The sequence below is a fragment of the Magnolia sinica genome, chromosome 8 (assembly GCF_029962835.1).
Source record: "Magnolia sinica isolate HGM2019 chromosome 8, MsV1, whole genome shotgun sequence".
Lineage (NCBI taxonomy): Eukaryota > Viridiplantae > Streptophyta > Magnoliopsida > Magnoliales > Magnoliaceae > Magnolia > Magnolia sinica.
This window is the reverse complement of record NC_080580.1, coordinates 424,463-496,551: the sequence shown is the minus strand read 5'-3', so window position 1 is coordinate 496,551 and position 72,089 is coordinate 424,463. Positions and strand designations below refer to the sequence as shown.

Here is a 72,089-nt window from a genome sequence, read left to right as displayed (position 1 = left end):
ATGGTCTGTTGTGACTGAAATTACAATGGGTGTGCACTGGCTTTGAGTATTTCTTTCCCCTTTTAATGTTTATGAAGTCAGGAACCCCTGTTGTTCATCATTGTTCCATGGGCATGGTCTGATGATGGTACCCTTCCTAACATTCATACATTGTTGATTAGTTGCTAATTAGTTTAATTCTGTTGTTTACTTTGTCTCCTGGGCATGGTTTAGTGATGGAATCCATTCTAATTCATATACCTTTCATCTCTTGAAAATCAGATCAAGTTCAGTTTAATTTCCATGATTTTTGAAGCAGGCATAAAAATCTCCCTGATCCCTACAAGTGGATCCTCTGAATCCCTAGTTTCCTTCCTCAGAATTCCTTAAAGTTTTACATTAATCTCTCACAATTATTCATCAATTTATATTTGGTTTAGATCGCATCCTAGACTAGTTCTATTTCTACCTAGTTTCAGGAAAAGTACAGGTATCAGTCCCTGTGGATTCGACCTCGGTCTTACCGAGTTTATTACTACATCACAACCCTATACTTGGGGAGTGAACAAGTTTTTGGCGCCGTTGCCGGGGACTGACGGCTACGATTCTCTGAAATTAATTAGTTTTAGAATTAGGTTAGGATTAGGATTTTACTAACTTTAGGTTAAAGGTTTTTATTTTATTTTATTTTTAGGAACTAACCTGTTTTCCTGTTTTGTAAGATCCTGAAATAACTTCTAAACTGGTAATCCCTTTCTAATTCCTCTACTTTTTCTATTTTTAGAATTAGGATTTGAGTTTTGGAAATTTTCTATTTTTCTAGTATTTTTCTTTTTTTAGGAGCTAGTTTATTTTTAGAAACTTTCATCTTTTGTTTTTAGAAACTAGGATTAGTTAATTCCCTTTTTAGAAATTCTTTCTAATTCTAGGTCTTTCTTTTTTTTTTAGAAACTAACTTAGCTTCTAGGTTTAGGGAACTTTCCTTTTTAGAACTAATCTCTTTTATTTTCTTTTACAGGATATTAACATAGGAACTTCTCATGCAGTACCTTCTTTCTAACTTCTCCTCCTCTTACTTTACACATTGTTGTAGGATTTTTTCTTCTGTTTTTCTTAAGATTAAATTCAGATTAAGGGTTTCATCATGTATATGCATGAGTGGGAACGTCAGTATGCTGAGAAGAATAACCTATTTTGGGATGATGAAGATATAAATCAACCTATGTCTCAAAACTTTTCTGAAACTATCACTGAGAACCGATCAGAATATAAAGATCCACCGGCTAAGAAGTCCTTACGTGATTATATGCAGGAGAACAATTACACCCCATGGATTAACAAAACAATATGTGAGTGTTGGGGTTGTCATAATTATGGTTGTGAGAATTATTATCACCCATCTGATAAAAAGAAAACATTGTGTGATTATATCATGAGTGATAATAAATATTACCAACCAGCAGATTCTCCCACCTATGATCAGCATGACTATAACCGGTGGGAACATCAAAATTGGGTAAATGAACCATTAACATGTTATAATAATTCTCTTGGATCCCATACCTTTGAAATCCAACCAGAAACGATCCAAGAGGATTCACTTCAACATGACATGGCCTGTCTTGCGAAAATTAGAAAAGCAATGGAAACACTCACTTCGCGCCTCGAAAGGATAGAGGAAGCTTTCTCATCCCAACCACAACCCAATCCAAAAATACAATGCGAGGAAAGTGATCCTCACTCACTTTTGAAGGAATCTGGAATTTGGAATGAGGAGTTGGATTCCATTAATGAGCATGCGGTTCAATCTCCTGATGAGAAGATCTCGATGACTGTTCAAAGGAATGGTGAAGATACATGGGTGTCTTTTAAATATAGTGATGATGACACACCTTCCTTACATGACACACAGGATTTCAATGATGAGGTAAAGGTTAGTTTATTTGAACCTCAACCGAATTTAGGAATAGAATGTGAGGAAGGCGATCCCATCCCAAATGTGCACTGCACTGAACTAGAATATGATGAATATTGGGACGGCGATCCTGAATGTGCAGCCACAGTTCCCCTGGAATCTATCTCAAGTTTGGTCCAGGTCATGATCAAGATGTCCACAAAGTGGTCGGTCATAATGAGTCACTCCCCTTACCTGACATGTCTGATTTAAAGGTGGAGGATGAGCTCCTTACAACCGACCCTTCTAACTCTTGTGAAACATGTTTGGACCACGCCTCTGAATCGAATGATGATGTGATTCAGGAGAAGGACAAGTTGCTCGCTACGACCTTGGAATTTGAAACCACTCAATTGAGGCCACCATCTGAGCTGTACACGTTTAACAATTCAACGCCTCGATTGAGTAGTCTCAATGAACAAAGTGATCACATTGATGCTTACCCTATTGATTTTCAATCTGTCTGTGCAGGACTGGAGGAAGAAAGCGTACATCTGGCTACTTTCAAGGATGATGGTTTCCTTAGGTAGATCATCGCGAGCTACAATGTAGAAAATAAGTCACACTCAACTAAACTTCCCAACTCTTTGGATGATTGCTTGGCATACTTTGCAGATTCAAACGATCCCATGTCAAAGGATAAAGTGGATGCCTTGCAAGACGACATCTCGGTAGTCATCACTGACCGAGAGAACCCTTATTCTGAAGCCCCTTCTTCCCCTGATCTTAAACGTCTACCAGTAAAGGAAGAGGAGTTGAAAATTGAGCCGAAGTTTGGAACTTCGGAATGTGTTGAGACTACATCACTTTTTAAGAAGTTTTCTAAACTTTATTTACTTGTAGTCTTTGATTCACCATGGGATACTAACGTTGAAACTTCTTCTGTCACAGGTGAATCGTATATACTCTGGATACCTCAAGCAATTCAATGAAAAATTTCTTATGAGGTACATAAGTTTCTCTGGAAAGTCATGCTCCAGAGCGTCCAAGCCTATTGCAAAAAGGGCTTTTGGATGATCCTATTGAGGAACTTACTAAGAAACTTATCAAGATATTGGCCGGAAGAGGAACCTTGCGGTATGATCGAGTAGTTTTTTCCTGCTTTCATAGAACTAGGGTAGTTTGTTTTATACTGCTTTAGGATAGTTGATAAACTTAGCGCTCCTAGGAGCCAACTCAGCTTTTCTTTCTGTTTCATTTTCCTAGTTAGTTAGTTCAATGTTTGTGGGTAACATTGCTGCAAACCCTCACGAGACTACAACTCGTCCACTAGGGGCAACCTAGGGGTTTAAAGGCTTGTTGCATACGCTAAATGCAATCGAGAGTACCTGCAAAAGTGGTGTAGGTAGGATTTCATTTTTGTTATTTTTATTTTACTTCTGTTGGTTTTTCTCTTGTGCTGACCCGATCTTACGTAGATATCTTTGGAAAGCCTTTTGATTCTTTCGTCCAGGTACTATCTTTCCATCACTCCTCTTATATTTTCGTTGTCCCATGTGCATTGCATGCTTATTTCTTTTACATTGAGGACAATGTAGATTTTAGGTTGGGGTGAGAGATTAGGTTTCCTAATCAGCATTTTCTTGGTCTTGAACAAAAATTGTGAAATTTTTCAAAAATTTTTCTGACATTTTTATGAATCCGAAGTGATTTTGACAACCATCTTGGATTTAGAATTACAAGATGAGTGATGTTGGTAATTTATGACTCTTAGATTCAGTTATTTATTATATTAGATTTCACAGTTAAGTTTGAAGTGTTAATCTCTGATTAGAAGTTGTAAACATTGATTGAGTTATGATCTCACATGTCACATCTCGCTTTCACATTAAGGTTTCAGTTTGATATTGAAGGATTTACTTGGTACTCACTAAGCTTGAAGGGAACCAACCTGAGAAATTGAAAGGATTGGGCGAATGGTCGACGCCATAGGTTTGCTCCCTATAGGTGTAGATTTAATTCCCTATGAATGATATGTGAAAATTTTGGGTGTACAGTCTTCATCATAGGTTTGCTCCCTGTAGGTGAGGATTTGATTCCCCTTCTTGGCGTTACTTTTAATGGAAAAATCAAAAGCTGAAGGAATGAAAAGATGATCTATGAGGCAAGTTTTGGTTATCATGAATCTTCTTATTGGTTACCAGTGATATCCTGAAATAGAGAAGTGAATTTTAATGATGATAAGCTGAGATTACACTGTACGCTCATAGATCTCAATGATTAGAATTTTTCTAATTAATGGAATAATACTTTGAACTTGATTATGAAGTTTACCGTGCGCTTGAATCTAGAAGAAAGTAATATCCAACATTCATGAATTTGGAAATTCTCATATCTGGATTATTCTACAAAAAATCACTCGAGTTTATAGAAATTGTTCTGTAATTCTCAACTTACTTTTCGCATACTTTGCTTGGGACTAGCAAAATGCTGGTTGGGGGTTGTGTTGAGGGTCAAATATTGCATATCAGACCCCGATTACTGCCTGATTTTACGTACACGATAATGCCTAATATTATAATTTAATCGTGTTTTTGTTGCAAGATGTAATAAGGAGCTTTGATTGAAAAAGAGTATTAAAAGCATGGATTTAACGCTCCGAAGTCACCAGAGCAAGGAATGAACTCCAGGGGACCGAGATCGATGGATATACACGCCAGAGATCCGAGAAAATTGAGAAACAAAAGCCTGTATGCATAAAGTGCATAAAAAAATATCACATGGTTTCCACCATCCACTCGCTTGAAACTTCATACATGGCCTGAGGACCATAAATTAACCGTACACGTCAAATTTCAGCCATTAGATCCTTGTGGAAGTGGCCCAACAGAGAGATCAGAGGGTGCTAGCAGTTAAAGAGCATCTTGGCAATCCAGAAGCGATTAAGGCTCAAACTTAGGCGTTAGAAAGAGCACGAAAAATAACAAATCCTAGTGAAATTTTGTGTCATTTGCATGGTGCAATCAGGAGATACTGACGGCAGAAGATATAACAAAAGAGAAGGGCAAATCTGTAAATAGATGTGCCATGCATGGCTTACGTGAAGCAAATTGTATTTTTAAGGGTTAATGTTGTCCATACATCGGTTAAGCGTGTGGCCCACCCTGAAGTCAGATCTACTTTAAACTAGAGGCCATGGGCTAACACTATGTACAGGAGCTGATGGAGGGAGTGGATTTCTAGGACAGGCATCACAGTGGACCCCACCTATTTTTTGCGCAAAACATCCAAATTGAGCAGTTTCGCACGTCCAGTGACGTACGTGTTCCACTTGGGTTTTGACAGTGGGCCCCACCCATCATTCCATTAGATGATCTGACCCGTCCATTTGCTCTGGAGGATGGCCAAGACCCTGGATATGATTCCTTTCTGGTCCTATACAAGCGATCGTGTGAACTTCTTATCCAAACGGAAGACGGACGGTGCAATGAAACGTTCCGTGGGCAACACCGAATCTGACCCAAAACCAGTCAATTCTACATAGTTTTTCGAGTATAATCCAGTGAACGGAGCGGATTTCTAAAACGCCGAAGAAAGTGGGCCCCACCAAGCATCAGCGTAGCTTATTGTGCTTTTTCATTGCGAAAGGAGTGCGTAACTCCACCGATTCTCGCCTGTTCTGGCTTGTTATGCACTCTCCCAGCCGACCGCCTCACGGAGGCTATAAAAAGAAGAGACAGTGAGGGAGAGAAAAAAAAAGGGGCCGTGGGGAGAAGAGCTTGGCTGGACGTCAGGGAGAAGTGTTTTGAAGGCTGGACGTGAGGTTGTTTTTTTTCTTTCCTTCTTGTTCTTTTCTCTCTCTTTTTATTTTTCTTTTTATTTGCTTTTGGTTCAGGCCATTCATGTGTGGCTAAACCTCTTAGCTAGGGCTAAGAGGTGAAGCCTGTAGCGAGATGGGAAATTATATTTTGTGCTTTTAATTTAAAATTCATAAACTGAATTTGATTTTAGTTGATTATTAAAGGAATAATTTTCTTAGTCTTTAATGGTCTGTTGTGACTGAAATTACAATGGGTTTGCAATGGCTTTGAGTATTTCTTTCCCCTTTTAATGTTTATGAAGTCAGGAAGCCCTGTTGTTCATCATTGTTCCATGGGCATGGTAGGATGACAGTACCCCTCCTGATCTTCATTCATTGTTGGTTGGTTGGTAATTAGTTTAATTCTGTTGTTTACTTTGTCTCCTGGGCATGGTTTAGTGATGGAATCCATTCTAATTCATATACCTTTCATCTCTTGAAAATCAGATCAAGTTCAGTTTAATTTCCATGATTTTTGAAGCAGGCATAAAAATCTCCCTGATCCCTACAAGTGGATCCTCTGAATCCCTAGTTTCCTTCCTCAGAATTCCTTAAAGTTTTAGATAATTTTTCCACAATTATTCCTTAAATTCTATTTGATTTAGATCACATCTTAGACTAGTTCTATTTCTACCTAGTTTCAGGAAACGTACAAGTTTCAATCCCTGTGGATTCGACCTCGGTCTTACCGAGTTTATTACTACATCACAACCCTATACTTGGGGAGTGAACAATGTTCATATGTTGAGGTGTGTAGCTGATGCAAAGTGGGTCGCAGACCTATTCTTGGCTCAGATGGACTGAAAAAAGATTCTCAACTCTCTTATTGATGTGTATGACTTCCTACATGCAATTTACATTCTTTGTTGTTTAAATTCAGGCACTACTTAGGTGTGAATTCATGTTAAGTTGATATTCAACAAATGCTCACATGCTTGTATGATTAGAATTGTTGTTCCTTTACTGTTTTAAAGTGCTCGTATGAATATCTGTTATAATTGAAGGTATTGGGACTATGAAATAGTCCAGGGAATCGGTAACAAACTTTGAGTTCATGGCCGAGGTTATTTTCACCACGTAGGATGTGTTTGACGAACCCGATTCGTATTAGGGTTGTCGGCAGTGGTTTGGCCATACGGAGTGTTTGCGCACTTCATGTCGTTCAACTTAACGTACACTCGTGATAGTCGAGCTCATCAAGTAACCCAATTTTCCCGGTGGATGTTCACCATGTATGGACGCTATTATTCGAATCTAGGGTACCAAACTTAGCAATGCAATCCCATTAACCATTGTACATTTATCTGCTAAGACTCATGAGTCGGGCATGGTGGTATGGGACACCGTGGTTGAGCTATCGACCTACATTGGGGTGACGAGCCTCCCCATAGTGACCAGTGAGCAAACCGGACTCGTGAGCCGATTATGGTGGTATGAGACACTATATTCGCATTGTCGGCCTACATTGATTGGTGACGAGCCCTTTGTAGTGCCCTCGAGCATACCTTGATACTGCATTGAGGTGACAAGCCTTAGTGTAGCAACTAAGGTATGACTAGGCATGCATTGATTGGTGACGAGCCCTTTGCAGCGACCTAGAACCATATGATCGTATGAGATTGTCTAGGACTGACGACCCTAGAATGGATTACTGTGTGGGAATCGATATAAGGAAGGTACCTTAGCTTTCCAATCATGTTGTATGAAAAGGACTAATAACAACTTGGTAATCATATGCATGCACCGCATTGCATGTGCCTTGGTGTCGTGAAGCACTGCGGGAGGTTGTCATGCGTACCGTAAGATGAAGACGCTGAGGGAATGCAGGCGAGGGCATGCATCATTGCTACATACATCCTTGTATTAACAAGAGTAATTAGGACATATTTGATTGTATTGCCCTATCATTACTGCTTGATTGAATTGATAACATGTTAACTTTTTGCTTAGCTTCTTGAGTTGATCACTCACTCCCACATTCGGGACGGTGTTTTAACACCAACCGGACTCTGTCTTAGATGCAGATGATAATGCGACCCCGAGGCGGAGCAGGAGTATGAGGATGACGAAGACGCGTTTTCTTTTATGCAGATTCTCAGGCGGGTTCATGTAAGCCGTGCCCAGAGCTACAGGGATTCTAGGTTTCTTTTGTAATGGATGATTTCATTTTGATACTTATATTTTCAAACAAACACTTGTAATTATGACTGGTAGAGCATCATATCTCAGGGACTTATATAGATATACATATATGTTTCTTGAGTCTTTCGCTTGCAGATTTCACCTATCCTTGGATTATATTTGCAATGTGGCTTAATCTACTCCATGTTTTATGCACTCATACGGACAACATACATTCATCATTGCATATGTTGCATAAGTGATGTTTTGAAACTCGGGAGCCGAGTTACGCTCGACCCCGAATTTCGGGCGTTACAAATGGGAGATCCGCTTTGGCGTGGCGCTAGAAATATTGGGCAAGATAAGCGGAAGCGTAGAGGTCAATTCGGTTTTAGCCATATTCCGAGAGGAGAATGCCCCGAGATGGGCTGACCCGACTCGGTCAAGATCTTGAAACTAATGTTAAATCCATGGAATGATGAGACCTAGCCACCCACACCCCACACACTCACGCATCCACTCACACCACATGTGCACTTGATCCCTGGTCTTTCATTGTTGAAACAGATGCATGTCTACCATTGAGCTATGGAACTAGACCACTGCTTTGTTTTATGGCTTGAAATGCTTGGGAGGTTTTGAGCTCATTCATGGCTCATGCTCTAGATTGGTGTGATCGTTGATGTAATTTTGAAATTTCTGGTTGACCTTTTGAGTGGTGCAGATTCCGCAGCATTCAGTGGTGATTAAGAAATTCTTCTTAACTTCCTACAATGGGGAGGGTATTTTAAGATTTTTGGGGTAGATATGACGGTGCAAAATTTGATCCAACATATTTTAATGCATGGCTAATATATATTAGACAATTCCAACCATCAAACTTTAATTTCCAACACTAATTAAATGGCCCCATCAAAGTTTGATTTAGACCACTTGCCATCCAAAGTAGGGAAAACATTTGGATGATAGTGGATTATTCCTAAAAGATTAAACCCATAGGGTGGTGTTAGAGTTTAGTGGATTATTCCTAAAAGATTAAACCCATGGGGTGGAGATGGGGCATACTTTTCAAACAAAAGGAGATAGGGCATTGGTTCTGTCCCTGGACTTACTTTTCAGGTGTAATCGGTGCACTTATTTTTAGTGTCCCGAAGAGATAGGGTATCCGTATTTTATGGTAGACTTGACTTCTTTTCGTACAGGATAACGATGGGTACTTGACTTCTTTTCTTCATAGATTTGACTCCATTTCATATAGTATAATGATGGGTACTTGACTAGATTGAGAAGGTGCATGCTGAATGCAATTGAATTCAGGCCATGATTGTGAGCGGCTATCTTTGCAATTGGATTCAAGATGGAGTAGCTTTACTCTCCTGAATGTCTGGTAATTAATTTAGACAGGCCATCAGTTTCCTTGTTTTGGCTTTTCAATCAATAATTATGGGGTTGTATCAGTCTCACTGCAAAGATATTGACACATCCATCCAATTATACAATTTGTGGCCCAACATTTTATTAAAAAAGATTAATGAAAAAAAGTTGAATATTTTTATAAGATGTAGATATTGGTGTTGAATCTATGGAATTAATGATTAGGGCTGGCAATGGGCTAAAGTTGGACCAAGCAAAATCAATATTTTGAATAGGCCTGAGCCAACTGCAGGCTCACTCATTACAGTCCATTGTCAGCTATTTGGACCACTTACTGGATTGAAACTTACTAGACTGCTTGTGATGTTTCAGGCTTGTTCGGGCCCAATTTGATGTATTTGTGTTATGTCCATGCCGTCCATCCATTTTGTGAGCTCATTTGATCCAAAACTCAAGTGGAACGCACCACAAGAAACAGCGAACTTACTGTTAAAAACTTCGTGGGGTCACATAAGTTTTGGATCGTCGATATTTGTGTTTTCACTTTATCTAGTCTGTGTGACCTTATCAGCAAGTTGTATGGCACATAAGCATCAGGGTGGGTCCTTAGAAAAGTCCCTGTGGGTGTCATTATCCTCACTATTTCTGTGGTGCCTTCCACTGAGCTTTGTTCACCTCATTTTTGGCTCATGCTTTAAAATGAAGTGCAAAATGGATAGACAGTGTGGATACAAAACACGCACATCATGGTGGGCCCCACAGTGCCCTAGTGGTATGATCACTAGGAAATCATTTTCCCTTGTCAGATTGACCTTCAAAATGGCATGGGTTTCACAGTAATAGGTGGATTTAGAAGTTCTTTCTACTGTTGCGAGGAGGAGATTTGCGATGTCTAGGGCAGATCTAACGGTGTAGATATTTGATAAAACATATTTTAATCATCAAAATCATAGGCATTAGATAGTACCATCCATCAATTTTGTTCAGTTTCCCACACTAATCAAATAGCTGGGACCATCCCATCAAAGTTTGATTTGGACTACTGACCGTCCAAAGTAGGGAAAATTATTTAGATGGTAATCAATTGATACATCCTCATTACACGAGTTACGTGAAGAGATTGCATTAGCATGCTCGGGTTATCAACTCTGGATTAGTCCTAAGTAAATCCATTGGGCCCGAACTATCTTTTCAAGACCGCGGAGGATACACAGCATGCTTTTGTCCCTAGAGTACTTATTTTCAGTGCTCAGCGGAGAGAGCAATGGCCGAGGCTAGCCATGAAAAAAATCAATATTTTAAATAAGCCAAGCTGGACTAGTTCAAAATCAAAACTAAGGTTTGAGCCTCCTTTTAAAAAAATAAAAATAAAAATTTAAAAGCTTTTTGTTAGCTTGTTAGTTCACCCACTGTCAGTTCACACATCACTGTTAGCCACCCTCACTAGGGAATCGATAAGGAATGAACTTGTTGCTAGTCATTTAAACCAATTGTTGGATTGAATCTTGGTGCTATGATGAGTTACCGCAAGGCTAATTTTCCCACTGTGAATAGTGCTTTTGTTGTGTGGCAAGTGGTTGATCACTTCAGATGCTTGGTATGTTTTGGGCTTATTCATAGTTCATGCCTTATGTTGGTGAAATCCTTATTGTAATAGTCAAAAGTTAGATTGTCCTCTTGAGTTGGTGCTGGTTCCATAGCAGCCAGTGGTGATTTAGATATTCTTTATGCGTTCCTACCATGGTGTGGGCATTTTAAGATGTTTGGGGTAGATACGACGGTTCAAATATTCAATCCAACATATTTTAACAGCTAATATCTATTAGATAATTCCATCCATCAAACTTCAATGTCCTACACTAAACAAATGACTGGGGCCATTCCATCAAATTTTTATTTTGGCCATTTTACCATCCAAAGCATGGAAAACATTTTGGATAGCATTAATTCCTCCACGGGCTCTACCAAATTATCTCACAATTCTTAGAGTTGATAGGAGTGTTCCTAAAAGATTAAATTCATATGGTGAGGATGGGGCATACTTTTCCAGCACCAAGCAGGGCTTTGGTTCTATCTAGAGAGTTATTTATGGGATTTTTACAAAAATTGTCCCAAGGTATGGCCATTTCAAGAGAATAGCTTTGCTTTTCATTTTTCTTGTTGATTTCATCTAAACATCTTTTTAGTTTTTACAAGACTAAAATGGTATTGCCTTTATAAGTTGCATCCATATTTTCTTTCGCTATGCGGGAAAAGGTTGGTAGCCTTGATCCCAATGCATCATATGGCCATCACATGATGATTGAGCTCGTTTGAAGGGAGATCCAATTTATTTATTCTCTTCATAGCCCACCATTTCGGCTGAAGTACATTATTGTCAGTCACATACGACCTATCGGTGACTCACAACAATCGATAATGATAGTCATTCACTATCAATTGTTTTCCTTATGGTGGGGTCCACCTTATTTGTGAATGTAACTCATTCTTTAGGGACCTAAAATATGTTGGAAAATCAAATGGAAGGAGTGGATTCAACACATACCCCATGGTGGGCCCCACAATCCTTAAAACATGAAAACCATGATCCTTAATATATGACAACCTCGATCCTTAACATATGACAACTCAGACCCTAACCCTTAACACCACAAGGATGCTGACCATAGAATATGTGTCGAATCCACTCTGGTTGTTGGAGTTGGCAGATCAGTTGATTCCACTAGGTAAGTAATTTCACATGTTCACATAGGACCACAACATAAGGAAATAGATGAGAGTAAATGGCTTCGGTTATTGGTCGTTTGGGCCACAGGAAGCTCATATCAAAGTTAAAGTTAAAATAATGGATTATGAAGAAAATAAATAGATTGGATCTATCTTTAAGTAGGCCCAATCACCACATAATAATAACCTCATGCATCGAGATTGGAAGCTTTTCTAACAAGTAAAAGCAAGTGCTGCACATTCCTAAAGGCAATGGCATTTTAATACATGAAAAAGCTAAAAATTTATCCTGATACTTAACTGTTAGCGTCAAACTATAAGGTCATTTTGATAAAAATCACAATATTTTGTTAAGAGAACATACGGCATCACTTCTAAATCAAGGTCACCCCCACCATGCACGACTGGATTCAGGCCATGAGTATCTGTCACCATCTTTTGTCGTCCGATCTAGGATGGAGGAGGCTTGTCCTCTTGAATGTGTGGTTGATTTCAACAGGCCATTGGATTCCTTGTTCCAGTTTTTCTTGTGGTTGCTTCGGTCTCACTGCAAAGATGTTGACATGTCCATCCAATTGTATAATCTATTACTCAACAGTTTGTTGAAAATATTTAATGAAAAAAAAAAGTAGGTGAATATTTTTATTAGTAAGATGTAGATTTTGACGTTGAATCTATGGAATGATTAAAGTAGATATTGGTGTTGAATCTATGAAGTGATTAAGGCTGGCAATGGGCCAGCCCTAGCAAAATCAAAATTGAGTAGGCCTGAGCCAACCGCAGGCTTGCTCATTGCTGTCCGTGTGGTGATGAGTGACCTGAATGCTAGTTTTGGTGATGAGTGACTAGTTTTGGTTCTGCAATATTTCTTATAATGCATGGCAGGTGGTTAATGGACCCGAGACTGCTTGTGATGTTTGGGGCTCGTTCCTAGCTTATACTTTGAACTGGTGTGATCCTTGTTGTTAGAAGTCTATTGCCTGGTGGTAGCATTGTGGGGTCCACTGTGATATATTTATTTTGCATCAATGCCATCCATCTATTTCGCCAGCTCATTTTAGGGAATGAGCCCAAAATTGAAGCAGATTCGAAACTCAAGTGGACCACACTACAAGAAATGATGGAGATTGAACACCCCACCATTAAAAACTTCTCGGTGGTCACAAAAGTTTTAGATCAAGCTGATATTTGTGTTTCCCTTCGTTTAGGTCTATATGACGGTACGAACAGGTTGGATGGAAAATAAGCATAACCATCACGATGGGTCATTGGAAGGTTTCAATGGTTGGCGTCATAAAATAAGGTGGCAAAATTGGTTGATGGCGTTGATATAAAACACATACATTAGAATGGGTCTAGCATTATGCAAAAAATTAATTATATCCAAAGATCATCTGGACCACACTACAAATAGCAGCGGAGATACTGATCTTCACTGTTAAAAAATATTGAACTTCTAAGAACAGTGGGGGCCCAAAACAACCGTTGGATATAGAAGTTCTTCCTACCACGGTGAGGGTATTTTAAGATGTTCGGAGAAGATCTGGTGATGTACGTAGATATTCAATCTAACATATTGTTAGACAATCCCATCCATCAATTTTATCAAAATTTCCATGCTAATCAACAGCCGGGACATCCCATCTATATAAGTTTGATTTGGACCATTCTACCATCAAAAGTAGGAAAAACTAATTAGGTAGTACTCAATTGATACCTTTTCATTTCACATGTAAAGTGAAGAGATGGCTTTAGCATGCTCAGGTTCCATGGGCTACACCATGCCATATGAGGATTGTAGAGAGTTGAGCCGATTAGTCAAATCGATGGGGTGGATATAGGGCATGGTTTCTGGATTGCCAAACTTACCTTTCGAGGTTACGGGGGAGATGGGGCATAGCTTTTGTCCGTATGTACTTAATTTTTTTGGTGGTTGGTGAATATATGATATCATATGATATCACTTGTTTTCCATAGACGTGACTTCCACTTGGATGAAGACCTTGTATGACTTTTCACCTTGGATGAAGACTGGGAGAGACTTGGAAATACAACCCTAACCATTAGTTAACATATCCAATGAGAAAATTGGAAATCTATGAGTAGACTCGTATGTCTTGTTGCATTGGAAGAAGAGGGTAACTGACCAGGGAGCACGGATGCCGATTGGGTACCGATAGAGCTCAGGGCAGGCTGGGGCTATGAGGTGTTGGAAACTATACAGATTAATGTATTTCTGTATAATGTGGAAACCGAAAAGTACAAAATAATTAGAAATCAGGACAGGCTGAAGCAATGGGGATGCCTACCATTGAAAAGCTTTTGGGAGCCATCTAAGTTTTGGATCAATTTGATATTTATGTTTTCCTTTCATGCAGTCTACATGAACTAATAAACAGGTTGGATGGTAAAAAAAACATCACAGCGGGCCATAGGAAGGTTTCAATGGTGTGTCATTAGCACCACTACTTCCTGTGATATGGTCCACTTGAGCCTTCTATCTGCCTTATTTTTGGTCCCATAGCATAAAATGATATGATAAAATGGATAGACAGTGTGGATTAAATTTATATATCACGTGACCCTTCAAGAGCCCCTACCTCGACGGAGTCCGTCTAGTCGCGGGGCAGTGGCAGTATGCAATCTGCTTCTACTGTAGGATAGAGAGCTTTTGTTCGCACAGGGCCCACAGAAATCCACGCGTTTGGAGTCGCGTGGGACCTGTTTTTTAATTAATTAAATAAATAAATAAATAAAAAAAAAAAGAGACGATAAGGAGCTTTTGCTTTAAGATAATATTTTTTATACGCACGTTTGCTTTCCTGCATTAACATAATCGATAATGGATCTCCCGCCTATGAACTTATGGGCATTTTGGTCATTTCTCTTTCTCTCTTCCTGTTTGTTCGGATCTTCTGCTAACTTCTCCAACGAAACTGATCGGCTTTCTTTACTGAATTTCAAACATCTGATAACTGAAGATCCTCTCAATTCCTTGAGCTCATGGAATCATACTCTCCACTTCTGTCACTGGCAAGGTGTCACATGCGGTGGTCGCCGTCATCCTCAAAGGGTCACCGCCTTAAACCTCACTGGCCAGAAATTGGTGGGTCCCATATCTCCCTTCATAGGGAACCTCTCCTTCCTCAGGATAATCGATCTCTCAAACAACAGCTTCAGCGGCCCAATTCCTGAAGAGATGGGCCGTTTGTTCCGCTTGCGGCTTCTTAGTCTGTACAACAATACATTCACCGGAGAAATTCCTGCAAATCTGACCCACTGTTCTGAACTCAAAGTCCTTTTGGTTTTCCGGAACCGGCTTGCAGGGAGGATTCCAACTGAGCTCGGCTCTCTATTGAAGCTCTCCCAATTGGACCTTGGTCAGAACAGTCTTATAGGAAGCATCCCACCTTCACTTGGAAACCTTTCATTTCTCACTTACCTTTTTCTCTCAGAAAACAGTCTGGACGGCAGCATCCCAGACGACCTTGGTCGGTTGGCAAACTTAGAGAATTTTTTTATTTCTGAAAATGAAGTGTCAGGTAGGATTCCGACCCAGCTATACAATCTCTCCTCTATTATCATTTTCGACGTGGGATTGAACAGATTGCATGGAAATCTTCCTCCCAACTTAGGCCTCATTCTTCCTAATCTCCAAGGCCTCTATGCTGGAGGAAACCAATTCACAGGACCCATACCAGTTTCATTATCCAATGCTTCCGGACTTGCAGTTATTAACCTTGCTAAAAATAGCTTTAGCGGATCTGTGCCCATGAATTTTGGAAGCCTCAAGGGTACTCTGTCCAAGTTACGTTTGTGGGGCAATAAACTTGGAATTGGGAAAGGTCGTGACTTGACTTTTCTTGATTCTTTGACGAATTGCAGTAGCTTACAAGAACTGGACGTAGGCATTAACCGTCTCAACGGTGTGTTGCCTGACTCCATAGCTAATCTTTCGATCCAGCTGAGAAAACTAATTTTAGGTGATAACATGATATTCGGAAGCATACCATCTGGGATTCAGAATCTAATCGGCTTAACAGTACTGGATGTAGGGCATAACTTTCTGACAGGTACAATTCCCATCAGTGTTGGGATGCTTAACAAGGTGGAGAGACTCTACTTTAACAGAAACGAATTATCAGGGCAAATTCCTTCTTCCTTGAGTAACATCTCCCGATTGTACATACTCACCTTATCTGGAAACAACCTAATGGGGAGAATCCCTTCAAGTATTGAAAATTGTATAAACATGCAGTTAATACACCTGGAAAATAATAACTTGAGCGGTACATTACCCAGAGAACTTTTCAGCATTCCCTCTTTGATTCAACTCAATGTTGGAAACAACTCTTTTACTGGTAGTCTGCCACTGGAAGCTGGTTCCTTGAAAGCTCTCGGAAACTTCATTGTTTCTAATAACAAGTTGTCCGGCGAAATTCCAAGCTCACTAGGCAATTGTCGCAGCCTAGAGTATCTCCAGTTGGATGGGAACTTCTTTCAAGGATTAATTCCTTCATCATTTAGTAGTCTAGGAGGCCTTCGATCCCTGGATCTTTCACGCAACAACTTGTCCGGAGAGATTCCAGAATACCTAGAGAAGCTTGCTCTAGAGTATCTAAATCTATCCTTCAATAATTTGGAGGGTGAATTACCAAAACAAGGGGTCTTCGGAAATGTCAGTCAAGTTTCAGTACTCGGAAATAGTAAGCTTTGTGGGGGTATTCAAGAATTACAATTGCCTCCATGCTCTAGCCAAGCTTCCAAGAAACAAGGGATGTCTCTTGCTTCAAAAGTCAAATTCTCAATAATTGGTGCTGTCCTGTTTGTTATTTCATTATCATGCTTCTTTGCCTCTCTTTATTGGGTAAGAAAGTCGAAACGGAAACCTTTTGCTGTGCCTTCTGTGGAGGATTCTTTTGTGATCGTATCTTATGCAGAACTCTTTAAAGCAACAGATGGGTTCTCCTCAGCCAATTTGGTCAGCACTGGAAGTTTTGGCACTGTATTTAAAGGAATTCTAGATCGTCTTGGAACTATGGTAGCAATTAAAGTCTTCAACCTTCAACGACAAGGAGCTATGAGGACCTTCATTGCCGAATGTGAGGCCTTGAGAAACATTAGGCATCGGAATCTTGTTAAGATCATAACTTGTTGCTCAAGCATTGATTTCAAAGGAAATGATTTTAAAGCTCTAGTTTATGAGTACATGCCTAATGGAAGTCTAGAGAAGTGGTTGCACGGAGATGGTCATGACCAGCTGGGAAGGAAATTGAAGTTTACTCAAAGGCTAAACATTGCTATAGATGTGGCTTCTGCACTAGATTATCTGCATAATCATTGCAAAACGTCAATCATTCATCGCGATTTAAAACCGAGCAACATTCTTCTTGATGATGATATGATTGCTCATGTGAGTGATTTTGGGCTAGCCAGGTTCTTATCTGAAGTTGCTCAAACTAGTTCGCTTGGAATGAAGGGATCTATTGGGTACATTGCTCCAGGTAACAATTTTATCTATTTCCTTCCAGAATATTATTTCATCTTACACACACATGACATATATACGTGTAAATATATTTCACCTGAGCTTCCCATGAGATGGAGCTATGTGGCCCCCTCCGTGATGTGTATCAGACATCTGCGCTGTGCATTTGGTGGTCCTTTCTAGATTATGGGATATTTCAAAAATCAATTACATCTAGAGCTCAACTAGTCTGTACCAACTGTCAAAACATGACTAAAACATACAAAAGAGTTTAGTGGGGCCTACCTGAGTTTTGGATACAGCTAAAACTTGGTGTGACCCCTCATCCAAGTATGGATGGGCTGGATATCTGTCACTCAATCTACCACTTGAGTCATGAAGGTTTCATTGAGAAGGTATACATCCACTCTCAGCTGTTGTCTGTAGTGTAGCCGACTTAAGTCATGGATTGGCTTATTTTTAGGCCCACAGCCCAACATGGAGGTGTGCATCTGACTAATGGGGTGGATGTCCGATACAAATCATGGTGGGCCCACACAGCTCAAGCTCATGGGGCCTCATACTTCCCATATATGTATAGGGAAATGGGATCCCACTGTGATGTGTAAAGGACATCCACACCATGCATTTGGTGGATCCCCTCAAAATTAATCGCACCTGTAACTCAAGTGGGCCATACCATCTTAAATTGGGGGAAATCATGACTAAAACAGATAAAAGAATTTGATGGGCCCACTTGAGTCTTGGATATGGCTGGAACTTGGTGTAACTCCTCATCCAAGTGGGACATAGACAATGGATGGGCTGGATGTGTGAACCACACCTCAACCGTCCCTACAAATGATCATGAAGGTTTCAATGGGTGGATATTCACTCTCAACTGTTGTTTGTAATGCGGCTCACCTAAGTCATGGATTGGCCACTTTTTTAGGCCTGTGGCCCACCATGGAAGGATAAATCTGAATGTTGGGTGGATGTCCAACACAAATCACAGTGGGACCCACACACCTGGATCTCATGGGAAGCTTACCATAAGGTCATCCTCATGTCCAACCAGTTTGGGTGCAGGGCCATCATGGTGTTTGTATAACATCAACCGGCCTAGCAAGGTATTTCCACAATGAAATTGAGACCCAAAAAACCAAGTCAACCTAATGATTAGGTAGTTCACACCATATAATCCAGTGAACAACTACCAAAAAATAATAATAAATAAATAAATCTCCACATTTATGTTGAGTACACCTAATGGTTAGATCAACCTGGTTTTTGGGATGTTCCATTTTCTTGCTGGGATGATCATGTTGAACAAGTGAGATGTCTTGTTGCAGCTTTTGAGAGGGGGAAGTGGTCAACCATTTCTAAATGGTATTCTAACTCCACACGTGCGTACTTGGGTGTGTGAGACAAGGTATAGCCCCTTGCGTGAAGATAATCGTGTGCAAAAGTAAGGCCGGTCCACTCATTTAGGGCAGTTTTAAGAGGGATGGCAAATATACTCATTCAAGTCACACATCTGGCCTCCCCAATGAGTGGGTTGTCTGACTTCTGCTTATTGTATACTTGGAAGCATGTCAAACTCACATCTCCCACAAACTTACCAAGATATTGTTTTACTTGTGGATAAACTTCCTATTCTTAATAATTAAGAAACTGTCATAAGGCTTCAACTAGCATAGATATCAACTGTTGAATGGCTTATGAGAAATTATCTCCGTGAACCAGTTCCATAAGAACTCGCGAGAACCTTTTGAAAACTCACACCATGTGATGTGTGCACAAAATTCAATCTATCCACTCGATGAGTCACCTCAAGAAACTCCTAGGGCCCAAAATCAGGTGGGACATAGCAAAGTGGGAGGGGATGCCCACTCTTGCTATTTACCCAGGACCCACCTAACTTGCAAAACAGGGGGACTTTTAGCCCAACCCTTCGTCTAAGATAGATGAAGGGTCTGTATGGCCTAGATTACGTACACACATCATATGGAAAAAAGTTTGATATGCTACAAGCATGGGAACCCATTACACACTATACATGTGTAAAATTAGTACACGTGTATGATCTAATCCATCAATCAGGCAGGCCCAGTCAAGTACTTGACCTAGACCGTAGTCAGACATGAGCTGAGTAAAGATCAAGATGAGGTCTCAAAGACCTGAAGACTACCCGAAAGGGAATTTATCTAGATCCAGGTCCTAAAAGAATGATCCGAGATTAGAAGGGCCCACACCCAGAATGATTCAAACTTGATGGCATCAAAATCTTATTGATTTCTAAGATCTAGATATACAAAGTGGTACTCACTTAAACCTCACATGAACCACACCACAATAAGGTATGAGGAATTTCCTTTTGGTAATAGCTTTAGTTGTGATATGCTTTACACAAAAATCATAATAGTAACTCATATATATGTTCACTTCATGATTGAGAAGCTATGTTGTTTCATTTGAGTAGTAGAATCTTGTTCTATGTACAACTTTGTAAGAACTTACAAGTTCATAGCACACCAATTGATATTAAAAATGAGATCTTTAGAATAGCAAAATTGCCAATTACTCTCAAAATTCAACTTTTATTATTTGTATTTAAATGGTTACTGACATTCCAATATATGAGATGTATAAATTACAGAGTATGCGATGGGTGGTAAAGCATCTACACAAGGAGATGTTTACAGCTATGGAATCCTACTATTGGAGATGATCACCGGGAAGGGGCCAATTGATGACATGTTTAAAGACAATCTAAGCCTTCATCATTATGCTAAGTTGGCTTTGCCTGAACAAGTAATGAGAATTGCTGATCCACAACTGCTCTTAGAAGAAGCCGAAGTAGCTCAATGCAATGGAAAACATATTAATACAAGAAATAAAATTCATGATTGCTTGATTTCAATGGTCAAAATCGGTGTGCTGTGCTCTGCAGAATCTCCAAGAGAAAGAATGGTGATGAGGGATGTTGCTGCAGAAATGCGTGCAATCAGGGACTTGTTTCTTTGGGCTAGGATTCACTGAGACAAACAAATTAGGTTGCAAATATTGGATGAAGGTTTGTCTTACCTCAATCATTAGGAAGTTATTATTAATAGTTTTGTTGTGAAAGATTTCAAAATAAAATGAGTTTGTTAAATACTTTTGTAAATAAGCTCTAGATATATTCAGTCTTAGCTTAAGGGTGTACTTGTTTTGATATTGAAAATATGAGAAGATGTATTTCTTTTTGTTTGCTTATCTTGTGTTAAATGAAGGGATATTGTATCACGAATTTAATAAGAAAAAGACATCATCGTATTTTAATAACAATAATATTGGGTTACTAAGATGATTGATCTGTGACATATTTTGTGCAAAAGTTTTGAGAGTTATTTATGAAATTTGCCTTTAGTGCGCCAAATGATCGCACCAGTTCTCACGGAACTCATAAGAACTTTTTTTTAGAACTAATCATACGTGATGTGACTCCAAAATCTGAACAGTCTACATGAAGCATCACCTCATGAAAACCCCAAGCCCCAATTTTTGCTTTGATCCAAAACTTTGGTGGGCCATGAAAATGAAAACAGTTTCCTCCCTTGATTAGAATTTCTCTTTCCTATGGTGCACCATAATTTTAGATCAAGGTGAAAATTTATCTACTGGGGTTTCATGGGATTCCGCATCATATGGACCATTCAAATTAGATGCCCATGAGACGTATGCAAAGGTGCGCACATGCATAGGTGTGCAGGTGAGGGTGACTGTTCTCGAATACACGTCTGATTTTAAAATATCAGTACAAAAAGGATTGCTTTTTAAAACTAATGGTGAAAAAAACAACCTATTTAACTTTGACTAACGATTGGACAGGGCAGGGCGAGCATGAGAGTTTATGAGGCCCACCTTTATGGATCCAAGTGATCAACACCATCCATTTGTTTCATAAGCTCATTTTCAGCCTTGAGCTCAAAAAATGAAGCAGATCTAAATCTCAGGTGAGGTCCAGGAAACTTTCAACGAGGTCAATCTTTGGACCATGAAGTGAAATGGATCTATCTAGTGTTGTCCACTTGAACATTGCGTCTGCTTTATTATTATTATTATTATTATTATTATTATTATTATTATTAGAGGTCATGCCCTAAGATAATTTAGGAAAATGGATGGACGACGTAGATTTTTCAGGAACACCTGTGTTGCCCCCACCTAGCTTTCTACTTAAGTTTGGGTAGCGGAGTAGGTGCAGCCCTACCAAACATGGTGCAGCGGTACTGCATCCCACCTTGATTCATATATTGTATATCCACGCCAACCAACCTTTTGACAAAGTCACAGGGGCCTGGATGAAGGGAAAAAAATATATATATATCATCGTGCATGGTCTAATATTTTTGTGGCTCTCAAGAAGTTTTTAATAGTTAAACACCATTGTTTCTTGTGTTTTAGTCCATCTTAGATTTGGATTTGCCTAATGTTTGAGTCCATCCCCAAAAATAATTTAGAAAAGTGGATGGATGGTGTTAATATATAATACATACATGAAGGTGGGCCCCACAGTTAGGGCAGCACAATGTTAGGTGAGACTGGGTTGGACCTAATGTACTTCCCCTCCTTACGGACTCCGGTTGAGTAGTGTTGTGTTTAATAGTGAGGTCATCACTAGGTAGGGCCCACTTTGATATTTGTGAGAAATCCACCTCATTCATTCATTTTGCGGGATCATTTTAGGATAAGCGACCAAAAGTAAGGTGGATCCAAACCTCAAGTGGGCCACACGAGAGGAATCAATGGTAAAGAAATGTCTACCATTGAAACTTTCTTGGCTCTATACCTTGATGTTTATATGCCATCCCTACCGTTTATTAGGTTATTCCCACTGGATGAACTGAAAATGGAAAATACCCTAGATTGATACAAAACTTTTGTGGCCATACGAATGTTTCAACATTGGTCACTCAATCCACACTATTTCCTCTTGGTGGTCTACATGAGTTTTGGATCCATCTCATTTTTTGGTCACATGTCCTAAAGTGACCTCAAAAAATGAATGGATAGGTTGGATTTAGAATGAACATCATGGTTGCCCCGCCTAGCTTTTGAGCGCAGGAATTTCTTGGGAAGGGTTTTCCCGTGAAGTCCGTGTCGGTTTGGGTGGATCCCTGACTGCGGGGCCCATTGTGATGTATGTGCCTTACATCCACACCAACCATCTAGTTTAATAGCTCATTTTAGGGCAAGATCCCAAAAGCGAAGTAAATCCAAATCCTAGGTGGGCATACCACAAGAAATAGTTGTAATTGAACTCCCACTATTAAAAACTTTATGGGGGACACTGGAATGTTTATTTGACATGAAAATTATTGATAAATCCATAAAGACCCTGATGAAGAGACCACACAAATATCAACTTGATCTAAAACTTTTGTATCCAAGGGAGAGTTTTTAATGGTCAATTACCACACTTTCTTATATTATGGTCCTCCTAAGATGTAGATCCGCTTCATTTTTTGGACTTGCCGTAAAATGAGTTTTCAAAATGAATGGCCGCATGGATATAAGACATACATCAAGGTGGGTCCATATATGTACAAGGATAACGCCCACCTTGGTGGATCCAGATCCACTCAGGCCACACCCTGATGTTATCAACCAGTATTATAGGGGGCTTACGTGATGCAAGGCTCTTAATGATGTGACTACCCCACTGCAAACCATGTTGTTTGTGAGAAATTCACTACGTCTAGCCGTTTGGTAGGTCATTTTAAGACATGACACCAAAAATGAGTAAGATATAAAGCTCAAGTGAGGCCACGGAAGCAGAGACTGAAATAGTGAAAAATAGTTGCCCACAATTCAAACGTCTTTGGGCTCTACCTGCTGTTTATATGCAACTCAACCGCTCCTAAGGTCATTATCACTGGAATGAGCTAAAACAAGAAAAATACTAGCCTAATCGAAAGCTTTTATAGCCCTGGGGATGTTTCAATGGTGGATATACAATCTCCACTATTTTTTGTTGTGTGGCCCACTTGAGCTGTGGATCTACCTTATTTTTTAGGTCATATCATAAAATGAGCAGGCAAAACATATGACCTCGGTGGATTTCTAACAAACACCATGGTAGACCCCACTTAGCTTCGAACTACCAATGCCAAAGCCCCTCTCTAATGGGAGGCATTTTTTCCTTATATGTGTGTGTGCGCGCGCGCGTGCAGCTATGAAATCATATGTAACCCCCACGACATACGACAGTTGACAGTAATACAATAATGGTGACCGAAAGGCTGACAACCTCCTTAAAATATGTCAACAATAGGGGTATTTTTTTAAATGGAACAAAAGTCAGGCAAGTTTTCATAAATAACTCAAGTTTAGCTATTTTTTTTTAAAAAAAAATGATGTCAGTAGAATGTCCCTGTCCCATTTTGAGGCAATACTATCCCTTGTGGATGCACTCACCTACAAACCACGTGCGCATCAGGTAATCTCAAAAAGCCTTGGTCTGTTGGGTCCACATACAAATAGAGCTCTGTCTGACATCTGGGCATTACAATAGCTAAGCCACACTCATTAGTTCTTGTGACTCAAAATAAGGCCAATTCACTCCTCAGGTGAGCCAAAATGTACATGGCAACTGAACAGCCTAAACAATTTAGAAGTTAAATAGCCTGATTTTGGTGGGTGAAAATAGTTAGTATTCGATCTTAAAAATCAAGCCATTCCACATTTAGGTGGGCCAGTACCGTCCGCAGAAGCAACGGACTGCTGCCTTGTTTTACACAATAATGCTCTTGAGAGTGTGGAATGTCCTGATTTTTATATTAGAAAAATCTCAAAAAGTGTGACCATATGATAAAATCTTGGATCTGATCTCATATGTAAAAAATACCCGATGTTCCAACCATCAGTAGATGGACTATTGAAAATCTACAAATCCATCAACGGTGGGTAACAACCATCTAACCATCGCTTCTCGTGGCCCTGTGGGTCGGCAAAAGTCCCCTAGCCTCACTTGTAACTTGTTTATGTTTTTTGTTTTGCTTTCTTTTTTTCTAAGGTTTGCTAGAAAAGACTTCTAAACCCACCTAATCCCACCTAATCCCACTTAATCTCACCCACCAGATACCTAACCAAACACTAAAAGCTCCGAGAGTAACAGTCATTGTGGGGCCCACCTAAATCTCACACGTCAATAAATTTTGTTGCTTGGTGTGGTGCCGGGAGTGGATTAGCTAGGTCCACCTCACCACTCCGTCCATCTATTTTTTTCAATCATTTTAAAGCATTATCCTAAAAATTAAGAAAATCAAATCATCAGGTAGACTATATACACTACAGGAAACAGTGGTGATTGAACACCCTACCATTAAAAAGTTTTTAGGGCCTAACTTAATGTTTCCATAGATTTAATTGCCATCTAATTAGTCGATAAGTTCGGATGAGCTTGGATGAAAGGAAAAATAAATAAATATCAGCTTGATCCAAAACTTTTGTGGCCCATTAATGGTCAATCACCACTCACTGTTTCATATGGTATGGTCCACCTGATAATTGGATCAGCTTCATTTTTTTGTATAATGCCTTAAAATTATCTTGAAAAACAGATGAACAGAGTAGATATGGAATAAACACATTGAGGTTGGTAAGGGCCCACCATCTTGGGTGAGGCCGGGTTCTCACCTAATCCGCTCCCACGTGCATCACATTCTAGGTAAGAGAAATTTCCAACTATACGGCTCATTTCCCTTTTTAAGCCCACTTATTTTTAGCTCCCAAGAATAAGCCCCAGCTGTACGGACAGTTTTTCACAGGTCGACAATGCCTTGCTTCTTCAAAAACGCAATGCTTAAAAGCTGCGGATAGATCTATAGCTACAGATTATAACCGTAGTGATAGATAACAAAATCCGTAGCTATAGATGTCTTCCCAAAAATCAAACCCGAATCAGACCAGCGATGCCCTTGTCCTTTAAAGGCACCAAGCAAGCATTGCTAACTGGAAAGGGTTGCACTTGGGCTGTATAATATTTGGCCTTTTTCTCTGTTGAGAATGTGAACCATTGACTCTATTTGTTGACTGCTTACAAAGGGTAAGGACTCCTATCTGAGGGATTTTTGGTTCATGGACCACTACAAGGTGAGGCCAAAATATCAACTCGTTGGATCACTGGATCTGGGTCCCACTTGACCCTACTTTTACAGAGTCTACAGACTGAAAGCCCAAATGAAACTGTACAACCTTTTGGTCCAAGCATTCTATAATACCTCAAAAAAGTTGAGGATGGTGCAATGAATGAATTATCATTGTTAATGCAATTGATGTATAAACCGAAGTACCCAACAGAATAGCTGTAATGAACTCGAGTGCTTAGATGAAATGTTCAAAACCAATGAGTAACTGTAAGTACATAAAGACTAAAGAATCTAGTAAAATTCTAATAGAATCTTAAACAATCATAACACAACAACCAGAGATAGAACACTGACCAACTAGTCCTCTTCTCCAATAGAAAACAAAATCAACAGTATCTTGACCCTTTCAGGTAATAGTTTCTGGCCCAAAACACAGGACACTCCACACCCAACGAAGGTGTCTTTATGCCAATGTTAGTGGTTTTGGAATTTTGAGTATTCATGATGTTGACATAATTTTTTTATCAGATATAGATTAACTCATGATATGGCCTGTTCAATGACATTTACGAATGTAAACTCGAAGAGGGTTATCAGGGAGTACAAAACCAAATATGTGAGCCATTTCATATCGTCAACAAGGGATTTACTCTCTATTGCATTAATCTAAGCATGCCTGTAAAGCAAAGAAAAAAGGGAGGTGTTGAGATTTGGGCGGGGTTTATTTGAGTATCTAAACCCATTCTTCATCCATGTAACCATCTCTGGTACACGGATTCTAAAAACAAAAGAAGGGAAAAAAAATCAAATACCTGTCTTTGGAATCTTTAACTTCTCAAGTAATAGAGAAATGGCGCTGGAAGTAGCAGTAGGGGTAGGCAGATTTGAGGGGGGTTTATCCTTTACGGCAGCGGCAGTGAGGTTGAGTTGGGATTACGATTTGGGTAGGTGATTTGAGTAGGGGCTATGATTTTGACAAGGGTAAGGGCTGTGATTTGGGGAGGAGCGTCATGGTTTCATTGGAGAGAGAGGGAGGAGAATGAGATGGTGGAGATGCATTGGAGAGAGAGGGATGAGAATGAGAGAGATGGAGCACTGTTGGTCGGGTGGGACGAGCAGAGCAGAGAGAGAGAGAGAGAGAGAGAGAGAGAGAGAGAGAGAGAGAGAGAGAGAGAGGATTGGGGTTTTGGATGGGCGTGGCTCTGTTTTGAGCGCGCGCCCATTCTGGGCGTCGAATTTGAAGACAGCTGTATGGACTGTCCTGTCAGGGGCTCCATGGGGCCCACCATGATGTATGTGGTTTATCTATGCCGTTCGTTAATTTTAATAATATTTTTTAGTACATAATCCCAAAAATTAGGTAGATTGAAGGCCCAAGTGGACCACACCATAGGATACACATGTGATTTAATCTCCATGTTTCCTACCGTGTGGTCCACTTGAGCCTTTGATCTACCTGATTTTTGGTTTCATGCCCTAAAATGATATTTCAAGATAGATGGATGGCCTAGATAGAATACATATATTTTGGTGGGCCCTATAAATCCCCTTACACGACAGTTAATTATTAATGGTGTGGCAAATTTTTAGCTATGGACTAAATCCGTAGTATATCTAGCTACGATTTATATCCGTAGCAAAAAGATACCATAGTCCGTAGCCTTTGCTGAATTTTTTGGTAGTGAGGGTTTAAATGGTAGAAGTTCAATCCCCCACTGCTTTTTTCAGTGTGGTCCAGTTAATGGTTAGATCTGTCTTATTTTTCGTTTCAAGCCTCACGACGAGCTCACCAAATGAATCTACAACTTTTAATCGACCTTCATGTTGAGAAGTGGAGCCACATCTAGAGCTGCGCACGACCGGTCGTGGCCCCTGCTCGACCGGTCGTGACCAGTCGTGGACTAGCACGACTCGAACTCCAGTGAGCATCAATTTTTTGGGTCCGAGGTGCTAGACCGGTCGTGGACCATGCATGACCAGTCATGGGGTCCGCTTGACCGGTTGTACAGTCTGCTCGACCGGTCGTGGTTACGTAGATTCGTTTTCGAATCTGATGCGGACTATGAATTTCTGTGTCGCCTTTCGTAAGGGTGCAAAAGTAAAGTTGTCAAAACTATAAATTGGGGTCCCTAGGGCTATTCTAGGTTTAAGGTGAATATTGAAAAATATTTCTAAGGTGTGGGTAAGGGATTTTCTCTGTACTTCTAAAGGAGAGGTTAGTATATTGCCTTGTAATCTTCGTTCTTTATAGTGGAAGTTTGCATCCGTGATTTTTTACCCTAGATTGGGGTTTTTCCATGTATATCTTGTCTTGGGGTTTGTTTTGGATTGCTTTGATCCATTTTTAGTTTATATTTCTTCTTGTTTATCGTTTGTGGGTGAGGCCTGAGATTGGATCTAGGCTCACTGCATTGTTGGCGTGCTGCGCAACAACTGGTATCAAAGCTATTGGTTTAGTTCTATTGGGAGTGATGACAGAAGAAGGAAAAACTAGAATTGAGAAGTTTGATGGTTCAAACTTTGCCTTCTAGAAGATGCAGATGGAGGATTATCTGTATCAGAAGGACCTCTATATTCTTCTAGGAGAAAAAGGGAAGAAACAAGAAAAGATGACAGATGATGAATGGTTTTGACTGGATAGGAAGGCTTTAGGAAGGATCCGACTCTCTTTGTCTAAGAGCGTCGCCTTCAATATATCCAAGATGAAAACTACCAAACACATCTCATCTCCCACTTGACAAAGTAGCGCTAAAATGCTGAGTAGCAAAAGCATGCGTCCAAACAGGCCCTTAGGTTGCATTTGGTTGTAACAAATATGATTAGTTATCATGATATTTTGTGATATTTGGTGCAACCAAATGCACCCATGAGGGATCAAGAATCAAAAGGTATGTATGTTATGCGGTTATCATGATGGCCCCACAGCCTTTATTGGATGGGTTCATCATGCAAGTTATATATATGAGAATATAAAAAGAGGTGGGAGTGGGCTACTTGTGCACTTGTAGGAGTTGAGAGGAATGGGTAAAATTCAAGCATTTATTGATGCAACTAAAATCCCAACTGTTTGTATATAAACACATTGACTTTCATAATTTTACAAATATTATTAATTATTATTGAAAATTTCATTTAATGCCATGTAGAGTGTTGATGGCCATGACTCTCCTAAAAACTAATTGCATGGGCAAAAATGTCCATTTGCTCCTCCCGTTATATATAGTAGAAATGATTTGAAGAATAGGATCTGTAAAGCTAACATCAATTTGCTAGGGACAATGTTGATAAGGTGCCAATGGAAATTTCTTGTGATTGTTTTCAAGTTTTAGCTATCATTCTTTGTCAAATTGCCTTTTGATGTTCCTTCCACTACAAGAAAGTGCAGCATATCTGGCACTTTTTTTTGAGTGTGGTGTTTCTAAATTAAAAGGGTGGATGTAAATAGTTGATCCCTTTCTTTAGAGGATTATTTGTGGAAGAGAAAGGAAAAAAGGAAAGAAAAAAGAATACCAAGTTGAGTGCTATGATTGCCCATGTCTACCATTTTTGTTTTTGGGTGAATTTAGATATCGTATTGCATTTATGTATTTTGTTATATAGGACATGAAGATGGGGCAAGAATTCTAATAGGTTCACTTGCAGGATTGTCCATTTTAGCTTTAGTAGTCTTACCCAAATGATCTAACTATTGATCATAGAAATTGAATAAACTTGCTGGAATTTCAGATTAATTGCTGAAATTTCACCATTACTTATACTTTTGTGATTAAATACTCCGATTTTCATATTTCAGTATTGGAAATTCATAATGATATGTCCTGCTTGGAGCAAATCAATATCACAAGTACAAGCTGAAAAAGCAGCCTAGTTGAATCCTTGGAGGAGCTTGCACCTGCTTGCACATTAGATGTGAATTTTCCTCCATGCTGCTTCACTATGTTGATTGATCTTTTTTGCTTGACTTCTTTGGTTGCATCAAATATTTTTCCTATTATTTAATGTTGTGTTTGGTTGCATCAAATATCACGTTTCATTAAATTGCATTAATAATCAATCTAGTTCGGTGCAACTGAGATGTGCTTTTGCTGCAGTCCGGAGTAGGTATCCGAATTCAACCGAGAGTGTATAATCCAAAGATCAAAGGTGTAGGATCTTCCAATCTTCTAAAACTTAGGGGAATTCCCTATCTCCTTGGTTAAGCATTGTACCTTGGTAAATAGCATTCAATACTACAGTTTTCCAGTCTGTCTGTCTACCTGGATTTGCATTGATAGGGACATTCATATCGCATTGTAATGTCTCGCTTTTTGAGCTAATGTGTGACGGCTATTTCTGGTTTGCATTGCTATTGGCCAAAATCTGTAAATAGGTACTTGTGTTTGAGAGATTTTCTTTGCAGTTCTCATTTCCATCCGTGGCTTGGTTATATTTTCACTTCTCATTGGTAATATGCAGGTTAAAACTAATTCTCATTTCCATCGATGGCTTGGTTTTATTTTCAATTCTCCTTGGCAATATGCAAGTAACTAATTCCTCAACATCTCATGGCCAACATCAATTTGAGTCAGCATAAACCTTTGGATCCTCTTTTTGAAAGGTATATTGGCTCTAATCCAACTCCTAAGCCCACAAATAAATTCAGCCCACAAATGTATTTCTTGCAATATTTCAAAATCTGAATGATATTTGTCACATTGCTGATACTAACATTGTTTTCTAATATGTGCCACCAAAAAATTGGATATGGGCTGCCTTGCAATTCTATTTGTCATTGAATTGTTTTTACTCCATGTTTTATATTTACTTGATATGGATTTATTGATATTTTTTAGCAATGATTATTGTTTTTACTCCTCGTTAATGATGGTAGTTGTACTTTTTTATTTTATTTTTTTCAATGTGTGTGTTATAGTTGTATTGTATTTTTTCTCCCCCAATGCTGAGAAGCTATAAGTTGCTTTATGAAGTATTCCCTTTGCAGTTAACAAAAAAATCAAACTCATTGTTGTAAGCTTTGTGTGAACCACTGGCCAAGGAGTGCTTTTATAGCCTCTAAAGTTAGCATGATTGCTACTCATGAATGAGCTTATCTGCTGTAGCCTTTTAGAGGTGCTTGGTCATATTTGATTTTTAAATTTACTTCTACAAAACTCTTAAGACTCTATTGCCATTGAGCATTTAGTCATGAAGTTCTGTGCATGCTTTAACTAGGATTATATTTTACCTTTCTTAGTAAGATTTGAGTACGATGGACCACGCCTTATGGTTATTACTATTTATTCACCATGGCACCTTTTTGGCGTTGCTTTCCTAGTTAAAAGAAAGACAACTGTTTAACATTGCTATATGTTTCCGTGGTTGTACTGAGTTGATTACAACTACATGCATCAATCTACTGAGTAGATTCTAACTACTTGCATTAATTGTAAAACCAGTACTCAACCCATTCTTGTGGTTGGCTTGGTTTGACTACCGGTCCTAGGTTGGGCCCTCTTGGACTGTTTTGGCCCAAAATCTACCTCTTTCTAATAATTAAAAAAAAGAGGCAATTTAACAACTAATTTGTTGTTAGCCTAGTGGTTAGGGTGTTTGGTTTCCAAGTAGAAGTTGTAAGTTCAAGGTCAGTCAGATTCAGTACCATTTTTTTTTTTTCACTAAGTAGTTATCTTTGTAACTGACCATGTTTTAAGGTTTTAGTGTTTATGTTCTAAAATGTTGACATGCAGTTGCTTGACTTCATTTCCCCTTTTCATAGGTAAGTTGCTCTTGGTTTTGAAAATTGGTTTCGGCCATATCATAAGCCACCCTGTCAAGTGATAGAGGGTTGTACCGGAGAAAAAGGGCCGAATCAGCCCATATCAGTTGATACAGGCTGATACACCCCACATTGACACTGATACAGGGCTGATACAGCCATAAAGGAGCCATTTCAAAATTTTCCAACTTTAGTTTTTGTACGTAGTTGTTTCTTTAATCAACCGTGGAGGAAGCTTAAAAACTAAATTTATACTAGCTCTAGACTTATTTTGGATCAAAACCTAAGATTTGAGTGATATTTGATAGATTGAAGTGAAATCAACCATTTTGAGAGAAAAATAGAAAAAGGTGAAAATATATACATATACATATATATTTCTTTCTTCATCTTCTTTCCGTTGTATTTCAATGTCATGGGCCATAATATATCAAAACATGCTTTATATGTGTTTGAGTATGTCCTCTTTGATTGACTTTCAGTAACTTAAACTAGCAGACAACATTCTTATAAGTTTGTGTGTGGGGGAATACACCTGTCTGTTACATTCTTATAAACTATCATGATTGGTTTCATGCCAATTTTCACCTTCTTTTTCCCTGCAACATTTCTAAGAGTAAGAGGCAGTCATTATCAGAATTTAGTGTGTGGGGGAATATACCTGTCTGTTGCATATTTCTCTTTAATATTTGTACAAGGCTATTTTTTCTAGGGTTTTTTTTTATTTTTTTCTGCTATCTTGGTAATTAGCTGCTTATGATGGTACCTAATTCTGCTCGTTTGCAACTCTAAAATTCTAAGATCTTTTTAACCAGATAAGAATTCGCTCATTGGCTGCTTATAGAGGAGAAGAGGATACGGTCATTGGTGAAGAGCACCACCGATTACTTCCATGGGCAGGCTGGGAAAGATGAAGGATTTCATCTGTTTGTGATAGTGCGGCATTTTCTCATCTTGGTGGATAATATATGCAAAGATGTTGAGAAAGAAGCGTTAAAGAAGGTAAGAAAGACACCGTCAATTAACAAGGAAGCGCCAACAGTGCCACCTGTTCTAGCTCCCCAAAAGTTACTTTTCCCAGTGATTAGGGACCATCGGATGGATAGTTCCAGTTCTGACAATGAGAGCTGATCTCTGTAGCTTTCTCTTCACTGGCAGAGGTATGTGGTTTTCGTTTTCTTTGAAGATCACAGATATCTTTTAGTTGAATAATTTCTCTAATGAACAATTCATATCATTACATGATGCGCATAGATTAGCGGGATGTAATGCTACTTGTGGTCACTCATCTGCAGTCACCAAACCCAAAAACTCAAGCATGCCAATTCTGCACCTATGCAACGTTAGGGCCATTCATCAGGCAGGCCCCACATTTAATGTGCCTTCACTCGGAAAGTCAGTGGGCCACGTTTGTATATTGAACGAGGACCATTATCCTTTCTCGACCATCCATTTTCTTTTTGCATACCTGTGGCCATGCTTTGCAAATCAGTTTTTGTGTATTGAATCATTCACCACAGATATAGCCTGTATTGGGCTGTTTCAGGCAAGCATGGGCCGGACAGCTGTATCGTTCATGGATGGTACTGGTATGTAGGTGTTGGACGATATGTCAAACCTTGCCCGTGGACTGGCCTGATTTTTGGGCTAGGGCACAATGAACGGCAACTCAAAATTTTCTTGAGTTCAACATTTCCAACTTAAGAATTTCAAGGAGTTTTGGTTATTGTGCAGGTGCTAACAATTTAATACCAATGGAAATTGCTCTTAAGATTGCAAACAAGATCAAAGTGAATGAGAGATTTTCTGCCTATATAGTTATCCCAATGTGGCCTGAAGGTGATCTAACAAGTGTTCCTACACAGAGGATTCTTTTTTGGCAGGTGATCTCCACCGACTGTCTTTGATTTTAGTTTTTATTAGGAATCTTAGACATCTTGAGAGGCTTTAGACATTGAATGGGAAATTTAATTTACATTTTTTAATATAAATTTTATCATTCATCCTTTTTTACTCTGTATGATGTAATGTTTATTTATATGGAGACCTTTTGATTACTGCAGAATAAAACAATGCAAATGATGTATGACATAATTTATAAGGCCTTGGAAGAGGTTGGGCTCGAGAAAACATATGTGCCACAAGATTATTTGAATTTTTTCTGCCTTGGCAATCGTGAGGCTGCAGATGGAACCGATGCTTCATGTGGAAGTCCTGCAGCAAACACTCCCCAAGTAATTCTTTTGTTCCTGAAGCATTTTTTGTAGTTTTATATTTCATGACATTTTCTTTTCTCTTTTGTTTTGTGGGTAAGCTGGAATTAAGCCCATGACTTCATTCTCGTAGTCTCTCTCTTTACCACGTGGACATTGGGTATGGTTTGAAACTTGGAGCTGAGACTCTATATTCTACTGAGTCACTTAATTTTTCTAGAAACCAAGCACCGAATGATGCAACAAACTCACTTTGTGCTCACGTGGTTCGATTTTGGCTTAATTATTGACTTGGTTAGGAACCAACTCAATCTTGAGTCAATTATGGATGTCTTTTTTAAAATCTATCTGTAGCACCCATGCCTGTACAAGGCATACCATCTACATGCCACCATATGTCCTAGCATGACAAGCAGGTGCAAGATCCAAGCCATCCATCAGGTGGGTTCAGATAGTATGAAATAGCAGGTTTTATGGAGCTTGAATATACCATATTCAACATGAAAATTTTCATGATACTAAATACTTATGCATTAGCTTGATTTTCCACTAGTATTGGCAAGATAATGTGTTGAATGAGTTGACAGAATTGCATGTTTCTCATCAGTGCTTACAGTGTGACGAATGATGCAAGCATTCTGACGAATGATGTGAATGGTCATCATGTCATGTTGTATTGCTTCAAAAACTTTAGGGAACATACTAAGGTAATTTCTGATGAAGTTTTTCTGAATTATAACTATTTCTTTGGTAGTATTTTTTGATATCTGCCAATAGTATTTCTTTGCCTTGAGTAATAGGTGTTCCATATCTGCATTACTTGATATCTGTTAGTCTTGTTACCAAACAGGGGCTTGTCACACAAGTTCTGTATATCGATAAATATTTTTAATTGAAAACATTTGAAGCTATCTACCTTGTAGTTTGAAGACTTGCTTTAATGATCCAAATAGGAGTTTGTTGAATTTTGGGCTGGGTTACTCGTGTGGTTCACTGTCTTTTCATCTCTATTCTCATTTTAGTTATATGAAATGGGATTATTGGGTAATCCAAATTCTTGTCATTTAGTCATAGGGTTTTGATAGTTAGACCGATGGAGATTTGATTGTAGGACAGCCGTAATAGGAAAGGATTAGTCAAAATCATTAGGAATTTGTGTGAAAGGATTAGTAAAGAATCAGTAGGAATTTCTATTATCGGCACTTTTAACGGCATTTTTTAAATCTCTTATCGGCATTTGTTACAACTTTAGTGGCGTTTTTTTACAGTTTTTACCGGCGTTTCTCATAGCTTTTAACCGGTGTTTCTCATATTTTAGCGGCGTTTTCACAGTTTTTACTGGGGCTTTTATAGCGCCAGTAAATGATAAAAGCGCCGCTAAAAGTTTGGCTTTTATCGGCGGCCACAAAAACGCCGCTAAAAGGGGCCGACCGCCGGTAAAAGATTCAGCGACGCCAGCCTTTGGCGTTACGCACTCGACCGCTGGTAATATTGTTACCGGCGGTTTTTGGACTTTTAGGGGCGGTTTTGACCGCCGGTAAATTCCTATTTTCTTGTAGCGTGATTGGCTTAGGTTTTTATATGCTCCACATATGACTAAGGCCTGTTCTTTACGTGGGCTCTAGCAAGTGTATTGCCTTGGCTTAATCATTATGCCAACCCTTGATTTTTATCGAGGCCCACTTGAGTTGCAAAACAAAGTCATTTTTTTTTTTTCCCAATCCTTCATCTAATCTAAATGAAAGGTCTATGTGACCTGGGTTACATATTGCATCACTGGGAATGAAGTTTGCTAAGCTACAAGCACTTATGGGAGCCTATTACACACCGTGCATGTGTAAAAGTTGTACACGAGTGCTATCTAATCCATGGGGTGGGCCTAGTCAAGTACTTGACCTAGACCGGATTTAGACCTGAGCCGAGCCTAAATCAAAACAAAGGTACAAGGACCTGATGGATACCCAAACTCAATTTTATCTAGATCCAGGTCCTAAAAACAATGACCTCAGATTTCAAGGACCCACATGCAGCAAGACTCAAAACTCTATGGCATCAAAATAAGTCCCTTGCACCCCACATGAATCACATCATAGTAAAGTATATAGAATTATTTTTTGATAACATCTTTAGTTAAGATATGTATTACACAAGAATCACACCATAATAAGGTAAAAAGAATTCTTTTCTGATAATGTCTTTAGTTAAAAATGAGTTACATAAAAATCATAACAGTAAGTCATATGTTCACATGATGAGAGAAGTGTTGAGTTCTTTCAGTTGAGTAGTACGATCTTGTTGAATGTAGAACATTTTTGCAAGAACTTACAAGTTCATAGCACACTATTGATGTTAGAATTTTAAATACTTAGACCAATTACTTGTTTAAATAGAATATTCCCTTTCTCGTCTCTCTCAAAATTCAACCTTTGATATTATTTGTATCTAAATGGTCACTTACATTTCAATATAAGATGTATAAATTACATAGTATATGTTGGACAATAAAGCATCTACACAAGGAGGTGTTTACAACTATGGAATCCTTCTGTTGGAGATGATCACTGGAAAGGGTCCAACTGATGATATGTTTAAGGACAATCTAAGCCTTCATCATTTTGCTAAGTTGGCTTTGCCTGAATAAGTAATGGAGATTGTTGATCCACAACTGCTCATGGAAGAAGCTGAAGTTATTCAACACAATGAAAATCATGTCGATAGAAGAAATAGAATGCATGATTACTTGCTTTCAATGGTCAAAATTGGTGTTTCGCGCTCTGTAGAATCTCCAAGAGAACGAATGTTGATGAAAGATGTTGTTGCAGAAATGCATGCAATCAAGGACTTGTATCTTGGGGTCGAGATTCACTGAGACAAACAAGTTCGTCACAAATATTAGATGAGGGTTCTTCTTACCTTAGTCATTACTAAGTTATTATTGGTAGTTATGTTGAGAAAGATTTTAAAATAAAATTAGTTTGTTTGATAATTTTCTAAACAAGCTCTACATATATATATATATATATATATAGCTTTGGCAGAAGAGTGTTGATTGTATGAAAAGACCTGTTTCTTTTTCTTTGTTTTATCTTGTATTGGACAAAGGGGGATTGTTTATATTACACATGATGGACAATCCACTTTTAACCCTCTACAATGATTCCATCTCTGTTGACCCTAATTTTGAGCCGTAATGATGGGTTTATTCATTTAAAATTTGGAGGTAGTTCTATCTAATCCTACACTAATTTGGTAAAGGCATATTCTCAAGTGCTCTTCGAGAGCTGTAAACTTAAGTTCTCCTATTTGCATTGGGCTACTTTAACACTCCAATCGATTGATCTACACTGTACATTAGGTTTTACAAAAATTTCATAGGCTAACTTGCAAATATAAAGCCAATTTGATGATGGTAACCATCTGATGAATAGTCTCTAATATGAACAGTCACGATCAATTGTACAAAAATAGGTCTAACGAACAATTCGATCCATCTATTTGATAGATCCCATCATGGATTGATTATGATTCAAAAGAATCACTTCTATCAGACAACCATAACAATCATATCCATGAGTTGGAAATAAGGTCGGCTATATAAAATAGGCCAATAAATATATATTTGATCATACAATCAGTCTTGTTTTTAGATGGTAAAACATGAAACGTGTTGTAGACTTAATGAACAGTTTAGATGGACTGATTGGACCGTCTGAGTTATCCGATCCAAAACTCAAAAGTGCCTAACTCAAGGAAAATTGTTAAATCATGCCTAAAACTACTATAGTCTAGGCCGGGTTGCCACATGAGTTTTAAAACGCCATAAATTTAAGGATGTTCCTTTGTTGATGTGGAGCATGTTAGATGCATGAATTGGATGGTACATGCAGATCATGATGGGACACAGAAACAGTCTGTAAGATTTTAAAGAGTGGGTATTCCCTCTCAATTCTTTCACGTCGTGTGGCTCATCTTAAAATTGGGTCTGCCTGAGTTTTGGGCTCCAGCCCAAACGTATGAGGGTTCACCTGATGGTCGGAGTGGATGTCATGCACAGACCACATGAGCCCACCATAGCCAATCACCAAACTAATAACATTCTCGCAGACTACACTACCTAATACCGCTTTCCTACTACGAATAGGCCGTCCTACAATTTTCTCTGTGGTCCTTTCCCTACACAGAATAATCCGACCACAGGTGGGTCCCACCATCGTCGCTATCTGTAAGTATTTAACAACGAGGGTCCAACTCATCCACCTTACATGTGCCCTTCATGGATGCCAGTCCGGAGAGTCCACGTCATCGGCTCCATTGCGGATGGGGACGCGGTTTGGCTAGTGACGCTGCTACCTGCCAGGGGCTAGTGGTCGATGCTACGTGGACCCCGCAATCATGTTCAATTATATTACTTTACGTGTGCACTTTACCAAAATCAGACTGGCCTACATAAAACTTACTTATGACACGCTGTGGTTATGAACAATCTGTAGTCTAATTTTGGCGTTTTTTCTGACCTATGCTTTGTATTTGGTGTATTCCTTGTTGTTTGAAGTGGATTGCCTACTGTACTCGGTGCTGTGGGGCCCATCGTGATGTATTTATGTTATATTTATACCATTCATCCATTTTGCAAGCTTATTTTAAGGTATGAGCTCAAAAAATTGAAGGAGATCCAAAGCTCGAGTGGACCACACCACTGGAAATATTGGTGATTGAATGCCTACCACTAGCTATGCAAAATTAATATTTTGAGTAAGCATGACCTAATTGGCCTTTCCCTGACTATTTCAAAGTCCTGGAATGAACCAACTCTGGTCGTGCTTGGTGCTGCTTGTTGCTGGTCATTTGAACCAATTGTTGGATTGAATCTTGGCTCTATGATGAGTTACCGCAAGGCTAATTTTCCCACTGTGAATAGTGCTTTTGTTGTGTGGCAAGTGGTTGATCACTTCAGATGCTTGGTATGTTTTGGGCTTATTCATAGTCCATGCTTTATGTTGGTGAAATCCTTATTGTAATAGTCAAAAGTTAGATTGTCCTCTTGAGTTGGTGCAGGTTCCATAGCAGCCAGTGGTGATTTAGAAATTCTTTATGCGTTCCTACCATGGTGTGGGCATTTTAAGATGTTTGGGTAGATACGACGGTTCAAATATTCAATCCAACATATTTTAATGGCCAAAATCTATTAGACAATTCCATCCATCAAACTTCAATTTCCCATGCCATTCAATTGGCTGGGACTATCCCATCAAAAATTTTCTTGAACCATTTTACCATCCAAAGCCGGGAAAACATTTTGGATGGCATCAACTATACCTCGGGCGCTACCATATTATCTAATAAGACAGGGCATTTGTTCTCCCATAGACTTTATTTTATCCGTGTGTCACGAAAAGATAGGGCGTCACTTTGACTTCTTTTCATAGATATGAATATGGGGCAATTAGATTGAGGTTGCATCAGCTATGCGCATGCAGCTGGTTTAAGGCCATGATTGTCTACCACCATTTTTGCCGTCAATCTAGGATGGAAGAAGCTCGTCCTCCTGAATGTGTGGTTGATTTAAAGAGGCCATTGGTTTACTTCTTTTGGCTTTTCGATCCAGTCTATTATGTGCGGTTGCATCAGTCTCACTGCAAAGATATTGACACATCCATCCAATTATACAATTTGTGGCCCAACATTTTATTAAAAAAGATTAATGAAAAAAAGTTGAATATTTTTATAAGATGTAGATATTGGTGTTGAATCTATGGAATTAATGATTAGGGCTGGCAATGGGCTAAAGTTGGACCAAGCAAAATCAATATTTTGAATAGGCCTGAGCCAACTGCAGGCTCACTCATTACAGTACATTGTCAGCTATTTGGACCACTTACTGGATTGAAACTTGATGTGGTGATGAGTGACTTGAAAGCTAATTTTGGTGTCCCAATATTGCTTATGATGCATTAGAGGTGGTTGATTGACCAGAGACTGTTTTTGCTGCTTAGGGTTTGTTCCTATTTCAGGCATGCGTCTAAAAAAGGAGGTAGATCAAAGGCTCAAGTTGACCATATCATGGGAAACAGTGGAGATTAAGCACCTAGCATTGATCTGTGCTGTGGTCCACTTGGGATTTCGATCTGCCTCCTTTTTTGCATCATTCCCTAAAAATATCTCTCAAAATGAATGGATGTTGTGGATAGACCACATACATCACAATGGGGCCCACGGAGCTCCTAATAGGACCATCTGTTTCTCGCTCCGTCCCGTGCCCGAAAAAAGCCCCCCAACCAAAAAAGACCTCGCGCCCAAATAAAGAAACCCTACCCTTCCCCCCACTCTCTCACGCCTCTCTCTCTCTCTCTCTCTCTCTCTCTCTCTCTCTCTCTCGTTGAATCCTTCGTCTTCCAGCAACCCACATCCCACATCCCAATGTTTTTTTTCGTATTTATTTATTTAAAAAATCATTTTTTAAAATTTTCAGGTGGATATGATAAGGAAGAGAAAGCGGCGAGAGCGTACGATCTCGCGGCTCTCAAATACTGGGGTGCGACCACCACCACCAATTTTCCGGTAAGTGTCGTCAGATGCCGGCCAGCTTTTATCTGACACCATAAACATACAAATAAAAGGTAGAAAAGAAAAAATAATAATATGGTGTAATTCTCTTTGAAGGTTTCTAACTACGAGAAAGAGCTGGAAGATATGAAGAACATGACTCGGCAGGAGTTTGTTGCATCTCTCAGAAGGTATATATGATTTTTAATCTTTTAATTTTCATTTTGGGACTTTTAAATGCATTGGATGTAGCTGTTTTGAATTGGGTTTTGATTATTTTCTTGGATTTTTGCTTTGGTAGGAAGAGTAGCGGATTTTCTAGGGGCGCCTCTATATATAGAGGAGTTACAAGGTATGGAAATCTTGGTTTTTCTATTGTGATATGATACTATGTTGATTGTGAATCGTGTTTTTAAGTGCACTGAAACTGGTTTTGATGTCGGGTTTTAGACACCACCAGCACGGTCGATGGCAGGCGCGGATCGGGCGTGTTGCCGGCAACAAAGATCTCTACTTAGGAACCTTCAGTAAGTGTGATTTGGTGTTTGTTTAAGAGAAGATAGTTGTTGTGACTGTGACATCGTGTTTGAATTTTGAATCAATCTCTACACATTGTATAGATTTGGTGGGCCCCACATGTAGAGTTGGTCTGCTGATTGCAACCATCCATGGTATTGGAAGTACAACTCCACACATTATCTGACCATCTCCCCATATGGGCCACATGGGGCTATATTGCCAAGTGATTATGAACAATCCAAATTCATTAATTCACTATTTCCATGTATCCAAACACCCCCTTAGCTACTATCCGGTGAGTTCGATCGTCCGGATTTGTCGTAAATTAGATCTCCACCGTGACCTGATCTCTGATCTCGACAACGGCCCACTATCAACTCAAGGCAAAAAAAAAAGTTCATCTAGTGATGATTATGAGTGTAAAAAATACTGCATTGTAATGTATAGGTATCGTCCACATTCAATGTATAGGCTATCCATGATCACCGTCCATTTCCATATAATAACACTCAATGTAGCTGATATGTTGCTGTATACTGTATATCATCATTTGGGGTTTGATAAATCCATTATCACTGTCCATTCCTGATTTAGTAATCCATTCATTCTGTTTACCATCATTTGGGGTATGATTGGTATGATTGATCGATGATCGCCGTCCATTCCTCATATAGTACACTATGTAGCTGATCATTGATCTATCAATGGCTGTTCTTATTATTTCCTTTTTCCTTTTTGCTTGTATGATTTTGCTAATGAGATGTTGTTTTGGTTTGAATAGGCACTCAAGAAGAAGCGGCAGAAGCATACGACATCGCAGCAATCAAATTCAGGGGCCTCAATGCAGTGACCAACTTCGATATGAGCCGCTACGATGTGAAGAGCATCGTCAACAGCAACCTACCGATCGGTGGAATAACCACAAAAGCGAAAGCATCGGAATCCTCATCGTCGGATACCAAGAGTGTCGAATCCAAGCTGATTTTCGATGATTCCTTCGCGGCCCACTCATCGAGCCTCAGCTTCGCTGTGCCCATCAAACCTGACCCACAAGACTACTGGTCCCTGCTAGCATTGCATAATCAAACCCAAAACAGTTCAAAGAACAACAACAACCTCTTCCAATCATCAGGCAATTCATCTGCCTTCCACAGCCTCTCAAACTTCAATCTGGATTTCTCCACATCCACAGCCGTTGATCACAGCAATGGGGTTCTGAATGGTGGCATGATCCAACAACAGACCCCATCCACTATCCCTTTTGCCACTCCCATTAGTGTAACAAGCAGTTATGATAGTTCCAGTTATGGTAGCTGGGCCACACCTTCTATCCATCCATACCAAGCTGCAAAGCCCAATCTAGCCGTTTATCATCTCATGGCCCAAGGAAGTGTTGCTTGCTGTCCTAATTGGACTGGCTTGTGTTGGCTTCGATGTGTAATTTTGATTTGTGCAGCTGTGGTAGTGGATCATGTGGCTCTGTTTTGTAGTTTGTATTTTGTGTTCACCGTAACTCTGTGTTTTTTCTTTTCTTTTCTTTTAAAGATATATAGCTCTGTATAGTTTAACCGTGTATAAGCTTTGTAACTTGATAAGCTCTTCTTCTTTGAAAATTTCAGGATTGCAATTTATTCATGCAAATACAAAGAAGCTACTTAAAGAGGAAGATGGTCACTGTCCTTGTTGGTTTGTCATTGTTTTCCCCACCAAGATCGAGCTAGATGACAACTTGCTTCTTGTTGCTTCAAGTAAGATCCATAGCTTCTATGCTTCATGACTAAAGCAACTTCTGGATTTGATATTTTTTATTTTTACAATTGTATGTATACTGATGCACGAATTTTATTTAGGTGATGGAAATGTTCATATATGGAAAGATTACACCTCAAAGGGTGAACAGAAGCTTGTTACAGCATTCTCATCGATTCAGGGCCATAGACCTAGTGTCCGTAGTGTGAATGCTGTTGTTGACTGGCAGCAGCAGTCTGGATATTTGGTAAAAGTCACTCTCAGATTGAATAATTGCATTGGATACTCTACCAATGTAAATCCTTCTATGTTCTTATAAAGTTATATTTTACTTTCAATGTTACTTAATAACAGTATGCTTCTGGGGAGATATCATCAATCATGCTTTGGGATCTAGATAAAGAGCAGCTTGTTAGTTCCATTTCTTCATCGTCAGAAAGCAGCATCTCAGCATTGGTATGACTATTTGTTTGGCTTTGTATGTGCTAATTCTTAGATTTCTAAGTTATAGCACTGTACCAACGAGACTGGATTTGATAAATCCACCAACTTAATAATTTTGTGGATTTGCATTGGATTTGGATTTTCAAAAAATCCTGATGTCCACAGTTCGGGAATGAAGCTTCAGATCCTTGGATTTGGGAGCTTTTATGGCAATGTCAGAGCATACCGCAATGGAAAAAAACTTTTATTGCCTTTAAGCAAGCCTCTCAGTTTGTGGATTTGCCCCAATGCATGGATTTAGGGGAGTGTGGATTTGGGAAAATCCATGAATTTGACAAATCCTCTAGCAAAAAACAAACGGGAGATTTTGGAATCCATGGATTTCACAAGTCTCTGCACCAAGTCCTTCACCCCAAACTTCAGTTATCTTTTTGATATTTTAGATTTTTAGGAAGTAAGAAAACAATATTATTAGGTAGAATCCTTTACTTGTACAAATACTATATGTACCCACTTCTTTGTGGATACCAGTCCTTGTGCTTGTATAGCATTATGTAAGCATATGTAAATTCTGGGCAGTTTGCAGCATTCAATTACAGGTAATCTGAATTTATTCCTATCCTCGTGTTTCACAGTAGTAACTGCTAAGTTGGTTGCTTTGTGGATGTTTGCTAAGCCCACAATACATCAATCTCTGAAGAGACACCTCTATGCCCAGACAAGTGCCAAAAGCATGTTGCGTCCACCATGCAGGTGGGCCACACATGTATGTTTAGTGGGTACCGTTGGCAACTGTTTTTAAGCAGTTCATTCTATTCTCATATGTTGGTCTGCCTGATGAGTTGATGTTATTTTTGGTCCATTCATCTACATGGTGGGAGGTGGGCCCCAACTGATGCACAGCCCGGATGTCCAACATGGGTCAGATGGTCAGTTGGGGTTGGCCCCTGCCCCTGTATGTAGATGCCTACCAAAGCTCTAATTTCATGTGTTCATTGTATTTAAATAGTACAAGGCTGTGTTTTTCTGATTCCTAAATGTCAAAATGGTGTAAGCAAATCAATGGGTTTGTGTTCAAGAACTGGTTTCCAAGGCTTGTTGTATGTTCTGTTGCTTGCATGGATTGTTGTATACCAAACCACTTTGTGCAACTCATATCATGGGGTTTCGTTTTTAGCCCTCCCACCGCCTTTTGGAAAAGAAAAAGAAATATATTTAAGCCATTTGAAAAGAAAAAGAAAAAATTATTGGATTGTCTAATCTCTCGGTTACAAGGAGTAAAAATTGTTTCCATTTTGATTTTTGTTTGATTGGTCATGTAAACTGCCATCTTCTTGAAGTTCGTACTAAATCTTACAGTGTCAAGTAACAAGAAAGAACCATACCCTGTTCTTCTGCTTGACCTTTTGATGAGGACATCACTGCGCATACATCTTTGCGTACGTATCAGAGGAGGAGGCAGGCCACACCGATTTCCCTGTGGCTTTTTATTTTGAAAGTTCTTTTTTTTTTTTTTTTTAGGTTGTTACAGCTTCATCTTCTCATGAATCAATACATTGCTCTTTTTCTTTTTGGTGGGCAACAACAACATGGGAGGGGAATGGATAAGAAACTTGGAAGTACTTCCATTATAGTGCAAATGCAAGTGGTATGAAGGCATGCAGAACAGTGTGAATGTAGTTTTCCCTGCCTTTTAAACATTTGTTTTGGCTACCATATTTCAGGATGGAAAGACGCCTCTGGACCTGAGCTTATGCTTTGGGAGAGACTTTAAGTCTTATGAGCTTGCGAAACTACTGAAGCTTGTACCGGCAGACAGAGAAGCTTGAGCTTTTGGTACTCTCTACCGAGAAGCATTGCTTGTGTTCTTTGTTGTGCATTGCATTTCTTGGCTTAAAGATTCTATTTGCCAACATGGGACACTTGTGCGAAGTGCAACTGTTGATCAGTTGGGTCTCACCTTAGAGATGCGCCTGGTTTACTCTTCATGTTGGCCGCTATGTTACCTTCAATATGGGTCGTTCTTAATGTCAGCCCACCTTTGATATCAACCCTCCATCAAGTGGTCCCACATTCAATGTCCACCATCCATCACATGGGTCCCACATTTGATGTGGACCAACCATCATGTGGGGCCCACTTGACATAGATCATCCATCATGTGGGGCCCATGTTTGATGTGACTGTGCATTATATGTGCCCACTTTGATATGGACCATTCATCATGTGAAGCCACATTAGTCATTAATTATGTGGGCCTATCCTAAAGAAATTGTAAAGAGAAAAGAAGATGACGAGATGAGAATTACTTAAAAAGTTTAAAGAAGAAGTTGTCCAAAAATTAACTAAAGATATCCATCTACCTGTATAAGTCAAATGAGCTCTTAAAAACTAAGTGCCGTTTCATCACTTATTTTTTTAAGAATTGTTTTGTTAGTTTCTATGAAATTAAATGATAAAACCAAAAATAAAAGCTTGTTTTTTTTAATGTGCCAAACAACTCTTTAATTTAAAACCAACGAAATTACATGCAAGGAGCTTCACGTTTTTTGGAAAAAAAAGAAAAAGAAAAAAAGAAAATCTACATCGTCAGATATCTGGCCAAACATCGAAAATCTCCTCGCAATGGTAAGAAGAACTTCCAGATCCACGGAATACTTTGGACCACACGTCACGCCACTTCGAAGGTGAATTTGGCAATTCAATATGACGGAGTGAAGAGAATTTCACCTGGGCGCCGTGGGGCCTACCATGATGTATTTGTTATATATCTACACCGTCCACCCAAGTCACCACCTCCTTTTAGAGCATAAACCCGAACATGAAGCAAATCTAAAGCTCAAGTGGACCACACCACAAAAAATTGTGGGGATAAAGACACCCACAGTTAAAACCTTATTGGGACCCACCATGATACTAACTTGCCATCCAACCTGTTGATAAGGTCTCCCAGACCTAGATAAAGGGAAAACACAAATATCAGTTTTATTCAAAACTGTTGTGCCCTTAAGAACTTTTAATGGTGGCATTCAATCACCAATGTTTCCAATGGTGTGGTCCACTTGAGCTTTGGATCTACTTCATCTTTTTGGACTTATTTCCTAAAATAAGCTTACAAAATAGATGAATGGTATAGATATAATATAAATATATCAAGATGGGCCCCACAGCACCAAGGGCACTTCAAACAACAAGGAATACACCAATACAAAGCATAGGGTAAGAACAAGAAAAAAAAAAACCCCAAAACATCACAAGCAGTTGATCAACAACCTGCTATGCATCTTAAGCATCAGTGCACCACCAAAATTAGACTACAGGTCACTCATAACCACACCAAGTTTCAATCCAACTAGAGGTCAAAATAACTGACAATGGACAAAAATGAGCAAGCCTGCCCGCGGTTGGGTTGGCTCACACATATTCAAAATATTGATTTTTCCTAGCCCAGGCTTGGCCCATTGCTAGCCTTAAGCATTCCACATATTCAACATCAATATCTACATCTTGCTAATAAAATATTCAACTATTTTGTTCCAATGTTTTTTTTTTTTTAAAAAAACAAATTATTTAGGTCACAAATTGTACACTTGGATGTCCAAATCAATATCTTTGCAGTGAGACTGATGCAACCACATAATAGACCGGATTGAAAAGCCCAAACAAGAAAACTGATGGCCTGTTTAAATCAACCACATATTCGAGGAGTACCCTACTCCTTCATAGATCTTTGGGCAAAGATGGCAGTCGCATGTAATGGCCTGAATCCAAATGCACATATCAGGCCCCACCTCAATCTAGTTACCCCATCTTTATCCTATATGGAAAGAAGTCAAGTCTACGGAGAATGGAGAATGGCCCGTGGAACAATTGACGCCATTCAAATGTTTTCCCTGCTTTGGTGGTAAAATGGTTCAAATCAAACTTTCATGGGGTTGGTCAATTAGCATGGGAAATTGAAGTTTGATTGATGGAATTCTCTAATAAATATTAGCTGTTAAAACATGTTGGATCGACTATTTGCACTCTCATATCTACCCCCATCTTCTTAAAATACCCTCACCAAGATATGAAGGTACGAAGAATTTCTTAATCACCTCTGCATGCGACAGAATCTACAATACTCAAAAGGTGGAGCTGACATTTCAATATTACACCAAGGATCACACCAATCTAGAGCATGAGCCATGAATGAGTCCAAAACATCATATTACAGTAATTATAGTGATGGAATTGATAATCTGATTGTTTTGGGATATCATTTCAGTGGGCCATGTGGCCAATAGATTAATTGCTTAGTGACACATGTTACACATACAACTCTTAGAAGGATTTTAGATATAATCCAACAATTCACCTTGGATTTGAAACCCTCTCTGAGGGAATTTGAAATCCCCATTTACTTTATGATGCCAAACATATAAGGGGATTTGAAATCCCCTGAAAGCCTCCATATCCATGGAGCCAAACGACCCCTTATGGAAGATGAGTTTGTCTTGCCCTCGCCCTGGTGGTTGCATAGAAATACCCGGGCCGCTCAATGCCTCTCACGAAACTGCCCTGATTTTGCTAACCTTCCTTCAAGATTAAGCGTGCGATAATAGTCCGTCACTGCACACGTATCATAAACAAGTTTTATATAGACCAGTCTGATTTTGGTAAAATGCACACGTAAAGTAATTGAACATGATGAATGGTCTGGATCACCTGCAAGTGTTGTTGATCCAGACTATCCGATTAGTGGGTCCTGTTGTAGATGGGCCATAATCCCAAAGGTGCACTATTCATCACCCGTTCCTTTGTCAGTTCTTCTATGGCATTTGTTCTTCTGATTGAATATTGGGTCCCACAATATTATTTTGCAGAAAAGCATCGTGACATGGCTGTAAGGTTCCATGTTCTCTCCCTGTGGACACAGATTCAGTGGATCTAGGAAGGGGGAGGCAACTGTGATGTATATGTTTTATACCCCATATTGTCCATTCGTTTTTCCAGCTCATTTTAAGAGCATGAACTAAAAACGAAGCAGATCCAATGCGGAGATAGACCACACCACAAGAAATAGTAGTGATTGAACACTCACCATTTAAAACTTTTTAAGGCCCATCACAATGTTTATTTGCATCCAACCTGTTATTAAGGTCTCACTAACCTAGATGAAGGGAAAACATAAATCTCAGCTTGATCTAAAACTTGTGTGGCCCCAAAAAGTTTCTAATTGTGGGCATCAATCAACACTGTTTCTGTGGCGTGCTCCACATGAGAAGTGGATCTGCTTTATTATCAGGCTTATTTCCATAAAATAAGCTGGCAAAACAGATGGACGGTGTGGATATAAAACACATACATCATGGTTGGCCCCACAATCAAAGATCCCCCCAGCTCAGTGGCCTTGAGAGGCAGAGATCATTTTGCTCTGAAAGGGTGGCACCTATCTTTTAGTAAAACACCAGCTCTGTTTGGTAAGCAATTAAAATGAGGTCATATTTTAGTCAACAGGAATTAGGCATTAGAGATCCTGATCCTATATGATGATTTCATCACATTTTAGTTGGTGGTAAGTAATTATTAGAGATTTGAATCTCTTATAAATAGTTACTGCTAAATGAGATGAACTCATTGGTAGGAAAAACCAGCTAAATTGAAATTTTGCAGCAAATGGGTCAGTAATTGTTCAAAAACTATCTTGTCTAAGCAATCCTAAGCTGTGATTAGTGGACGGATTTCAGGTATTTAGATCATCTAACATTCGGTGGACTCATTGTCCAACAATCAACCATCTATATAATCAAATCAAAATAATTTTCGGTACATGGTCAGCTCGAATTATGGTTCACAATTTTTACACTTTAATTTAATCTTCAATGCCATGTTTATACTATAATAATAATAATAATAATAATAATAATAATAATAAAGACTACGTCTGCTAACAGAGCACATCGGAATCATTTTCCAATACTATATAACCTTTTTTTTTTCACATAATTGCTTCTTCTTATTATTTTTTAATGTGTTCATGAACTGCAAGCTGTGTGAATGAAACATGGGCACCAACCATTAATGAAAGGAGCTCATCCGGTGCCTCCGGTACCAACACATGGCATACAAGATGAGATCAAGGCCATTACGCCATTCCGGTCCTCCATTAGTTGGGTATTATAACTGATATTTGTCTTGATCATGCAATCCAACCATCTAACCAACTAATATTTTCTTCATGAATATGATAAATTGTTAGTTGCCTTGTAGCATCCATTTGCACACCACCTTTATTTATCTGAAAACGGAGCAAGGATTCACATTTATCAGGCAAAAGAACATCAGTTGAATGTAATCAGTGGATCAATCAAGTTTTTATTTTTTTTTGGTGTGTGTGGCAATTTTTTTTATTTGGTGCCAAATCCATAATGGGACTCATTGGATGAATGCTTAATTAGACTAATATCAAGTTGGGAGTTGGTACTCCAACAACTAAACTAGTTCCTTAAGATTGAAATATCAATCTCCCATTGTCCAATACAAGATAAAACAAGGAAAAAGAAATACACCTTTTCATACAATCACCGCCAATACAAACACACTCTTCTGCCAAAGCTATATATATATATATATATATATATATATATATATAGAGAGAGAGAGAGAGAGAGAGAGAGAGAGAGAGAGAGAGAGAGAGAGCTTGGGCAAGTGCAAGTTGTATGGCTAAGAAAAGTTGGGCAGACGCTAAGTCAAGCTCGGGTGATGACTAAGGTAAGAAGAACATTCATCTAATATTTGTAACCTAACTTGTTTGTCTCAGTGAATCCCGACACTAGATACAGGTCCTTGATTGCATGCATTTCTGCAACAACATCTTTCATCCACATTCGTTCTCTTGGAGATTCCGCAGAGCACAAAACACCAATTTTGACCATTGAAAGCAAGCAATCATGCATTCTATTTCTTCTACCCAGATGATTTTCATTGTGTTGAATAACTTCAGCTTCTTCCATGAGCAATTGTGGATCAACAATCTCCATTACTTGTTCAGGCAAAGCCAACTTAGCAAAATGATGAAGGCTTAGATTGTCCTTAAACATATCATCAGTTGGCCCCTTTCCGGTGATCATCTCCAATAGAAGGATTCCATAGCTGTAAACATCTCCTTGTGTAGATGCTTTACTGCCCATCGCATACTCTATAATTTATACATGTCAGTCATATTGAAATGTAAGTGACCATTTAAATATAAATAATATCAAAGGTTGAATTTGGAGATAGACGAGAAAGGGAATATTCTATTTAAACAAGTAATTGGTCTAAGTATTCAAAATTCTAACATCAATAGTGTGCTATGAACTCATAAGTTCTTGCAAAAATGTTCTACATTTAACAAAAGTGTACTACTCAAATGAAAGAACTCAACACTTCTCTCATCATGTGAACATATGACTTACTGTTATGATTTTTATGTAACTCATTTTTAACTAAAGCACATTGTCAGAAAAGAATTCTTTTTACCTTATTATGGTGTGATCCATATGTAATACATATCTTATCTAAAGATTTTATCAAAAAATAAATATGTATACTTTACTATGGTGTGATTCATGTGGGGTGCAAGGGACCTTACTGCTTGGTACATGTAGATCTTTAAAATGAATTAGATTTTGATGCCGTCGAGTTTTGAGTCTTGTTGCATGTGAGTCCTTTAAATCTGAGGTCATTATTTTTAGGACGTGGATCCAGATAAAATTGAGTTTGGCGATCTATCAGGTCATTGGACCTTTGTTTTGATTTAGGCTCGATCGGGTCAAATCGGGAATCTGGTCTAGGTCAAGTATTTTACTGGGCCCAACCCATGGATTAGATAGCACTCATGTACAACTTTTACACATGCACGGTGTGTAATAGGCTCCCATAAGTGCTTGTAGCTTAGCAAACTTCATTCCCAGTGATGCAATATGTAACCCAGGTCACATAGACCTTTCATTTAGATTAGATGAAGGATTGGGAGAAAAAAAGTAACTCTATTTTGCAACTCAAGTGCGCCCCGGTAAAAATCAAGGGTGGGAATAACGATTAGGCCAAGGCAACATACTTGCTAGAGCCCACCTAAAGAACAGGCTACAGTCATATGTGGAGCATATAAAAACCTAAACCGATCAACAGCTGGGACCCATTATAAAAATACCATACCTATACAGTGAGAAGTTCCATTAGGTTTAGAAATACTTAAAAACTAGAGTTTTACCCAACTCGACTCGAAACTCAATCCGGTTATACTCGACTCGATCCAAAACCCAACTCAACTTCGATTCAGGTGTGTGTGTGTGTGTGTGTGTGTGTGTGTGTGTGTGTGTGTGTGTGTGTGTGTGTGTGTGTGTGTGTGTGTGTGTGTGAAGAAATAGATAAGATTGTTACCTGGAGCGATGTATCCAATAGATCCCTTCATTCCAACTGAGCTAGTTTGAGCAACCTCAGATAAGAACCTAGCCAGCCCAAAATCGCCCACATGAGCAGTCATGTCATCATCAAGAAGAATGTTGCTCGGCTTTAAATCTCGATGAATGATTGACGTTTCGCAGTCATTATGTAGATAATCCAGTGCAAAAGCCACATCTATGGCTATGTTTAGCCTTTGAGTAAACTTCAATTTCCTTCCCAGCTGGTCATGACCATCTCCGTGCAACCACTTCTCTAGACTTCCATTAGGCATGTACTCGTAAACTAGAGCTTTAAAATCATTGCCCTTAAAATCAATGCTCGAGCAACAAGTTAAAATCTTAATAAGATTCCGATGCCTAATGTTTCTCAAGGCATCACATTCGGCCATGAAGCTCCGCAGAGCTCCTTGTTGTTGAAGGTTGAAGACTTTCACTGCTGCCATAGTCCCAACACGATCTAGAATCCCTTTATATACAGCACCAAAACTGCCGGCCCCGATCAAATTGGCAGAAGAGAACCCATCTGTTGCTTTAAAGAGCTCTGCATAAGACACTTGCACTAAAGGATCCTCTGCAGAAGGCAAAGGAGAAGGCTTCTTTCTCGACTTTCTTACCCAATAAAGAATGGTAAAGAAACATGATAATGAAATAAGACACAGGACAACACCAATTACTGAGAATTTGACTTTTGAAGCAAGAGAGATCCCCCTTTTCTTGGAAGCTTGGCTAGAGCATGGAGGATATTGTAATTCATGAATACCCCCACAAAGCTTACTATTTCCGAGCACTGAAACTCGACTGGCATTTCCAAAGACCCCTTGTTTCGGCAATTCACCCACGAAATCGTTGAAGGATAAATTTAGATTCTGTAAAGCAAGCTTCTCCAGGTATTTTGGAATCTCCCCAGACAAGTTGTTGCGTGAAAGATCCAGAATCTGAAGGCCTCTTAGAGTACTAAATGCTGGAGGAATTGATCCTTGAAAGAAGTTCCCATCCAACCAGAGATACTCTAGGCTGAGACAATTGCCTAGCCAGCTTGGAATTTTTCCCGACAATTTATTATTAGAAACAGCTAATGTTCCAAGAGCTTTCAAGTCACCGGCTTCATATGGCATATCAGTTAAAAAATTGTTTTGAACTTGGACTTCAATCAGAGATATAATGCTGAAAACTTGTTTGGGTAAGCTACTGTTAAAGTAATTATTGTCGAGGTACATGAATTGCATGTATGCACAGTTTCCAAGGCTCGAAGGGATTCTACCCATTAGATTGTTTCCAACTAAACTGAGTACCGACAATTTGGAGATGTTTCCCAAGGAAGACGGAATTTGCCCAGATAATTGATTTCTACCCAAGTAAAGTTCCTCCAACTTGTTAAGCTTCCCAACACCGATGGGAATAGTACCTGTTAGAAAGTTACGCCCCATCGACAGTGCCTGTAAGCCTACAAGATTCTGAATCCCAAATGGGATGCTTCCAAATATACTGTTATCTCCTAAAATTAGTTTTCTCAACTGGGTGGAAAGATTAGCTATGGAGTCAGGCAACACACCGCTGAGACGATTTCTGCTCAAGTCCAGCCAATGTAAGCTAGTGCAATTGGTCAAAGAATCAAGAAAACTCAAGTCACGTGCTTTCCCAATTCCAAGTTCATTGCCGTACAAAAGTAACTTGGAGAGACCCTTCAGGCTTCCAAAATTCATAGGGACGGATCCGCTAAAACTATTATTGATAAGTGAAATGAGTGTGAGTCCTGAAGCATTGGATAATGAAACTGGTATGGGTCCTGTGAATTGGTTTTCTACAGCATAGAGGTTTTGGAGATTAGGAAGAGTGAGGCCTATGTTAGGTGGAAGATTTCCATGCAATCTGTTATCTACCACACCCAAAGCGTTAATAGACGACAGATTGTATAGTGAAGGAGGAATCGTACCTGACAGTTCATTTTCTCTAATAAGAAACCCTTCTAAGCTTGCCAATTTAGAAAGGTCATCTGGGATACTGCCCTCCAGATTATTTATCGAGAGAAAAAGGAAAGTGAGAGATGAAAGGTTTCCAAGTGAAGGTGGGATACTTCCTGTAAGATTGTTTAGACCAAGGCCCAATTTGGTGAGATAAGATAGAGAGCCAAGCTCGACTGGGATTTTTCCTACGAGCAGGTTCCCATAGAGATCAAGGGCTTTGAGTTTCGAACAGAGGGTCAGATTTGCTGGAATTTCTCCGGTGAATGTGTTATTAGTCAGCATGAGATACTGCAAGCGGAACAAACGGCCCATCTCTTCAGGAATAGTCCCATGGAAGCCGTTCTCTGAGAGATCGATTTTCCTGAGGAAGGTGAGGTTTGCTATGTAAGGAGATATAGGGCTCACCAAGTTCTGGTCTGTGAGCTGCAAGGCGATGACCCTTTGAGGATGGCGGCGACCACCGCACGTGACACCTTGCCAGTGGCAGAAGTGGAGAGTGTCGTTCCAGGAGCTCAAGGAATGGAGAGGATCGTCGGTTATGAGATGTTTGAACTTGAGCAAAGCAACGCGATCCGTTTCGTTGGAGAAGTGAGCGGCAGATCCGAACAAGCATGGAACGTGAATGGAAGAGACAAGTAGAAATGACAAAATTGCCCATACGAACATTGGAGGAAGCTCCATTAAGGATCGAGTCTGCGAATGAATGAAAGCCAAAGTGAGGAGACAAATATATAGAGTGGATTCTGGACAATTGATGAATTGTGGAGTATAGTAATAAGAAATGATTGGATGATTTTTGTGGTCCGTTTTCTTTATATATATATATATTTAAAAAAAAATACTAAAAGAGGTCCCAAAAGTCTCAAACACGGGGAGTTCCGTGGGGCCAACGGATTTCGTCATACCATGAGTTATATCCAAACCGTCCATCTACTTGATGAGCGCGCTGAAAAGCTTAAGCCGAAAAATAAGATAGATCCCTTTTAATCCGAAAAATGATGTTCAATTTCTCATTTTCTTTCTCATATCTCGATCAAAGTCAAATTGCATTCCAACTCCACACATTCCTAACTTGTTTCATGCATCAATTTATATTTTATATTCTTTTTCTTATACCACTTTAATTAGATCGGACCCTAAATACATGAAGCAAAGCTAGTTTGCAATTTATTTTAATTAAGTCTTGCATATTATTTCGCATATTAATAGCCTAGTCTATATACTTTGACTCTAACAAGTTAGGGTAGGATCCTTCTTATTTTACCCACTTGGTCCCCTTAAGGGACCATGTGAAGTATGGCTATTTACGAAATAACATGACATTATTATATCCCCCTAAAAGGTTGCGAGCCCTATCAAATAGAGGCCACATGTCATACGGGTAGAAGATGATGCTTAACTCCATCTTCTATCATTGTGACCTTTATCCAAAGCCTATGGTCATAGATCAATTGCAGGAGTCACTTAAGTTGAAAATTTTGTGATTCCTCTACCCTCACGTGATTCTACAGCTTCTAGCCGACCATAGATTTGATAGCTTGATTAGCTAGTGACAATTCCAAATTTTGAACCATATTCCTTACCACATCCTACCCTCTTTAAGGAATTAGAAAATCAAGAAAATGAGAAAGCAACCTAATCAAACCAATAACACCCCACACTTCCAAAGTGGTAATATTAAGCACGCGAGCATCCACCACCTGACCAACAGGATCGAGCCCATGGGTAGTGTTCACATGGGTGATGCCTCCGGTGATCATAGAAGATTTCACGTAAATATTACAATAAGGCCCAACTGAGTTGCCAAGGCCTTGCTTGCACGACCCACCCAGTCTTCGAAAGGTACTCCAATGATAGTAACTTCAATTAACATAATAGTTTATTGAAAAAAAAAAAAAAGTACAAAAATGTAAATTTTATATTAAGTAGGTAGTCTAATATAAAATTCGCTTTTAAAAAAAAATAAATTATAATTTGCTTATTACAGTCTCCCAAGGGGCCCTTTTTTGGTATCAGGTTTCTTTCTATGATTCCAAAGTGGTCTAATGATGAGCACCGAGTAACCGATTGAATAAGCTTGTTCTATTAAGTGAAGAACCGGCTGAGACAATATGCAATAGAATAAGCTTATTGTACAAGGGATTTAGAGAGGAACCGTCCTGGCATAATTAGCATTGGATTGGTGTGCAGATAATACAAAGGCATTGTATGATTTAAATTTCTTGAAAATAGAACTTACTAGTACTGATCACCATACAGATATTACAAGTGTATGGATCCATGATCTTCTTCAACTAAGGGATAATTGGTTTTCTCATTGAATGTTGGCTCAGGCCTATTCAAAATATTGATTTTGCTTGGCCCCACTTGATGGATGATGGACATTGAACGTGGGCCAACACGATGGACAATTGACATCAAAGGTGGGCTGACATGATGAACGACCCATATTGAAGGTGGGGCCCCACACAACGAATGGTCCACATAGTGGGCTTCATATGATGAATAGCCCACATCAATGTGTGACCCCTCATGATGGACAATCCACAACAAGTGGACCCTACCTAATGGACGGTCCACATTCAAGGTCTCGCATGATAGACGACCCATATCCAAAGTGGCCCAACATGATGGATGATCCGCATAGATGGCGTGTCCCATAAGATGGATGGTAGATATCAAAAGTAGGCCCCACATCATGGACAATCCACTTCCAAGGTAGGGGCATCATGAAGTACAAATCAAATGTGAACTCCATGTGATGGGTGATAGATAGTGAACATTGAGGGGCCCCATATAAAGGACAATTAGTATTGATAGTGGGCCCCACATGATAGATGACCTACATCAAGGTGGGCTCTACATACTTGATGGTCCACATCAATTAAAGCTCAGCCCTTAATGATGAATGGTCTGCATCCAAGACAGACCTCGCATAATGGATGACTCACTTTGAAGGTTTAGCTTACACGAAGGATGGTCCACATCAAAGGTGGGCTCCATATGATGTACGATCCACATCCAATATCCACCATAATAGATGGCTCAAATGTCTTTAAACACGAAGATTGCAGCCATTCATTGTTTCGTCATTTGGGATATGGTTCATCTATAGTGAGGTCCACCAAAACAACCACCTGGATTGCTTTTATAATGGAGTGTTGTCATAGTCTTTCAAAATGACATCTACCGCTACAAAAAAGTTCTTATTTAAATGTTCTACTAAACATGTTTATTTCAAATAAGAGGTTTTTTTCTTCTTTTTTTTCTTTCTTTTTCTTTTTTTTGAAAAAGAAAAATACTAAACAAAAGCTTATTTAAAACAAGATCTAGAACAAAAACATCTTATCATATTAGCTCTTACTTCAAAAACTCTTATTAGATTAGAGTAAAGATGCCAAAGAAGCATGTTGGACATTTATGTTCAATATTTGGGTGGCTCTATGAAAACACCAGGCCACACATATTGCATAACTCCAAATTAGCATAAACAAATTAAAACAAAACAAAATAGCCCATAGCCTACTCATTTCAACCATCCCTCCTAGTGGACCAAAACAAAGCCTTCACATCCCTGAAATTTTGGAAGCCGGGCTGCCTGAAGCCAACCCACACTGCTGTCTATAGACGAGGTGTGTATAAATTCTGTAAGCCAGACTGCCTGAAACCAACCCGCACTGCTGTGTACAGACGGTGTGCATGTGCGTGAATAACATGCACTCACAGCGGAGGATACATGGCATCCCTTTTGTCCCTATACTTTAATTTTAATGATCAGAGTAGATAGCGCATTGCTTTTCTCAGTAGACTTGCACTTCTTTCCACATTCATGAATATGGGGAGCAATTAGGAAATACGAGTCTAGCCAACAGCCAACATTAAATGAGAAAATTCTTTTCCATTGGAGCACTCAGCGGATGAAAATTGTGGATCCAATATGAAGATGGCTGGCAAAACAGATGGATGGCATTAATATAAAATACATACATGACAATGGCCCCACAGCGCCTTAGTGGCAGGGTCACCAGGGTACTGCTTCCCTTGCCGTCATATTGAACTTTCAGATTGACCTTTGAAGTGGCGCAAGATCCAAAGCGATCGGTGGATCTAGAACTTCTTCCTACCATTGTGAGGTATTTTGAGATGTTTGGGGCAGATGATGGAGTAGATATTCGATTTAACACATTTTAAGCATCATCAATTTCCTCCAATTTTCCATACTAATCAACAGCTGGGACATCTCATTAAGGTTTGGTTTAGACCATTTTACCATTCAAAGTAGTGAAAACAATTTGGATGGCAATCAATTGATACATCATCATTCCATGTGTTATGTGAACAGATGCATGGCTCATGGTTAGGTTGGAGGGGCTACACCAACCTAAGAAAATCAGGTTAAGGGAGGGGTGGATCAGTATAAATTCATGAAGTGGAGATGGGTAATGGATTCTTTATCACCAACTTACTTTTCAAAGGCGCAGGAGATGGGGCATAGCTTTTGCCAGTGTTTGGACAAGATAAGCCATCACTTCTATCCGTAGACTTGAACTCCCACATTGAATGAAGACCATTTGTATGGTTGTGTAAGGTGAGTTAACGCATTGGTTTTCTCAGTAGACTCGTACGTTTTTTTTCATTTTTCATTGGATGAGACGGGAGAGCGACTACGAAACACAAGTCTAGCCCTCGGTCAACAACCAATGAAAAAATTAGACGTCTAGTCTTGGTAGACCGTGTCTTTTCACATTGGTTGAAGATGGGAATTGATCAGGAAACACAAGTCTAGCCATCAGCCTTCATTTGAAGAAGATTATGTATCTATACATTTGTTATAACGATCCTTAATCCATACACTTGTAATATCTGTATGGTGATCAGTACTAGTAAGTTCTATTTTCAAGAAATTTAAATCATACAATGCCTTTGTATTATCTGCACACCAATCCAATGCTAATTATGCCAGGACGGTTCCTCTCTAAATCCCTTGTACAATAAGCTTATTCTATTGCATATTGTCTCAGCCGGTTCTTCACTTAATAGAACAAGCTTATTCAATCGGTTACTCGGTGCTCATCATTAGACCACTTTGGAATCATAGAAAGAAACCTGATACCAAAAAAGGGCCCCTTGGGAGACTGTAATAAGCAAATTATAATTTATTTTTTTTTAAAAGCGAATTTTATATTAGACTACCTACTTAATATAAAATTTACATTTTTGTACTTTTTTTTTTTTTTCAATAAACTATTATGTTAATTGAAGTTACTATCATTGGAGTACCTTTCGAAGACTGGGTGGGTCGTGCAAGCAAGGCCTTGGCAACTCAGTTGGGCCTTATTGTAATATTTACGTGAAATCTTCTATGATCACCGGAGGCATCACCCATGTGAACACTACCCATGGGCTCGATCCTGTTGGTCAGGTGGTGGATGCTCGCGTGCTTAATATTACCACTTTGGAAGTGTGGGGTGTTATTGGTTTGATTAGGTTGCTTTCTCATTTTCTTGATTTTCTAATTCCTTAAAGAGGGTAGGATGTGGTAAGGAATATGGTTCAAAATTTGGAATTGTCACTAGCTAATCAAGCTATCAAATCTATGGTCGGCTAGAAGCTGTAGAATCACGTGAGGGTAGAGGAATCACAAAATTTTCAACTTAAGTGACTCCTGCAATTGATCTATGACCATAGGCTTTGGATAAAGGTCACAATGATAGAAGATGGAGTTAAGCATCATCTTCTACCCGTATGACATGTGGCCTCTATTTGATAGGGCTCGCAACCTTTTAGGGGGATATAATAATGTCATGTTATTTCGTAAATAGCCATACTTCACATGGTCCCTTAAGGGGACCAAGTGGGTAAAATAAGAAGGATCCTACCCTAACTTGTTAGAGTCAAATTATCTAGACTAGGCACTTAATATGCGAAATAATAATAAAGACTTAAATAAAATAAAATGCAAACTAGCTTTGCTTCATGAATTTAGGGTCCGATCTAATTAAAGTGGTATAAGAAAAAGAATATAAAATATAAATTGATGCATGAAACAAGTTAGGAATGTGTGGAGTTGGAATGCAATTTGACTTTGATCGAGATATGAGAAAGAAAATGAGAAATTGAACATCATTTTTCGGATTAAAAGGGATCTATCTTATTTTTCGGCTTAAGCTTTTCAGCGCGCTCATCAAGTAGATGGACGGTTTGGATATAACTCATACCTTATGATACCGGAACCGTCCCATTCAATGGCAGGATTTCACTGGTGATATTAGAAAACCCCATTAAAAGAACACATCCACATTCCCTTCCAATTCAAAGAATCCAATGAAATCTCTCTCTCTCTCTCTCTCTCTCTCTCTCTCTCTCTCTCTCTCTCTCTCTCTCTCTCCTCCCATTATGTCCTTTAGATGGTGGGGTGGAGAGCCCTTTTTATAGGCTACTCACATTGCAAGATCCCCTATGCGTATCTTGATTTACGCAGCAAGAAGATCGGACGCAACCCACCTTCGATTTTTTAGAAGTTTCTTGCGTAATTGGGAATCCGCACACTAGCACATCCACAATGTGGTAGAGTTCTTGTCATCCTTGCATGGTCAATCGACTCTCCCGGTGGAAAGCTTTCATTCTTTCTAATAGATAATGAATCACTGGATCACTTGTTGAGGGTTAAATATTGCATATTAGACCCTAGTTATCACATGGTTTTACGAACATGATAATGCTTAACGTCTTATTTTAATTATGTTTTTGGTTACAAGGTGAATTTATGAGCTTGGACTTAAAAGAGTGCTAAAAGATTAGATTTAATGCTCACAATTCACCAAGGCAAGGGACGTACCCCAAGGGACCGAGATCGAAGAATTTACATGCTATAGATCCAAGAAAATCAAGCAATTGAAGTCCAGGGGGCCTAAAAATTGTCCTGAATGCAAGATCACAGGGTTCCCACCATCCGTTTGGCTCGAAACTTTATATATGACCTGAGGGCCATAAATTAACAGTATACATCAAATTTCAGCCATTGGATCCTTGTGGAAGTGGCCCAACAGACAGATCAGCCCACAAATCTCTGATTTGGGGCCCACATGATATCTGGATATACTTCAATTTTGGTCTCAACCCCTTAAATGAGGTGGTAAAACGGATGGACGGAGCAGATTTCATATATACATCGCAATGGACCCCTCCAACCCTACGAGCTATTTCCAAGATTAATTGGTAGTTCAAGGCCTTATGTAAAGGTATGCCTTCGCTTTCCTGCCCTTCTTTGGTCTCAAATCTCATCTTCAAGGCTCTGGGGTAGTATCCCCGCCAACTCAGAGGATGAAGACTGAATTAGTGAAGTGCATGTAGCCAATGGTAGGATGGTCCAAGTTAAATGTCGACGGGTCGGCTAGAGGGAACCCAGGGCTACCGAGAGGAGGTATTTGTAGGGAGTAGAAGAGGAACTTACTGTTCGCATTCTTGGTCAGATATGGAGTGGGTACAAACAATGGAGTTGAGTTTAGAGCGGTATGAGATGGTTTATCCCATTGTCTAAATCTGGGCCTCTCCATGGTAGAGGTGGAATCTGATTTCAAGTTTATGGTGGAGCTTATTAATGGGAGATCCGACCAGGCCTGGAGCTGGAAATACTGGGCTACTAGAATGGACAAGCTGAAGCGCAGAGGTCAATTTTATTTTAGCTATATTCTGAGAGAAGGAAACAACTCGGCCGATGGGCTAGCCTGACTAGGCAGTAATAAGCAAGATTTCTCCAATCCGGTGCAGACAGCCTCCATAGTACTCCATTCTCGGCTCTCGGCGTGCAGACGCCAGATTCCGATCCTGAGATCGTACAAGGAGGATTTTCCAACATACATTTGTCTCATAAGAAGCATAACCACAAGTTTACCCAAATCACAAAGGCAACATCATCATCACATATCCACTAATATAATCATTTGAATACAATGCTGAAAGGAAAAATACATGTGTCAAAAATCAAAGCTCCAGAAGACCACTGCATGCTCCAAGCTCGACGCTGCTGCAACCTAACACCACCTGCACGCATCTATCGTGCATAAGCTTATAGAAAGCTTAGAAAGTGGTATAAGTGTGTACGCAAGGTAGGTGTCAAGTATGCAATACAATGCTTTAATCATATAATATCGAATTCTGGCATGAATCATACGATATTAGAGTAAGCGGAAATACGGACAACTCCATAAAATATCACCAACCTCATCCAGGATATGCGATGAAGAGACATAGCAAGCCAATGTCATATATTGAAAAAGTAATGTAAATCGGTTATGTAATGTGGAAACATAATGAACTAGATATCGGATATTGAGGATGCAATATAATATGCAATGCGAATGAACTACGAATACTATCGGCCTTATCTAGGTCATATAAATATAGAAACATAGTAACCCAAAATGCTAAGTACTGTGGATGCAATGTAATATTTGGTGCAAATGAAATGACCATGCTGGAGTGTGAAATCGGGATGATAGTACATAGTATCGCAGGCTATGGAGTCCATCACAAGGGACTTCTATCCAAACCAGTCTCATACCTAAATTTGGATAGTCAGACTCAATGTGGTGAACTCTTGATCTCAGGTTAGTCGTGCGCCCCAACCGAAATCTTGGTCATTGTGAATGTACACGTAACAAATAGTTATGCACCACCAGCCTGAGTGGATAGTGAATGAATGAATAAATGAGTATGCAACTCCTGCTCAATAAGTCCACATATTAGTACTGTACATCTCTGGGATCATCACCGAGGTTTAGTATACTCTACACCAGCTTGCCGCCCCATCAAGCGCACAACTGGGTAAGTGGAAGAGACGTCACTATCCACCTACCAATATCGGCCCGGCTCGTCGATAGCAGACCCATTCACGAGCTGGTCAGACTCAGCCTAGCTATACCTACTCCCTCAGGCGGGTAAGGCCACACCCCCTCCCAACCGACTATGACACAGTGGGAGACGCAACCTACTGGTATATGACCCTCATGCGCTCATATATATCCACTCGGTCTCGACGTTGGGGCGTCCTCTGGTACCAAGAGGGTTTAGAGATTTTTACCCAGGGCCATCTATGGCAGCCCGATGCTAATAACATATTTTCGGTGTTCCATCTGGCCATCCACGATATGCCTGTGGAGGCTACGGCCCTGATGTCGCTAGGGCGTATAGTAATCACAGCACACAATGTAAGATGCATGACTCATACAATCCAGCCATGCATCAATCCTGCGCATACCATGTGCTCATGTGAGATAACTTCCGCCTATCAGGGAGTCTCATAACAACCTGCCCAATGACATATGCAATGGTCAATCACATCTCATAACAAACATGCAAATGATGCGTATGGGCATGTATCATGATGCTATACATGATTACCGAGCATAATAATGATTGATCTCACACAATCACCATGGGCCTCTCACTTCGTAATAGGCCTCATCTAGTCATGACAGGTCTCATACAATCATAATGGGCCTCTCTCATCACAATGGACCTCATAGATTCACAATAAGCATCATATAATCACAACACAATACTCCTCACACATCATAATGGGCCTTATACATACACAATAGGCCTCATACCATCATAATGCGCCTTACATGGTCACGATGGGCTTCGTACAATCACAATGGGCCCCACATGGTTATAATGGGCCTCAGGTAATCACAATGGGCCTCACATGGTCACGATGGGCCTTATATAATCAAAATGGGTCTCACATGGTTATAATGGGCCTCAGATAATCGGCAATTGGAATCGGCCTCGACCCCAATAATCGAAATCCGCAATCGGCCACGACAATCGGCCTATATGATCGGCCTTGCACACAAGGTGGGACCCATAGATGGACGACCGATAATGGATCAAGCAATATCAATAGGGCCCAATCGTTTGGGTTAACCCACTAGAGAATGATGAGGATGAGCCTAACAAGGCCTAAGGGAAGGTCACAATGTGGACATTCAACCATCATTGCCCATCAATGTGGTCATTTAACCAACATTGCTCCCAAGGAGTGGCCCACAAAGGGTCAAACATACAGTGGGCCCGCGGCCTCACACAAGGGCCTAATATACATCATCATGGGCCTCAATCGCATTCAAATGGGCCGATTCAAATGGGCCAAATCAAATAGACCGAATCCAATGGGCCGAATCAAATGGGTCAATTCAATGGGCCGAATCACAAGGGCCGAATCAAATGGACCGATCAAATGGGCTGATACAAATGGGCCAAATCAAATGGACTGAATCAAATGGGCCAAATCAAATGGGCTGAATCACATGGGCCGAATCACATGGGCCTTAACCCATGGGCTCCAAATACCTCTCAATGGGCCTCTCAAATACAACAAGTGGGCTGCACTACTTGGGCCGAATCAAATGGGCCGAATCAATGGGCCGAATCAAATGGGCCGATTCAATGGGCCGAGTCAATGGGCCGAATCAAATGGGCTGAATCAAATGGGCCGAGTCAATTGGGTCGATCAAATGGGCCGATATAAATGGGCCGAGTCAATGGGCCGAATCAAATGGGCCAAGTCAATTGGGTTGATCAAATGGGCCGATACAAATGGGTCGAGTCAATGGGCCGAATCAAACGGGCCAAGTCAAATGGGCCGAATATATCACAATGGGCCAAATCGAATGGGCCGAGTCAAATGGGCCTTAACCCATGGGCCCCAAATACCTCTCAATGGGCCTCTGAAATACAACAAGTGGGCCGCACCATTCATCCGTCTATAGAGATCGTTTTAGAGTGTTATCCAGACAATAAATCAGATTAAAAGATCATCTGGACCATACCACAAATGATAGTAGTGATAAAGATTTCCACCGTTAAATTCTAGTGGGCCCCACCATAGGTTTAGGTGGGTCCACGTAGGAGTGGCCTACCATATCATTTATATAATATATAATATATTATATTATATAGTGTGTGTGTGTGTGTGTGTGTGTGTGTGTGTATTATATGCATTATATGTATATATACGTGTGTGTGTGTGTGTGTGTGTGTGTGTGTGTGTGTGTGTGTGTGTGTGTGTGTGTGAAGTGTGTTAGTGACGTCCAAGACCAGGGACGTTGGACGGCCTGGATGAAAGGAGCCCAACTAATATACTAGGCTCCACATGAATGGACGGTTTGGATGTAACATATACATCATAGTGGCTACTCAAAGCTCCTCATAATATAATATAATATTATATTAATAAATAATATTGATTTAAAAGGGAGGTTTCCAGCGTCCAGCCTTGGACGTCTGGACGTGTGGGTGGATAATCAAAATTCAAGGTGGGTCCACATGTGTGGCCCACCACAGCTTTGGATGAAGCTGGTATTTGTCTTGCCTCTACAGATGGTTGGACAGTATGGATATAATAAATAATTTATAGTAGGTCCACATCAGCGTGGCCCACCGCTTAGATCAAATTGATACTTGTGTTTTTTACTTTATCCAGGTTCGTATGGGAAGGATGGTATGGATAACACATCATGGTGGGATTTCCACCGTCCATGGTGTGGATCTAATCCATTCTTCAAGGTGGGCCACTAGGAAAAAAAATAGAGAGACAGAGAGACACGGTGTAGTGGAAGGACCCCGCCACTATGGGCCCCTCATATGATTATAACACATACATTAAATTGGATCCCATCACAAGTGGGTCATTAGATAAATCAACAGTGGATCACCCACCTATTACACTCCTCCTTGGTCCCTTGGATTCCTATGCTCATTATCTTCAATTTTAATAGAGGTAGATGATGAATGAATGGTTGGGATGGGAGATGAGAGAGTGGGAAAGTGGGAAAGTGGGCCATACTTGTTGTAAGGGATGGGAATGGGAAAGTATGGGTTGGGTTGAAATTTGTGTGAAAAAGAGATGGGTGGAGAGAGAGAGAGTTGACTTTGAGAAAGGGAAAGGGATGGGTTTCTTGTACTTGTGGTATGGAGTGTACTTGATTGATTGATTGATTGATTGATTGATAGGATATGTTGTAGAGATTCTCTCGGAATTTGCAACGCGCGGTGTTTTCTTGAAATGAACGCGGGCCCACATCTCTGGCACAGGTATCGGATCAATCCAACCGGCCAAACAGGCCCTTAGAGTACCAGGTAAAGTTTGTGGGGTTCAACGTGGTTTATGTATTATATCATCTCCAACCATCCATTTTTCAATTTGTTCACATTACGCGAGAAGGCAACGGCCCAACAGATGGGCTGGCCCATGAAGGCAGTGACAGTCAAGGGAACCAGATTTTTTAGGAGGCATCCAATCTGCCTCTCATCATCCGAGGTCTGGTCCCGCTGGACAAAGTTGGGTTGGGCTCCATTAGAAAATCTTAATATGGGGTGGAGCTCGCTTCATCACAAGTTTTAACTATAAAGTGCTTACGATAGGCTGCCTAGGAGTTTTTCTTTTCTATGTGGGCAGCCCAAACTGTCTGTCTTATATTCATTGCTCATGCTCTAGATTGGTGTGATCGTTGATGTAATATTGAAATTTATGGTTGACATTTTGAGTGGTGTGGATTCTGTAGCATTCGGTGGTGATTAAGAAATTCTTTTTAACTTCCTACCATGGTGAGGGTATTTTAAGATTTTTGGGGTAGATATGATGGTGCAAAATTCAATCCAACATATTTTAACGGTCAATATCTATTAGACAATTCCAACCATCAAACTTTAATTTCCAACACTAATCAAACGGCCCCATCAAAGTTTGATTTGGACCACTTGTCATCCAAAGCAGGGAAAACATTTGGATGGCATCAATTGTTGCAGGGGATATACCATATTTTCTCAATATTCTTAGAGTTAAGCGGACTGTTCCCAAAAGATTAAACCGACTAGGGTGGAAAAGGTGCATGTTCAACCCTGCATCACTATACCATCTTATCTCAAGATTCTTAGTGTTGATTGAATTGTTCCTAAATGATAAAATTCATACGGTGGTGATTGGGCATATACGTTTCCAAGAGAAGGAGACAGGGCATTGCTTGTCCTTACACTTATTTTTCAGTGTGTTCATATAGGATAATGATGGGTACTCGACTAGATTGAGAAGGTGCATGCTGTATGCAACTGGATTCAGGCCATGATTGTGAGCAGCCATCTTTGCAGTTGGATTCAAGATGGAGTAGCTTCACCCTCCTGAATGTGCGGTTAGTTTAGACAGGCCATCAGTTTCCTTGTTCTGGCTTTTCAATCCAGTTTATTGATCTGGCCGTCCAATGGTACATACTCACAGATTAATCTGAGGAGTATACGCACATTAGATAGCCTGCCATTAAAAAAGAGAATAACATCATCAGCAAAAAATAGGTGTGAAATTCTGAGGTAGTTTTGAGGGAGATTGAATGGTTGACAGCTTCCAGAAGAGAATAGATTGGAAACGTCCCTGCTGAATACTTTTGCTGCTAGGATGAAGATGGATGGAGAAAGCGGGTCTCCCTGTCTTATACCTCTACTGGCTTTAAAAAAAGCCAAAACTTCTGCCATTAATAAGAGTTGAAAACTAGACATCTTTCCAACAACGCTACAGCTGAGCAATCCATTGGTGGTTAAACCCAAATTTCTGGAGCACCTGAGTGATGAAATTCCATTCAAGGCGGTCATAAGCCTTTTTCATGTCTAGTTTGATAATCAAGTTGCCTCCAAAAACTTTTCAATCGATTTTGTGGGCCATCTCTCTGGCTATGGATATGTTTTCCACTATTGATCTTTCTTTAACAAAGGCTCCTTGTTCTTTGGATATAAGAGTAGGGAGAATGTGGGTCAGCCTTGTTGCCAAAATCTTGGAGAAAACCTTCATTAATTATACAGTTGCATAAGCTGATCGGCCTGAAGTCAATGATGTACTCCGGGTTCTTCTTCTTCGGGATGAGGCAGATTTGGGTACATTGGAATGCTCTAGGGATCGAACCTCCTTGGAGGAACTCTTTAATAGCCTCAAAAAGGTCTTTACCAATCACTTCCCAGCATGAGGAGAAGAAGGCTCCTCTGAATCCATCAGGCCCTGGTGCACTATCAATCGGAATGGAATTTGCTGCTTCCTTGACTTCTTCCAGCGTCAGGTATCTCATGAGTCCCACGTTCATCTGATCTGTCACCAATCTCGGGATGCAGTTGAGGATTTGGTCAGTTGAGTTACTGCCTTCTGAAGAAAAGAGGTCTTGGAAATACTAGGCCGCATCTTCACCAATTTCTTCAATCTTCTCTATAGTCTCACCCAATATCCTCTTTAATTTTTTAATAGACAATCTCCTCTGCTTATCTAGGACTGTGTCATGGAAGAATCTTGTGTTCCTATCTCCTTCTACTAGCCATGTGATCTTGGATTTTTGCTTCTAAAATATTTCCTCTTGAAGTTGAGCTTTTGTCAGCTTGGCCTGAGCTTGGTTCAGCATGTGAATATCTTCATCTGATTGGGAGTTTAGGAGATTAAACTCAGCTTTGGTCACCTCTTCCTCTGCCTTTTGTATGTTTTTGTTGATGTCTCCAAAGACCTCCTTGTTCCATTTTTTCAGTTTTGTCTTCAAGATTTTCAATTTGATATAGAACTTGTACATTGGAGTAGCGGTAATGTCGTTGTTCCAGCTGTCTTCAATCACCTTCATGAATTCATCATGAATAGTCCACATTCTTTGGACTCTGAAGGGGTGGGGGAATTTTGTTGACTCGTCCTGAAAGTTAAGCAGATTTCGAGAGTGATCGGAGTGGGATCTCGTAAGATGGTCGACCTTGAAACTTGGGAGAGTTGTCATCCAATCTGCATTGATAAACATTATGTCTAATATGGCCTATCTTCGACTTCTGCCCGCTTTGTTATTGCACCAGGTGAATGGAGTGCCTGAGTACCCTGCATCAATCAGGTCCGTATGATTAATCACATCCTGAAGGTCTGTCATAGCTCCTGTCATCTGTAGAGGGCCTCCAAATCGGTCGTCTGGGGTGATTGTGGTGTTGAAGTCTCCGCTTACCAACCATGGGCCCCTTGTAGATCTGTAAATTCCTCTTAGCTCATCCTAAAGAGGTTTTCTCTGCTCTCTGGAACAACTAGCGTAGACTATTGTGATGGTGATTGGATGGGGAAGACTCTCAGAATTGAATCTGATTGTAATGCATTGTCTAGTAGCCCGGATGGTCTAAAATTGAATGTGACTCTTACCCAAGATCCAAAATTTATTGTCCACTATTCCATCAGCAATCTGGTTGGTGAAACCTCGTTTGGCAGCCACTGCTCCTCTCCTCGACTCCCTGATCATTGGTTCCTGCAACAAGAGAATCACATTGTTGTATTTTTTGATTAGACTTTTCAAAAACCGGGTAGTTTAAGCATTGCCTACCCCCCTCGCATTCCAAGATAAGATGTTAGTCATCAGTTAACCAGCCTCTAATCTCAGCCCTTCTTTGTTTGCTCTTCAGTCTCTGACTTTTTCTATTGATGAAGTTCAGTTTAGGCAGGTTTTTCCTTTTCTTTTTCTCCATCTTGTCAGGTTCTTCATTTTGCGATCCATTGCTCAATCCTGAGTTAGTTACTTCCATAGTGCCAGTTTTGCCTTGAATGTCCACCCAAAGATTCAATGTCTCATTAGCTTTTTTGCCTGTTTGTTTCTCTATTGCTTGATGCCCTGACCTTCTGCTACATTATTCTCTACTCTTTATGATTCGTTGATTGCAATATCATTCTTATCTGAGTCGTCGTAAGGATTCACCAGTTCCTTACCCTAAGTCCTTACTGAGGAGATGTCTTGGTTAACCACATAGCATTTTGCAAGGGACTGCATTGTGGCTGGAGAAGAATTCATTAGTGGCCTCACGGGACTTTCCTTGAATAGATCTTTCACACGTGAAAGCCATCTATCCCATGCCACCCATTCATCAGGTGTAGGTTGGATCCATGGGGTAGATGGATATAGTTGAGTCGTTTGGACAATGCTCTGAACTCTGTCCTGCAGGTTGCTGTTTGTGGACGTGGGGCTTCTCTGTTAGGGAGGGCTGTTTTTCCAGGCGGAGCAATAGTTAGCTGTAGGTCCCCTATTCTACATTGCTGGGAGTCTGTCTGCGCCAGAGATCGGGGCTGTATCAGCATCTCAAGAGTTTGGTGATCCTTAAATGAAATAATGTCACGCCCAACTGGGTCTTGTGGGCCATATCCCAATGATTTGCATTTCATCAGCACTCTATGTTGTCTGTGGGTCATTTTGTTAAGCAGGTTGCGGGTTCCCCTGATGCCTATTTTTTAGGACGCCTGTCGTCTTGACCTTCCACAATTCAAAATTATTTTTACCAGAATATTTTTCAATATTGAACTTTGTGTGGTTTCTTTAGCGTTGGCGCAAGGAGCTTTCCTTGTAGCTCTCGATTTTCTTGACTGACCACATAGTTCAAAATAGGCATGAATGGGGAATGATCTCCCATCGACCAACAGATTGCTCATTTTGAGGACATGGGCATCTTGGTGGGGAATGATTTTTGCCCTGACGAACCAATGGTTTGGGTCTTCCATCTGTTTTCGATCTAGTTCAATGATAGAGCCCATTCATTCAGCAATGCTGCCAATGGTGTGTTCGCTCTAAGCATGAATGGGGATGCCTTCTATGCGAATCCAGGAGCCTCTTCCCGGGAGCATCATAGCAGGGCCCCAAGATTTGGCATTTTGCAGGCCCTTTTTTTGGTGGAAGGATCTTATCCCTGGAGAAAGCAATGACACTTTCCCTGGACTAGAATTTAAAAAGGTAACCAGTTGCTGAGATTCGGAATATCTCCACCTGAGTCTTGCTGAATGTAGATGATTGAATAACGTCGTATAGGTTCTTGGTGGCATCATTTGGGCCTGGCACTTCTCCAACCAGAGCATAAGATAAGTGTGCCCTCCCCTGGTCCGTTATCCATTTAGGAACAATAATGGAATCAGTCGACGTTGGAGGTTTGGGCGGAAGAAGAGCTTCAGCATACGACCTTGTGTTGGGACCTGGTGGCACAACACACATAGCTTCTCTACAGATCTGCTGATGAGCTTGGGGTGTTGTCCCTTCGTGGATATAGGGTGCCTTTTCAGATCTGGGTTTTAGGGAGGAAGAGGAAGTGATGTGGGGTACAGGTCTCTGAATAGCGTCCATAACAATCATCCTCCGTCTGGCTAGAAATCTGTCATGAAGCATGGGCCAAGCCTGTGCTAGCAAAAATTAATATTTTGAGTAGGGTTGCTCATTGCCGTCCATTGTAAGCTATTTTGACCACTAGTTTAATTGAAAACTCCATGAGGTGATGAGTGTGACCTGCACGCTAGTTTTGGTTCTGCAATATTTCTTATAATGCATGGCAGGTGGTTAATGGACCCGAGACTGCCTGTGATGTTTGGGGCTCTTTCCTAGCTTATACTTTGTATTGGTGTGATCCTTGTTGTTAGAAGTCTATTGTCTGGTGGCAGCGTTGTGGGGTCTACTGTGATATATGTATTTTGCATCAATGCCATCCATCTATTTCGCCAGCTCATTTTAGGGTATGAGCCCAAAATTGAAGCAGATTCAAAACTCAAGTGGACCACACCACAAGAAATGATGGAGATTGAACACCCCACCATTAAAAACTTCTTGGTGGCCACAAAAGTTTTAGATCAAGCTGATATTTGTGTTTCCCTTCGTCTAGGTCTGTGTGACGGTATGAACAGGTTGGATGGAAAATAAGCATAACCATCACGATGGGTCATTGGAATGGGGTCCAAAACAACTGTTGGATATAGAAGTTCTTCCTACCACGGTGAGGGTATTTTAAGATGTTCGGAGAACATCTGGTGATGTACGTAGATATTCAATCTAACATATTGTTAGACAATCCCATCCATCAATTTTATCAAAATTTCCATGCTAATCAACAGCTGGGACATCCCATCTATATAAGTTTGATTTGGACCATTCTACCATCAAAAGTAGGAAAAACTAATTAGGTAGTACTCAATTGATACCTTTTCATTTCACATGTATAGTGAAGAGATGGCTTTAGCATGCTCTGGTTCCATGGGCTACACCATACCATATGAGGGTTATAGAGAGTTGAGCCGATTAGTCAAATCCATGCGGATCAGAGGAAGGTCTGGGTACACTGTAGGCGTGAGTGATTAGAATCACAAGAAAATAGGAACCTAATTGTATCAAATCCCTTAGTTTAAGGGTCAACCGTGAATCTAGTCGAATATATTGTATGGGCTAAGAATAGGCCCTAAAAATATTCCTTTTTGTATCTATATATTCTATAAATAGTTCAATGGAAATATATGGAAAAATTTTACTAGAAAATTTCATGTTTGACATGGTATCAAAACATTTCGGCTCTGGGTTTCCTATAATCTGACAGAGAACGGGACACCAACCACTCAGAATCCATGGCTGACTCCCCCTCCACTGATTCCACTGATTCCATTCTTGACAACCTCACGACCAGAATGACAAAGGCTTTGACCAAAGCCCAGACCACCAATTCTCCTACTGTGCCGATCAGCATTAAGTTGGATGGATCCAACTATGGCCTATGGTCCCAGATGGCTGAGATGTACATCTCCGCCATGGATAAACTGATATATATTAACGGTGATTTTCCTCTACCATCTGAAACAGATCCGGGATTTCGCAGGTGGTGCATTGAAAATGCCATAGTGAAAGGATGGTTGATTAACTCCATGAACCCGTCTCTGGTCTCAAACTTCATCCGCTTCCCAACGGCCAAACAAGTTTGGGACTCTATTGCTACTACTTATTTCGATGGTATCGATACTTCATAGGTTTATGAACTCCGGCGTAGGGTAACACGGATGCGACAAGGAGGTGGATCACTAGAAAAATACTACACCGGTATACAAGGGCTGTGGCGTGAGATTGACTTCCACC

At 39.9% G+C, this 72,089-nt stretch overlaps 4 protein-coding genes across 5 annotated transcripts; 3 read left to right on the top strand and 1 right to left on the bottom strand.

Moving 5' to 3' along the window:
• Positions 1-14,796: 14,796 nt before the first annotated feature.
• Positions 14,797-20,463, top strand: LOC131253733 (probable LRR receptor-like serine/threonine-protein kinase At3g47570). Its single transcript, XM_058254870.1, has 2 exons — positions 14,797-17,458; positions 20,081-20,463. Exons 1-2 carry the CDS (start codon positions 14,797-14,799, stop codon positions 20,461-20,463), a joined length of 3,045 nt encoding a protein of 1,014 aa, XP_058110853.1.
• Positions 20,464-32,486: 12,023 nt separating this feature from the next.
• On the top strand, positions 32,487-34,521 carry LOC131252522 (phospholipase D beta 1-like). Of its 2 annotated transcripts, XM_058253104.1 has the most exons (3): positions 32,488-33,194; positions 33,375-33,545; positions 34,141-34,521. In XM_058253104.1, exons 1-3 carry the CDS (start codon positions 33,066-33,068, stop codon positions 34,150-34,152), a joined length of 312 nt encoding a protein of 103 aa, XP_058109087.1. In that variant the 5' UTR covers positions 32,488-33,065; the 3' UTR covers positions 34,153-34,521. The 2 variants fall into 2 exon arrangements, with proteins under 2 accessions (XP_058109086.1, XP_058109087.1); XM_058253103.1 differs by lacking the exon at positions 34,141-34,521 and having other exon boundaries at positions 32,487-33,194; positions 33,375-33,644.
• Positions 34,522-39,973: 5,452 nt separating this feature from the next.
• LOC131253732 (AP2-like ethylene-responsive transcription factor AIL5) lies at positions 39,974-43,230 on the top strand. The gene is made up of 8 exons (XM_058254869.1): positions 39,974-40,082; positions 40,185-40,258; positions 40,369-40,419; positions 40,518-40,594; positions 41,368-42,007; positions 42,132-42,334; positions 42,437-42,582; positions 42,690-43,230. Exons 2-8 carry the CDS (start codon positions 40,215-40,217, stop codon positions 42,795-42,797), a joined length of 1,269 nt encoding a protein of 422 aa, XP_058110852.1. The 5' UTR covers positions 39,974-40,082; positions 40,185-40,214; the 3' UTR covers positions 42,798-43,230.
• Positions 43,231-49,549: 6,319 nt separating this feature from the next.
• Positions 49,550-66,316, bottom strand: LOC131253731 (probable LRR receptor-like serine/threonine-protein kinase At3g47570). The gene is made up of 3 exons (XM_058254868.1): positions 66,152-66,316; positions 51,186-53,865; positions 49,550-49,959 (listed from the first exon to the last, which is right to left on the bottom strand). Exons 1-3 carry the CDS (start codon positions 66,314-66,316, stop codon positions 49,550-49,552), a joined length of 3,255 nt encoding a protein of 1,084 aa, XP_058110851.1.
• Between the last annotated feature and the right edge of the window lie 5,773 nt (positions 66,317-72,089).

Bases quoted from the DNA above. Each gene is read 5' to 3' on its own strand.
- LOC131253731 (XM_058254868.1), bottom strand. From the start codon at position 66,316: ATGGCTGCTCACAATCATGGCCTGAATCCAGTTGCATACAGCATGCAC. The intron at 53,866-66,151 runs GTATGAATTTTA...ATTCATTCGCAG, and splicing joins GTATATGCCCAATCACCACC to ACTCGATCCTTAATGGAGCT. The intron at 49,960-51,185 runs GTAACAATCTTA...TATAAATTATAG, and splicing joins TATTGGATACATCGCTCCAG to AGTATGCGATGGGCAGTAAA.
- LOC131252522 (XM_058253103.1), top strand. From the start codon at position 33,066: ATGGAAATTGCTCTTAAGATTGCAAACAAGATCAAAGTGAATGAGAGA. The intron at 33,195-33,374 runs GTGATCTCCACC...TGATTACTGCAG, and splicing joins AGAGGATTCTTTTTTGGCAG to AATAAAACAATGCAAATGAT.
- LOC131253732 (XM_058254869.1), top strand. From the start codon at position 40,215: ATGAAGAACATGACTCGGCAGGAGTTTGTTGCATCTCTCAGAAG. The intron at 40,259-40,368 runs GTATATATGATT...TTGCTTTGGTAG, and splicing joins TTTGTTGCATCTCTCAGAAG to GAAGAGTAGCGGATTTTCTA. The intron at 42,008-42,131 runs GTGTTGGCTTCG...TTTCTTTTAAAG, and splicing joins TGTCCTAATTGGACTGGCTT to ATATATAGCTCTGTATAGTT.
- LOC131253733 (XM_058254870.1), top strand. From the start codon at position 14,797: ATGGATCTCCCGCCTATGAACTTATGGGCATTTTGGTCATTTCTCTTT. The intron at 17,459-20,080 runs GTAACAATTTTA...TATAAATTACAG, and splicing joins TATTGGGTACATTGCTCCAG to AGTATGCGATGGGTGGTAAA.